At 34.2% G+C, this 72,089-nt stretch overlaps 2 protein-coding genes across 6 annotated transcripts in view; both read left to right on the top strand.

The window, feature by feature from the left end:
* The window catches only part of LOC136030070 (WAS/WASL-interacting protein family member 2-like), a 66,980-nt gene extending 65,773 nt beyond the window's left edge, over positions 1–1,207 (top strand). For all 5 annotated transcript variants that reach the window (XM_065708708.1, XM_065708705.1, XM_065708709.1 and 2 more), the window contains one exon: positions 1–1,207. This exon is cut by the window's left edge and continues 555 nt beyond it. The gene's annotated coding sequence lies outside the window, so the exon portion shown is untranslated.
* Positions 1,208–12,057: 10,850 nt separating this feature from the next.
* Positions 12,058–69,483, top strand: LOC136030073 (3-hydroxyanthranilate 3,4-dioxygenase-like). Its single transcript, XM_065708718.1, has 6 exons — positions 12,058–12,215; positions 19,804–19,966; positions 23,084–23,190; positions 44,131–44,246; positions 62,864–63,093; positions 69,204–69,483. Exons 1-6 carry the CDS (start codon positions 12,133–12,135, stop codon positions 69,348–69,350), a joined length of 846 nt encoding a protein of 281 aa, XP_065564790.1. The 5' UTR covers positions 12,058–12,132; the 3' UTR covers positions 69,351–69,483.
* Positions 69,484–72,089: the final 2,606 nt, after the last annotated feature.

The raw sequence follows: 72,089 nt of genomic DNA, 5'->3' as shown, positions 1-72,089 counted from the left end.
TATCATAAACTTCTGGTATATATATATATATTTTTTTTCTGTGTGCATCCGCTTATTTTGATGAATATTATGATGGTTGTACTACTGTTAAGCCAGGACGTCGGCTGAATCGCTAACAGTTTCTGCCTGGGGTTGATCATATAGAGGAAACCTTACGAACATCAATTTTTAGTTTTGGCTTCGTGCTTGTAAAAGATTAAGAAAGAAAAGAAGTAACAGAAAAAAAAAACAAAGATATCATAAAATGGTTCCTCGATAACTAATGTCATCTTGTGTTATTAGAACAACTCTACATTCAAGTCAACTGAAATTTTTCAGTTGGAACTAGATACAACTGCAACACTGAATTTTAATGGTTCGTAAGTTGCGTTATTGGCAACCTGTTTTCTCTTTCATTTATTAACCAAGCGATTGATTTCACTTGGGACTGTTTAAACAAGTTTTAACGGGAGGATTATAACTTAAGGAGTAAGGCCGATCTGGGAAGTCTCCTTTAGGATCGGTCCAAAGAAGTTCTACGAAAATTTAATGGTTTTGTTTATATTTTGTAGTCCATAAAATTTCCCCTCCCTCTTCAATCTAAGGATGAAGTGAGTACTCCTGTGGCAGTAAACCATTATGGCCAAACTGAGTCGCTTGGGTCGCTTAGACTTTTAAAAAAAGAGTTATATTGTACAGTAGCTATTTAGAGTACTGAGTTGCCCCCTCCCCCAGGAGCAAGAAAAAATCATCGAAAGCAAAATAAATCTTCTGAATGAAAACGAAGATTTTTGTCGTATATCAAGTACTGTCTGAATGATTTTTGAACTACTTTGTAATATTGTAATTGTGCGAAAAACATTACCAAATTCTATTATTAATCACTGATGGTGGCAACCTTGAAGAGTCTTATTTATTGAAGTCACTCTCATTTCTGGGGGGGGGGGCTAACTCTGCTTCAATATTTTTCTTAATCCCGTGAGGAATCTACTTAGCATTAATCATTTAACCCATACCCTTTAGGGTCATTCCTTTTTATATGTGTCGAGATTGTTCTTTAAAATTGTTGACTGAATTTGTGATATGAATATATATGTTGAGCTTTTGGATTCTTCGTTTTCTGTAAATATTTTATAATATTGTGTATATTATGTGACATAAAACGGTAGGGTCGGAATTCGTTGTCCTTTTGCTGATTAATTGGTATAATAAAATTAACTTCAAAGTTTTTGATGTATGCCTAAAGTAAGTTTTCACGAAGAGGCTGCATTGTGCAGAAAGTTTACTAGTCCGCTTTTTGAGTCGAATACCGACTTTGAGGAAATCGGGTTTACCGAATCGACCACAATAAGTCGGCTTATTTTAGTCATTAAAATTCTGCAACATAAGTCAACGATGTTAAATACAAAAGAAAATTTTAATGAAAATAACCGTTACAAAATCCGTTAAAAACCGTTAACTGTTAAGATCCATTAACCGTTAAAAAAACTGCTAGAAAATTCGTACAACTCTGTATCACTAAGGTGAATATACCTCACGCATCATGCGCTATTTAAACTTCTGCTTTGCGAGCCCATCAAGAAATTGCCAGGATATTACGTCATATTTTAATATCTTGGGTTTTCTGTTGTTTATAGTCTGTGTCAGCGGCGTAACCGAACCTGTTCCTTCCTCCTTCCCCCTCTATATAATTTACCCTCTTCCGCTATTGATTTTGAAAAAGTACGTTTCTTAGTGGTATTTTATTGAAGAACGTCTTGGTATTTTCATTGAAAAACTTAAATGACGAAGAATTGTCCCCTTCCTCCTAGATATAGAAAAATACATTTCGACTCCATCCCCCACCCAAAAAAAAATTATTTACTAATGCCATTGGTCTTTCTTGTCGAAAATGCGAGTGTCTGTAGATTAAACACAGAAATAATGATAAACTAATGCTCATAAATTTCATTGGAAACAGCCTCCCCTTCAAAAAGTGGAAGAAATTTGGAAATTTTTCTAGCCCCGTTTAATGTTCATTTTTCTTAGTTCCTTCAAGTGTTGTGTTCGAAGCTTTTTAAATGACAGAAATCGATCTGAAGAATTTTTCTTTCGTTGACTATTTCAGTTTGTAGATAGTCGGTAGTTTCGTGGAGTCGAATCGAGTAAGATGTGCAGTTTCGCTTAGCGCCAGCCATTGTTTTGTTGTTTTTCAAGCGTAGAGACAAAGAGAAATTATTCTCCTATAATTCTCTGGTAAAAAGTTAGCATCGGGTTAGCTTTGTCCCGTATTTTGTAAGCCAATTTCATCAGCGTAGGCCAGAAAAGACAGCCAATAACCCCTTCTTTTTAAAACCTGATTTTGTCTGTGTTAAATATTAAAGCAGCAAAAAAAAACGTGAATTACTCGCACGATTTAACGTATAAGAATGTTGCTTCTGGTTAATATGTGATTACTGCTTGCCTGAAGTCTGCAGGTGAAAATGAGATGTACTGTGAATTTTTTACTTTGGTTGAGCCGTTCAATGAGTTTGGTTGATACGCAATCATTCTGTCAAAAAAATTTCAGCCACTATTTTGAACATCTACTCGGTCCTGTTCCGTATATCTTCATTGTTTTTCCTACCGCTATAACATCTTATATTTCAAGACATCGACCTTTTCAAATATAATACAAAACTAATAACAACCGAGAGTCAACAGAGAATTAGAAACTCTGAAATCCAAAGTAGAACTGAAATCCAAAGTAGAAGAAGGTCCCCTTCTTCGGACAGTCTACAATTGGAAACCAGAAGGCAGAAAAAGACGAGTCGTCGAATGAACACCTTGCGGTGAACTGTTCACCGAGATCTGAGAACGGCTGAGATCTCATTAGTACCTGAAAGGGAAGATGTGGTCACAGCAGCACAGCTCCTGGACGATTGGGGTGACTTGGTTTTCTTTATAGTTGGACTTAGATCTTTTTAAGCTAACGACAGCCATATTTGCAAATAATCTCTTAAGCCATACAGCATTTCCGTCGTGTATAGCACAAATGAATGCGCATTGTCAGTTTACTATACTTATGCTGATATTCCTTAGATGTAGAATTATTTATTCCTTAAAATGTTAATAATATTTGGTTTATTAAAGTTATGCAAAGAAACATTTAAATTTGTTTCCGTAAATTGCAAATTATCTTCTGGGCTGGAGAAGGCATAGGAGTTTTGAGCCCTACTCATGTTAATTTCTGTTCGTTTTGAGTTTGACTCGGTTATTTATTGTGATGTCTGTTCGTTTTGGGTTTCATTTATTTGTTGCTGCTGATTTGTGGTAGTTTTATCCTTGGTAGATTATTCGATTTTATTTTTGCTCATTTTTGGTGTAATGGAGTTCTTTCCTTTTCTTCGAAAAACTTATTTTGTGGAAAAAGATTCTTAGATTAATTTCTTTTTTTTTATATTGACATAGTCTTTTCTGGGAGAAAAATAGTTTAAATCGTTTCGGTTTTTCGTTAAGAATTTATAGTTTGGCCTGCTAGTTGTATGCTGCAGAAACTTTTTTGACAATTTTCAACAACATACACTCTTTTAAAAATCTGGACACAAATAGTAGTGTTCAATATAGTTTTAATTTTAATTTATGAAAGTTCTTAAGCTGAACTGGCCAGACATGAATATAAACAACCAAGAGAGATAAAACTCTCCAAAAAGAAAACTTCAAACGAGACGACGGCCAGTAGAATTGAAAGACTAAAACAACGCGGATATTTTGCCTGTATCCAAACAAGGCGTCTTCAGCACAAGATAGAAAATTAAAAGAAAACTAATCTAAAAACAAATAAAAACCACAACCAATAATAATAAATACAATTGTCACTACTTATCCACGTAGGGAAAAGCAGCTATTTGAGTTACTTCAATGAGAATCAAAGAGCAACGGAGGAAAAATTATGAAAATTGAAACTTAGTTAATTATTCTGTTGCGAAATAATCCTCTTGTAAGCTAACATTGAAGCAACTCTTTTTGATTCCCCCATCGACTATTGGTTCATTTTTTTAAAGAATATCATAAATTGGGTCAATATTTAAATTCCTTGTGTCTCTATTTATTGAGATATTAGCAAATATATGTTTTTTAATTTCTATAGCTTCCCTCGCCCACTGAGAAAAACCTCTATCATTAGAAATAGCTGTAGCCTCATCAAATTGATGAGGCTCCCGGGAACAAATTCTGAGAGCTCTATCCACCAGTGCAATCACAACCCCTCGTTTCACTGAAATAGGGTGGCAAGAGTGAAAGTTCAAATACCTATCACTGTAAGTAGGCTTTCTATAAACTGAAAAAAGTAAATGGAACTCACTTTTAATCAATAAGATATCCAGAAAAGGTAGTTTGTCACTTTCTTCAAACTCCACTGTAAATTTTACGTTTTTGTCAAAACTATTTAAATGTTTATGGAAAAGGTCTAAAGACTCTAAACCGTGTTTCCAAATGCAAACCACATCATCCATGAATCTGCCCTAGAAACAAGGAGAGAGTCTAAAACTGTGTATGGCGGAGGTTTCAATAGAGTCCATGAAGAGATTTGCCAACAAAGGGGAGAGAGATGCCCCCATAGCCAAACCAAACACCTGTTTGTAATATTCACCTCTAAAACCAAAATAAAGAGAATGTTCATTTGCCAAAATAACCAATTTCATAATGACTTCAATCTCCAAAAAGAGTTGCTTCAATGTTAGCTTACAAGAGGATTATTTCGCAACAGAATAATTAACTAAGTTTCAATTTTCATAATTCTTCCTCCGTTGCTCTTTGATTCTCATTGAAGTAACTCAAATAGCTGCTTTTCCCTACGTGGATAAGTAGTGACAATTGTATTTATTATTATTGGTTGTGGTTTTTATTTGTTTTTAGATTAGTTTTCTTTTAATTTTCTATCTTGTGCTGAAGACGCCTTGTTTGGATACAGGCAAAATATCCGCGTTGTTTTAGTCTTTCAATTCTACTGGCCGTCGTCTCGTTTGAAGTTTTCTTTTTGGAGAGTTTTATCTCTCTTGGTTGTTTATAGTTTTAATTTAATCAACTCTAGTTCGCCTGAAAAATAAAACTTGACACCTTTCACAAAAAAAATCTATCTATGCCCTTTGACAGCTTGAATTCACTTACACTCTTTTGATTTAGTTAGAAGTAGCCCCGAAAGTTTGAATATAGTAGCATCAGTCGTTTTTGGTATACCGCTGAGACGCCTTATTGACATTCAGTAACCATTCAGTGCTTTGTGTAATTTCAGTGGCGTAATTTTGTTAAAATTCTGTGGGGGGGGGGGGCAAAGTTGAAGCCAATTTTCCCAAATCAAGTGAAAATCTCAGTAAAAACTGAAAAATGAGCCATTTAGGACCATGAAAGTACTATATATTACTATAAAACTACTATTAGATACTTCATAGCACTATAAACGTAAATATATACTAAAGAAAACTGATTTGTTTCTGTTAATGCTTAAATTATGCAGGTTTATATTAGTTTTGACAAGATTTACGAAGAAACTAAATTCCAGATAGAGGAGCAAACTCAGATCTGTGGGGTTGGGGTGGAGGAGCCGAGGCCTGGGAGGGTCATTTGCCCCCCCCCTCCTCTTGCCTCATAGATTGCCCTTTGTGGTTGACTTACATAATAGTCCTCGAAATATAGAAATATAGGCCGTTTAGCTATGCTGAACCAAATGGCTATCTCAAATTTTTATTGGAAGTGTTTGGAAAAATATGAGGTAAAGAGTAGGGATGATTGCCCTCCAATCACTTTTGACATTGAAAAGGGTACTTTACTTTGAATTTTAATTTTTTCTTGCCTGGGAGGGCCATTTGCCTCCCCCCTCTTTCCTCGTAGGTTGCCCTTTGTGGTTGACTTACACAATAGCCCTAGAGATACAGTTACAAGACCGTTTAGCTATGCTGAACCACATGGCTATCTTAAATTTTTATTGGAAGTGTTTGGAAAATTATGAGCTAAAGAGTAGGGATGATTGCCCTCAAATCACTTTTGATACTGAAAAAGGGTACTTTCCTTTACTTTGAATTTCCAATCATATTAGCTGCTTTAAAATCAATGATATTACTTGCTATGATTTAACAGCGCTGCCTATAATATTGCTTAAATGCCCTTTTGATACTTGCATGCGGATAGTTTTTTTCGTTTAATTGAAACTCTCCCTAAATATTTCAACTTAGTACCCTTCGTTACAGTAACTGTAGAAGTAGTACCAATAGTAAACCCTATTGACAATCTACATGATAATAGTTCGTTTTTATTTAGTTGGGCATTTGCCTAAGTATCCCTTGAACGTTTCACCCTATTACCCTTAGCTTATGTAGTAGCAATAGTTGTAGTAGCAATAGTAGAACTAGTGGCAGCATGCACATAACACCTTTTTTTAACATCTTCAACACACGATGAAACTTTTTAATTAGTACCATCAATCGGTCCTGAAGTATTGCTGATACGTCCTCTTGACAGCCTATTTGGGAATTGTTTGTTTCAATTTGCTCCAATACAGTTGCAATATTGCCCAAAATTTTTGCCTTAATACCTTTAGGTTTATTAGTAGTAGCAGTAAGAGTAGAGTTGATAGGAGTAGTCTCAGCTTTAGTAGCAATAGCAGTAGTTGTAGGAGCAGAAGCAGTAGTATTATGACACAAATATTGTCTTAATATTCATATATTTCTTGAAATTTTCATCTTAATGCTCTTAACCTTAGAAGTAGTTGCGATAGAAGTAGTAATTTGGAGCATTAGTAATAGTAGTAGCAAAACTAGTAATTGTTACAGTAGCAGTAGTATTAGTAGTAGTGTGTATATATTGTCATTTGGTCAATTGATCTTCCCCTTTAAATAGTCTCTGAGGGTTCCAACTTAATGCTCAAATTAATTCTTAATATACGCTGTTTTGGTAATCTAAATGCACGTAGTGTCTTTTGCTAGCGAATTTGCTATCAATATTCTCATAAATTTTACTTTCCTAGACTTAGCCTTAATATTAATGTTATCGAAATAGTTTTGGTGGTAGTACAAGTTGTTGCAGTGAAAGTGTTGTATTAGTAGTAGTAGCAGCAGTAATAATAGCGGTAGTAGCGTGTGCATATTGCCTTTTGGTCAGTGTGACGTCACTTTCAATGATGCCCCGGAAGTGTCACCTTGACATGTTAAGCCGTTTCAAAAATGTTGTTGACACCCTTGATGACACTCATGTGGTTTTGACACCCTTTTGACGTCCTTTTCACCAAGTTGAAACCAATTTTCTCAAATCAAGTGAAAATGTCAGTAAAAACTGAAAAATGAGCCGTAGTGTCTTACAAGTTGTTGCAATTGAAGTAGTAGTTAGAGTAGTTTAGTAGCAGAAGTAGCATCAAGAAAATTAGCAGTGGTATTAGGCAATTTCTACTCGTTTTTAGTTTGACTTGGCTACTTATTATACTTAGTTTTAAAAAATCTTTTCCACAAAACAAGTTTTTCAAAGAAAAGGAAAGAGCTCCGTTCAGCCAAAAATGAGCGGAAATAAAGTCAAATAATCTTCCAAGCGTAAAGCTACCACAAATAACTATCAATAAATAAATGAAACTCAAAACGAACAGAAATTACAATAATTAGCCGAGTCAAACACAAAACGAGCAAAATTAACATTAGTAGGGCTGATAACCCCCATGCCTTCTCAAGACCAGAACATAATTTATGCTTTACTGAAAGAAAAGAAAACAAATGGCCCTGGATTTTCAGTTTAATTGACATATACTGATACTGATATTTATTCCTAAAAGTTTTGATATTTTTTTATGAAAGTAAAAGAAGTGAAAAAATTTAGAACGTGTTTTTTTTCAGTAAAGCGCAAATTATGTTCTAGTCTTAAGAAGGCATGGGGGTTGTCATCCTTAAAGACACAATTTCCAGTCCTTTTAATCGCACTGAACAAAATGGCCATCTAAAATTTTTGATTGGATATGGTGGGTGTGGGAGGGGGCTTAGTTGCTCTCCAATCACTTTCATCTATCAATAGGAGCACTAGCCTTTTCAATTTCCAGTCGGATGAGCCTTTTTCGAAATTTCTACGACAACAAATAGCCATCTCAAGATTTCTATTAGTTGCATTTTGGGAGGTATGGGGAGGTATCCACCCTCCGATCATTTTGAATCTTAAAATAGGCACTAGGACCTCTGATTATGAATCCAATGAGAACCGTCTGAATTTTATACGATCGCTCGTTCAACATAAACCATGTATGCCACCTTGGCATAACTTCCAACCCTTGCCCTAAGGGCTGTTGGGGGTTGTCATCCTTAAAATGCTTTCCAATCGCTTTCCAGTATTAAAAAGAGCACTAGCCATTTCAATTTCCAATTGAATGAACCCTTTTCGAAGCTTCTACGACAAGCCTTTCGATATGACGTGCCTTGGTCTAAGAAAAAGAAAATTATACATTGTGCCCACATAGCTCATTACTTAGGCAGCGATATTGCGCTGTCTATGATTTCTGTTCGTTTTCAATTTCATTTATTTATTGATGGTGGTCTGTGGTAGTTTTACGCCTGGAAAATTATTTGAATGTACTTCTGCTCATTTTTGGCTAAACGGAGCTCTTTACTTTTCTTTTAAAAACTTGTTTTGTGGAAAAAGTTTTTTAATTAATTTAAGTTCGTTTTCTTATTGACATAGTCTTTTTCACGAAAAAAAAACATTTTATATCTTTTCAGTTTTTTTTTCTATAAGAGTTTATAGTTCGGGTTGCTATTTGTATGTTGGATAAATTTTTTCTACTTTTTTTATTCCTGACACAAACAGTATTTTTATGGCACTTGGTATTTACCAAGTGACTTATTGCGATCGCGATTTCTGTCGGTCTGTCTGTGCCGGTTTTGCTAGTTTGGGTACTTCCAGATATGCTAGGACGATAAAATTCGGCAGGCGTATCAGGAACCAGATTAGATTAAATTAGAAGTAATCGTTTTCCCGATTCGACCGTCTGGAGGGGGGAGTGGAGGACAGTTAATTCGGAAAAATTAGAAACAATGAGGTATTTTTAACTTACGAACGGGTGATCGAATCTTGCTGAAATTTGATATTTAGAAGGATATCGTGTCTCAGAGCTCTTACTTTAAATTCCGACTGGATCTGGTGACATTGGGCAGAGTTGAAGGGGGAAGCCTGAAATCTTGGAAAACGCTTAGAGTGGAGAGATCAGGATGAAACTTGGTGGGAAAAAGAAGCACAAGTCCTTGATACGTGATTGACATAGCCGGGACGGATCCGCTCTCTTTGGGAGAGTTGAGGGAGGAGCGGTTAATTCGGAAAAAAATAGAAAAAATTAGGTATTTTTAACTTACGAACGAGGGATTGGATCTTAATGAAATTTGGCATTTAGAAGGAACTCGTAACCGAGGCCTCGCGTTTTCAATCCCGGTCAGATCCAGTGTCATTGGGGGAGTTGGGGGGGGGGGGGTACCGGAAATCTTGAAAAACGCTTAAAGTGGAGAGATCGGGATGAAACTTGGTGGGAAGCATAAGCACAAGTCCTAAATACGCAATTGACATAACCGGACCGGATCTGCTCTCTTTGGGGGAGTTAGGGGGTCTATTTCGGAAAAATTAGAAAAAAGAGGTATTTTTAACTTATGAACGGGTTTTTGGATCTTAATGAAATTTGTGTCTGACTCTGAGTGTTTGTATGTGCTCTCTCTCTCTCTCTCTCTCTCTCTCTCTCTCTCTCTCTCTCTCTCTCTCTCTCTCTGTCTCTCTCTCTTTCTCTCTCTCTCTGCATGTGTGTCTGAGCGTCAGTTTGTCTGTGTCGACTTTGTGATTGTGTTCATTTTTCTCTCTCCGTGTTTTTCTCTCTCTCAGCGTGCTTGTGTGTCTGAGCGTCTGGTTGTCTGTCTCTTTTTCTGTCTCTTTCTGTTTGTGTGTCTGACCGTGTTTGTTTGAGTTTCTTCAGCATAGTTGAAAGCTCCAATAACTGTTTTCTTAGGGGTAAGATGACCCCCACAGTCCGTGGGGAGAGGCCTGTAAGTTATAAAACTTGCCCATTGTTTAAGTATAGTATTGGACAAAAAAGTGTACAGACATTTTTTGGAGGGGGAAGGGTTGTTGTTTTCGGGGTGGGTTTAAATAGGGAGAATTTTTTCGTGATGGGGGAAATTTCTGTGGTGGGGATGAGCCTTCGAGGTTAATCTTTTCTGGGATGATTTGACAGAATTCCTGTACGGCATTCTTATTATTTATCTTGCTTTCTCTTTGTCAAATTAATTTTGCATGTGAAGATATTTTGGGGGAATTATTCAGGGGCAATTTCCAGCGTCTTTGGATTTCCCAACTAAATTCCACAGAATCACGGATTTGCGGAGTGATCGAGAAGAACGGTTAGGAATTAAAGTCTTTTTCAAATCAAATCACGCTAAGGAGAATTTTTTGACTGAATCGTCGGCAAGAAATTTTACGGGAGGGGGATATTTTCAGTGAGCATGGAACTGTCAAGAGGGAATTTTACGGGGGGCGGGGTATACATTTTACTTAGGAAGAAATTTCCATGGAGGATTTTTTCGTGACGGGGGAATGGATTCTTCATGGAGGATGGGCTAGATCTACCGGTATTATTTAAAAACGATCATATATGAAATTAAAAATACAAGTTTTTTAACTGAAAGTAAGGAGTAACATTAAAACATAAAACGAACAGAAATTACTCCGCATATGAAGCAATTGCCACTCCTCAATATCTGGCTCTTTATGCTAAAATTTAATTGTTTGTCCCATTTTTTTAAGAAATACTTCTGAAACACAGGGACCGTTTAATTAGAAGCTTTTTTTAAAAGTGCCAAAAGCTCTAGCGTAAAGAGCATGATATTGAGAAGGGGGACAATCCCTTAATGTACGGAATAATTTCTGCTCAGTTTGGGTTTTAATGTTGCTCCTTAATTCCAGTTAAAAAAAAAAAAAATTGTTTTTTCTATTCAATGTTATCAAAAGCGTGACAGCGAAATTGAATGAGTGAAAACTTTAAGACCGATTTTTTTAGAGAATCATTTTGGTTATCAAGGTATGTTCTTCAGAGAATGCTGTTCAGTACCTGGCTTTAGCTATAAGGGACAGTTTTGAGTTTCATCAGTGTTACATATGCAATTAGGTTAAGTATCAAATTTAGTTCCTTTAAAATAGAAAAAAAATGGGATCCCTGGCACTCTTTTTAGCTTTTCTCATTAGGAGTCTTAGATCCTTGTAATTTTCTGCTGCATGTGCTGAAGCTTCTCACTTTGATTGTAAATATCGAGAACCGAAAGCTGGGGACGGAGAGAGCAGATTAATTGCACAAGATATTACCATCAGTTTATAAATCTCCGACGCAGAATAAGTTATTTTAAAATCTAAGAACGACACAATTAATTGAACTCCTTCAAGGGAATCATAACTAAAAACTGTGTTTCTCTGTAGTCTCTACCTACACCTCTCTCCTGAGGAATAATTTGGTATTGATTGAATTTCGAAGTCGAAGTTTTTTTCTTCTGTTTTTCCACCCGAGAGGAAAGACATTTTTCTTTTGCATCTGTCGTCTTGTCTGAAAAAAAAACTTAGATAGAAATAGGGTTAATTGGAAAAAAAAGTGCAAAATGAGCTGTTGGAACAATATTGACGGAGAAGAAAGGTGAATACAAATTGGATTGTTTTAAGTAGAAGCCATAAAAGAAAACTAAATATGGGTTGAAATAGCGAAACTATTAGATTCTTTGCTGAAAAGATTGCTATCATAATCCCACAAATTTCCATATTTTTATGCATATGTAGTTGAAATGTTGATGTTTTATTGTCGTGAATTAATATTCTCTACGGGTCAAACTTTATTGTTCAACTATTGTCAATTATTACTAGTCCAGTTTTTATTAAACAAGTTCGAAAGTTCCAGATGGAAGATGATTTATTAAAATCTATAAAGTTTCAGTAAGTTAGCAGTAGCCTTAATGTCCATCAAGTTATATGAATAAATATTCTCTACGGGTCAAACTTTATTGTTCAACTATTGTCAATTGTTACTAGTCCAGTTTTTATTAAACACAGTCGAAATTTCCAGATAGAATATGTTTTATTAAAATTTATAAATGTTCAGCAAGTTATCAGTAGCCTTTGTAATTTCCAGTCGGAAGCAACAAAATCTTCAATATGGTTGGCAGAAAAAAGAACTTGGACGAATGGATTCAAGAGAATCAAAAAATATTTTCTCCTTCTATCTGTATGAAAATGATGTGAGTAAAATTTTATATTTATTCAATCGCTTTTAGCGCTCGAAGGTCCTGTTGTAAAATTATAGTCAATATGTACTTACTAGGGGGAGAGTTGTTTAGACCGGGTCGTTGCTCCTTCCTAAATTGCTCCTTCCTAAATTTTAAGAACTAAGATGTCCAAAAAGTTAAACATTTTGTCGAAGTGTGAAAAACTAAGGCATTTTTCTGGAAAATGCTTCTAATCGAGGATTTGTATTCTAATCACGGGCTTGAGACAGATCTAAATTATCAAATTAAAATTATAAACAAAAATTAAATTAAAAATGTAATACAATTTAAATTAGTGCAAATTTGTTGTATATTTTTTAGTAAAGGTCATATTTAGCCAAGAAAGATACAACATGTGGTATGCAGGAGTAAGAAAAAAATTGGAAACGAATTAAATAGTTAATTAAAAAAACTGGTTTTATATAAGCCTAAGCGGGCACATACCCAAGGGATAGGCTTCAATTTCGCCCCCCTTTTCCCCCTCTCCATGTCTGAAATCATGGAGTTTTTACGAATTTTCTTTAATTTATCATACGTTCAATATGATTTAGCTATCAATCGAATTTTTAATTTTGTCCCCCCAGTAACTCCTCCTCCCTCTAAAAGTAGTTCCGCATACATACCTGAGCATACACGGTGGCTGGACAGTTAGCAATGACAAAGCTTTTGATAGTAAATATATGCAGGGTAACGTTATTTACTGATATGAGATAAAATACTTCTACGAAGGATTTTCCCTAGTCTTATTGTCTTTCGGTATTATAATCTTCCAGGAAAACTATTCTTCAACAGCTATTGAATGTCTATTAAATTCATTTGAATGGTTAGTTCTCGAAAAGTTGAATAATGATGCTTCGAAAAATATTCAAAACCTAGAAACGAGGTTTTATTTTAATATTCTTACCATGGTTCTATTTTTTACTTGATCTTAGAAAAATCCGAAACTGTTTGGCTTTAGAAATAGTTTATTGCGCAAAATAAGTTTTATAGGATAGAGAAAACTTGTGACGAACCGATTTGGAGTTTTCCTGAGTCATATCAATACCCTGCTGTTACAAAAGAAGTTTTTTTCCAGACAATATATGCAGAAAAATCTAAGGCTCCATCATTTCTACAAGGAAGAAAATTAAATGTATCTTATTTTGGAAAAGTAAGAAACTTCGAACTGCGAGAACCCAATAAATATATCAAATAACTCATTGAGCCAATCGATCGACCGCGCTGTTTTTTGGTGGGATTGGACTGAGCATCAAACTGACAGCGTCGTGCAACACTGTTTTACATGACTTAGCAGCATCAAAAAGGCATTAACATTTTAGGAACATTTACATAAATATTTTGACTTTAAACCAAAAGAAAGCTCTAAAGCTTTCTGTTTGTTTAATTTCTCCTTTTCTCATCTTGGCAAAGTTTTTGGAAACTTTAGTCGCAGTACTTTATTTTCTACGTCTTTGGATGACGTCAATTAATCAACGCCTAGCATTCAAGCAATTAATCAAATGTCTCTTTCCAAAGGAAAATTGCATTATTTATACAAGCGAGGGTAAGAAATGCCATTTTGAAAAGGTTCAAAAGAAGTCATGACTGCCTTTGAAGCTAAAAAGCTCATAAACCATGGGTCAATGAGCTTATATAAATACTGATAATTGTGAAAATAAAATTTATATGCAGTCTTTCCTTTCTCAACCCCCATTCCCTTTTTAAGGGACGTTCATGGGACTTGGCATTACCCCATATGTTCGCAAATGTCCTTTCTATACAAGAAAATGGATTGGAATTGCTTCCACGATGAGAAAACAAATTAGAAGAAATTAAACTTTTCCAGACAAGCAAAGAAAGGATTTACGATAATACTGGTTACAAATCTGAGGCTAATGTTGGACTTACGATGTCAAACCTAAATCAAGTAGAAATTTCTAAGAGTGAAGAAATGATACTCAAAAGGGACAATTAAAAAACAATGTTGCCAGATGTGTAGTGCACAAAAATTCCTACGAATACGGTAATTCTGATAATGATGGGCATAAAAATTAGCAATTACAAAAATATTTTATAGCCAGTAAACGCATACCAGACATCTGCATATTGCTAGAATTCATACACCATCAGTAAAGGACGTATGGAGGGATAGGTAGGCTTATTGTCTGACCTGTTCCGAAGTCGTTTGTGCCTCTGTAATTTTGTTCAAACAGTTTACCAGTTTTGTCTTTTTTAAAGCCCCCCTCCAAATGTAACCGTTGAAGAAAACAATAACAAGTAACGCTATTACATTTGCCTATGAAAATGTTGAGCTGGAAAGTTGCCAGTTGCAGTTAAGGTAGGGACTATATATATCCAAAAACAAAGCTATAGGCTATAAGGAAGTCGACATATATGGAGGGATTTTTTTTCAAGGCTTAACTAGGACGGATGCTTCGTGTTTAACTAGTTTTTCAAGCGCAAATGCCTCAAATTACTAATTTTGAATTTTAGATATACTTGAGTAATTAATTTATGACCTTTCCAACATGTAATTTGAGCTAGTAATGGCTTTTAATACTTTTACCAAAAGAGACGTTTTACATAGAAAAGTAAATTGCCATAATAAAACCTACAACGTAAAGAAGAAAAAAGTCCCATACTAATTTAAACCTTGAATGACAGGAAATTACTATCAATGAATAAAGAAAACCCAAACGAACAAACATTGAAATAGATAATGGCACCAAACAGAAATAGAACAGGGACATATATATAAATATATATATATATATATATATATATATATATATATATATATATATATATATATATATATATATATATATATATATATATATATATATATATATATATATATATATATATATATATATATTTTAAGAATAAATAAAACAAGTAGAAAACGAAATAAATCAAATTTCTTCTCATTTTAGGATTTATTTATTCATTTACGTTAGTATTTGTTATCTTTATGTTTGATGTGGCTATTAATTCTGTTGAATAACTTTATTTCATCTTGTCTTAGGTTTTAATAGAGCTCTTTACTTTCCTTTGAAAAGCTTCTCTTTGGAAATTTTTCTATAAGTTAATGTCGATTCGTTTTTGATCACCAAAGTCTTGTTATTGGTAAGTATTATGCATTTTTTTTTCTGTTTTTAAAGGTTTTGTAGCTTAAAAATCAAAATAGTAGATTGTGATTAGAATTTTTAAGCCGCATAAGGCGATCTCGGCGTTGGCTTTGACTGCATTCAACATCATTATTGCATAAACCTCGTTCAATTTGAAATCCAGATGTAGGTCAGTTCTTGAACTAAGCCTGTGATTTAACAGCAATTTTTGGACAGTATACTCGAAAGAATCCTTTGAATTTAAAGGATTGCTTATGAAAATTACCCTAGCATTCCCTAATAGCTTCAACTTAATACCCTCTGCCGTTTTCGAGACTTTACAAGTACACCCTTTTGACAACGTGGATGCACGTAGCGTCTTTGATTTAGTTCAACACCTCCCTCCTCAAGCACTCAGCCCAAAATTTTCAACTTTTTATCCCGTGATGTTTTTGAAATACTCTACAGGCCAAATTATCAGTTTGTATTATTTAAGGCCTTTGCCAAAGAGTTTTTGGGGGTCATGTCGTCACCGTAGGAATTTTTACTGGACCTTTTGAATTTTTTACTAAATGATTTACTGAAAATTATGATTGGCTATTTTATGAGGTTGCGGGGGTACCATGTAGTAAAAAGCGTCAAAGGGGGGGGTGCCCTCCAATAACTTCATTTTTTCTAATAAGGGCACTGAAAAAGCCCTCTCCTAAGATTCTCCGACCACTCCTTCCATAATAAGCGACTATGGGGAATCCGCCCGGGGAATTTCCCATATGGAAAATCTCCGTGCAAAATTTCCCCTGGAAAATTTCACCCCAACAATTCTTCACTGGAAATTCTCCTCACATGAAAAATTTAGCAGCTAATGGGAAATGAAAACAAACAAAAAGAATGAATAAAAAGAGTGAATATGGAGATTTTCTACCTATATTCCAAAATACGGTGTGCGTGTAACCGAATCCTCGTGTAACTGAACTCCAAGCAACTAAACCTTTATAACTGAACCCCCGTGCAACTGAACCCCGTGCAAATGAACCACTGTGCAACTGAACCCCTGTGCAACTGGACTATCATGTAACTGAACCCTCGTGTAACTGTTGTGCATAATTGTATCAGATGCAACGCTATAGCATTGCCTATATTAAAGAGCAATAATGCTTAAATGATTTATTAAAGGTTTTTTCCCAGACACACTTGATATGGAAGGGGTGGTCGTACAAACTTCAGAAGGGGCTCTTTCAATTGCAAATTGAAAGTTTTTAGTGTTCTTTTTAGAGTCAAAAGTGACCAGAGGGCAACCAGTCCCCCATGCTCTCTTTTCCCCAAATCCAACCAAAGGCCGAAAGACGATTCCTTCGGGATTGATACAACCCCCATATCCCCCGGACAAAGGCTGTAAGTTGTGCAAGTTTCCGAATCTTAAAATATAACATTTTTATGGAAGGGGTGGTTTATAAACTTTGGAAGAGATTCATTAAATATTCAATCAAAAATTCTAGCTCACTTTAAAAATAAAAAGTAATTGGAGGGAAACCAGACCCCCCCCCCACATGCCATTTTCCCCCCAAAAGCATCCAATCAAAATAATGAAATAACCATTTTGTTAAAAAAAAATCCAGCAGCTGTCCGTGCAAGGACGGAAAGTTATGGAAGTTGCCCATTGTTAACGCATTAAGTTTTTATGGAAACAAATTTGTATAAACTTTGTAAAGGGTTCATTTGATTGAAAAGCGCTTTTTAAGAGTAAATCGTGATCAGAAGGCAACCTCCCCCCTACGCCCTTTTTTCTCCAAATGCATCCGATCAAAACTTTGAGGTAGACATTTTATTTAAAACAATCCAAAGGTTAAATAATGTGCCTCCAGGGATCACAACCCCTCCAGCCCTAGGTGCAAGGGCTGTAAGTTATGCAAGCTGCTCATTGTTAGCATATAAGGTTATTTATTAAGAAAGGGGGCATGACCTGTTTTATCCTGGATATGCAAAAAAAAAGAGTATTAAGGTCAAACTTTAAAGAACTGTCGAGAAGGGTGTCAAACGCCAATCAAAAACACGTTTTCCTTCCTGGTTGTGGAAAGGAAATGTCAGCAACATCTAAGGAACGGCTGAAGATGTTCAGCCGTCACATCGTTTGACAAATCAAAAGACACTATGTGCATCCAGTTTCACAAGAAGACGTATCTGGAATATCTTGAGAATAGCTTATGGTATTAAGTTTAAACTTTCAGGGTATGTTGAGAGGAACATTGAAAAGTAGTCGGAAGACAATTAGTCTCCCTCTCGTGCCCTCTTAAGCCACAATATCCACAAAGACATCTGATAAAAATTTTGGTACAGGCATATTGTTTAAAATAGTCGAAAAGTTAAATAACTACTCTTCCATGGATGTCTAAAACCCCCCATAAGCCCGTGTTTTCCCCTAACAGACCAAACTCCCCTGTCTGCTTTCGTTTATTTTAATTCCTATTAGTTTTGGGTTTCACTCATTAAAACTTTTTCGAAAAAATCTATTTAGTTAATTTTAAAAAAGCGCATGTAATCTATTATCTAAAAGTTTTAAAGTAATTTTAGCTGCATCAGTTCTTGACACCCTGAAATGGACCAAAAATGATTTTCTCCTGTTGATAACTGGTTTTCAGTGTGAGTAGATTGAACGTGTGGGACTTTGACGAACACAATCAACTCAGGAAGAAAATCGATTTTGGAAATTTTTCAAAAATCGTATCGATTTTGGTACAAAAAACTCAGTTTTTTATTTCTCTGACTGAAAATTTAGGGTATGTCTGGCAACTTGTGACAGAGTAACCAGAAATCAAAACACAAGTCATAAAATCAGTCTGAAACTGTGAGCCCTTTTTGCATTCAGGAAATGTCTTATTCTTCTAAATGAATTCATACCAAAAGATTCAGATAAAACGAAAATAACACATGTCTTACTCATCCTCCAAAACAGCTAATTAACCTTTTTCAAATCAAACGCTAACGAACTTGGAATCCAGAAAATATCACAAAGTGAAAACAACAAAAAAAAGAAAATTTCAAAAAAAATCATAGTATGTAGACATGGACAGGGCCAAGGAAATCCCCACTAGCAGACATTAAAAGAAGAAATAGACCTTGCTTTCATGATTTGTGATTTTCCTTTTTTTGTGACAAAAAAAAGCTTTTTTATGAATGATCATGACAGGAATTAATGACAGGAAAACGTGTAAAATCTCCCCTGTAAATTTTACCCCCAGAAATTTCCCTCCGCACGGAAAATCTTCCCTGCGCAAAATCCCCCCTCCCAAAAAATAGCTGTATACTTCCCTATAACAAACATTATATGTAAACAAAGGGCAGATTTCATAACTTACAGTCTTTACCCTAAGGCCCGTGGGGCTCATGTCATTGCCAGAGGTATAGCTATTGGACCTTTTAACTATATTGAACAAAATTTTGATTGGATGAAGTTAAGGAAAAAGGGGGGATGGGAGGGTGGCTAGTTGCCCTCCAATTTTTTCGGTGACTCAAAAAGGGTGCTACAATTTTAACTTCCTTTCAAATGAGCCCTCTCCCAAACTTCTAGAATCATTACTTCTATGCAGGGCCATATCCAGGACTTTTTCGTGGGGTGGGGGGTTACAAAAGGATGTTATTTGGGGTGGTTACAAAAAAACTTGAACAATGCATCAAAATTTGTTTATTTTCATTTTCGTTGCGTTTTTACGAGTCGGAAAACATTGGAGGGGGGTCAAACCCCCTAACCCATCCTGGAAACGGCCTTGCTTCGATACAATCCCCCTGGCGAAAAAAAACAATAAACACGAAACTGTGATCTTTCTTCTGGCAATAAAAAATGCAAAATTCCACATTTTTTCGGATCGGAGCTTAACCTGTACAGAAGGGTTATGTGATATAGTGAATCTTATAGAGGGTTTTTTTAATATTCCTTGACTTTTTTGGATGTTTCCCCCTCCCCAATTTCCGAAATCAAGCAAATTTTCTCAGGTTCGTAGCTTTTGACAGGTGACACTAAACTTAATGAATTTTAAATATTTGGATCAACTTGAAAACCCAATTTTCTTTTATGTATCAAGTCAAACTTGTTGACAGAATCAAAATTATGCATGATTAGATCGCCAGTTATATAAGCCGTTCGTAATTCCTCAAGTATTGTTCAACTTTCAAATACAAAGTTTGCGATTGACAAATCAGAGTTTAGATTTAATAATTTTTTACCACAGTATATATGCATTATATACACCATAGTATAAGTTCATATATACGTGTACTGTGATTTTTCTTTTGAAAAGATGAATGCTTAGAACAGAAGTTTTCCCAGTACTGTTAGAAGCAAATTAGTGTCGACATAAGTTTTAAATCCATTTCTTGTCATTTTCTCAGCCTTTGCAGTACAAGCGTCCCTTAAGAAAAAAAACATGTCAGCATAAAACAGAAAATGCTGAGTTCTGCTTTAATTATTTTTTATTCAGGTACAATGGACAACTAAAAGTTTACTGTGTCGGTGGTCCAAACATTGGAAAAGACTATCGTATAACCAATTGTGATCAGTTCTTTTATATGAAGCAAGGCTACATGGATTTATACATTATGGAAAACAACTTACAGCGAAAAATTACTATCAAGCAAGGAGAAGTATGCTTATTTATCTCTGTATTTAATCAAATATTTCTATGTTTCATACTAAAAAGCTATATGTTTCAAGTTTTACTTGTACTAAATAATTATTTACGATAAATACTTACCTATATTAATATAGGGTAATCCCCTAACCCACTTTCCTTTTATTAAGCTTAATTAAGCTTTTGTATTACTCTTTTGTTCATCTCTAGTTTTAACTTAAAAATAGCTACCCGATTTTACAAGCATTGATACAAATGTATCATTTTCCTAGTTGTAGATGTTTGGATTTTTTGTTTCTCGAGCAAAATACTTTTATTTATTTATTTTTTAATATTGTTGCTGTCGATACCTTTATTCTTAGAATTTTATTTTTGAAGTAATTGCCTAAAATGGATTATGGTAAGCAAAGCCATTGCAGCACTTTTTTTTTGATTGATTGCTTAGATCCACATAGAGGTCATAGGTGCCATTTGGACCAAATCTTGGGGTGGGCATAAACTCCATCTTGCCCCCCCCCGACTCACTTTGTGTTGCGTAATCATCTAGGAAATGGGCATTTGACAGAACTCAAGAATTTTATTATGTATCTTACCTACTTTCAAAGTTTACAATAATTAATAGCAAATAGCATAATTACCCCAAGGGTCTTCAAGTAATTACGCTCTTTGGTTAATAGGCGTGCATTAATTTCAAATCAATTGGACAGAATGGATTACGTTGGACATAATGGATTATTATGGCCGGCAAATGGCCCTTTGTGGTGGAAGCTTGGGCCCCCTGGAAAATCTGGGTTGGGCATTTGCCCACCCCTGACCCCCCCCCCAATGGCGCCACTGATAGAGGTCTTTTTGAATAACAGTATTGAAAGAAATTGACTTGGAATTTAGATATTTTTCTTTTCATAGTCGTTCCTATTTGTGTTACCTTGTTTTTGCTTGGCTCGTGGAAGGTGGTGTTGTTTTTCTAAACGTGGTGGTAGCATTTGATAATAGATAGAGGAAATGGTGGAATTTTATCATCAAGAATAAAAGAACCGGAACGGATCCACTCTCTTTGGGGTAGTTAGGGGGGGGGGGTTAATTCTGAAAAATAAAAAAAAGAGGTATTTTTAACTTACGAACGGGTGATCGGATCTCAATGAAATTTGATATTTAGAAGGATATCATATCTCAGAGTTCTTATTTTAAATCTCGACTGGATCTGCTGACATTCTGGGGGGATATTGGGAGGGGGAAACCTTAAACTTGGAAAACACTTAGAGTGGAGAGATCGGGATGAAACTTGGTGGGAAAAATACGCTTAGATTGGAGGGATCGGAATGAAACTTGGTGGGAAAAATAAGCAGAAGTCTTAGATACGTGATTTACATAATTGGAACAGATCTGCTCTATTGGGGGAGGGGGAGCTAATTCTGAAAAATTAGAAAAAATGACGTATTTTTAACTTACGAAGGAGTGATCGGATCTTCATGAAACTTCATATTTAGAAGGACCTCTTGACTCAAATCTCTTATTTCAAATCTCAACCGGATTCAGCGTAATTGGGGGGGGGGCAGTTGAGGGGAACCCGAAATCTTAGAAAATACTTAAAGCGGCGAGATTAGGATGAAACTGGATGGGAAGAATAAAAACCTGTCTAAGACACGTGACTGACATAACCGGACCGGATCTGCTCTCTTTGGTGGAGTTGGGAGGGGGGTCATTTTGAAAATTGAGGTATTTGTAACTTACGAAAGGGTGACCAGATCCTAATGAAATTTGATACTTATTAGGATCTTGCGCTTTAAAGCTCTAATTTTAAATTCCGACCAGATCCTGTGACACTGGAGGGAGTTGGAGGGGGAAACCGGAATTCTTGGAAAACGTGAAAATTTGGGTATTTTTATTTTACGAATAGGTGATCGGATCTTTATGAAACTCGATATTTAGAAGAAATCCATGTCTCAGAGCTCTTATTTCAAATCCCGACCAGATCTTTTGACATTGGGGGGAGTTGGAGGGGGAAACAGTTAAACACCCAACTTACCCCAAATATAAGTAATTTTGTTTATTCCAAGGCACAATTAAGGACGAAATGACCCCAAAATGATATCGTTTGGCAAATTCCCAAGTGAGAAAGCACAGGCGTAAAATTGTTGTCAAAAATCAATCATAATATTAGAAAAGCGGTGCTAAAATAATAAATCGAAGGGCTTTCGGATCTGAAGTAAATCGTCCTTTTAACCACGTTTCTAGTAATGATGTCCTTGGTTGAATTAGATTTTTTATACTCACTGAAATACCTGAGATAGGGAAAAGGGGAAATCCTTCCTTAGGTTGCCTCAAAAGGTCCAATCCAAAGAGTGAGGGAAATTTGTAAAAGAGGAAACTAGTACTTTAATATGACTTTCATTTAAATTTGAAAACCACCTGTACCACTGATAGTAAAGTGTTAACCAGCAGTTCTAGAAACATTCAAAATTAGCTTAATTTAACTTGTTGAAATCTTGGTTTCAATTAAAGGTCTAAGATTCCTTGTATCCACCATGAAGCTTTTGGAAAATAGGAAGATCCTTTTTTTTGCTATTATTATTGACTTTACCAATCAGAATGGCTATAGGAACATGTGGCTATAAGGAACATAGGCTAGCTTAGAAAAATACGGGCACATATTATACCACTTATGCCCTTGTGGAAAGAAAAGGTTCTTTTACCTTCGGTTTACCTTAAAAGTGAACGTGGAAATGATATACAAAATTGACACAACTAAAGTTTATGTACAAGATTTTAATGATTAACTTTATTATTTCGTATGGTAACGCTAGATGGCGTCGCCTGTTAATCTTCACGTATATGCAATGGGAGTTTGAGTTTTCTCTCTTGTCATTTTCCCATACTCTTTGCATTCAAGGAAAACTGAAAAAATTGTGCCTGAAATGTAATCTCAGGGTACCACACCCATTCCTGCCACAAAAAAAATCATCGTAGCGACTCCATTCACAAGTCCATTTTGTGCATAAATATTGTTTATGCAACTCTTTTTCATCACGCGATGATTTAAGGACGAAGGAGCAGCTAAATTAGTTTTTCATGAACTACATTTGGAACAAATGGAATCATAGAACTGGTTTTGTTGTTAATTTTGTTTCAGGTGTTCCTTTTGCCAGCAAGAGTCCCCATGTCTCCAAAACGATATTCAAATTCAATCGGTCTTCGTGCTGAAAGAAGTCGAATTGGACAGGAAATGGACTGTATCAGGTAATTGTGGGATGTACCTTCATTTTTGTAGATTTAGGATAAACAGAGTGTTGCAGTCTTCGAAAGAATCCACCATTAAACCCTCCTCCACGCAACTGCTAGCCACCTAGCTTCCCGCAACATTAGCCATACCATATTATAGATCTATTAGATGCGAAGGAACATTTTAACAGCATGCGGGTGGAGAGTTGTATGGTTAGGGGGTTGTTTGGTTAGGAGTAGATTAAGAGGAAGAAACTAATACGAATACGAATCTTGAATACTGCAATATACCTGCCACCTAGCGTCTGCATTCAACTCCAAAGGCATTTATACTGCGTCAAATTGAGCAAGTAATAAGTAATAGCATCAATAGGCCTGTCCTTTCCGCCAATATTTAAAACAAAACAATAGGCTAGCAGTGCTGGTAATGTAATATATCCTTTCAAATTGAAAAACAGCCTCCTCTTGTGGCACGTACCGGGCGTGGTAGAACTATTAGAACTGGTGACGTTTTAGTGTTACTGCACGTACTTCAAGGTTCAGTGTCATTTTCAATTAGGCCTAAGGATCAGAATCTTAGGAACACTTCTGTGGAACTATCATGCATAGGAGTATCACTTGTAGCGATCCTTCTTGCATTTTAATGTGCATTCCTTAAGTAACAATATTATCATGAGGCTGAATATCGAAACCAAAAATAGAACATATAAACTATATGAACCATTTATAAAAAGTAAATAATTCCTTATGGACCTGCAAGTCCTGTGGACAAGGTCAGTCATAAATTTTTGAATCATTTTTTGGGGTCTCTAATTGCCTTCAAATGACTCACTCAACTGATAGACTAATGTCTATTAGTCAGTTAAAATCCACTTGGTGGAAGCGATGAAAAACTTGAGAGCCATAGCTATTGAAGTAGAGTCGATAAAAATAGTCTTTATGAGAGGCAAAGCTGGCATAATATTTTCAGAAATGCATAAAAATAATTCATTTCACTTGTTGATAGATGATCTATCATCAATTTTAGGGCAGAACTAGGCCCTGACTCTTTTGAGCTGAATGCCTATGCTTTCACAAGCGACCATTCGGCTGCTAGAGCCCAAGGTAGCTTTCGAATTTCACCACCGATTATCTATGAGTGGATCGGTACAATAAAGGGGATCAGTATGGTCTTTGAAGCATATTTGTCGCCCAAAATTTGGAAGCCTTCTGAAGGATGGTCCAGACGAGACTGTTGAGCCATATGAACGAGTCAACTTCCAAGAGAATTAAGATATCAAGCTGAATTTACACCCTAGCGTAGTGTCAACTGTAAGAAGACTATCAGAGCAAAACAGAAAGAACATACTGCCTTTCGTCCAAATTCGAAGACGGTTGAATGTGACAAGACTCTGACCACACTGCCTTTCCGCTTATTTTGGAAATGACATTAAAATAAATAAACAAACATAATTTTTAACCTCGGTTCAAACAATGAAATTTTCTTGTACACATACTAATAAAGGTCCAAATAGTTTGGCTTTATATCTTGAAGCCTTTATTATCGAGGAAAAAACTATAGGCCTAATGAGCACGGATATGCAGGGCTAGACAATATAGGGCTAGACAATTTTTAGACAAAGCAAACACTTGTCAAAAATTGCTGGTAAAATTACAGAAAAATGTTTATTGCAGCAAATAAAAAAATGTGAAGTTTCTGTGCAGCAAGTAAAAAAATTGTGCTTGTTGTAAAAAAAACTGTGTTGTTTGTTAAAAAAATGTGTAATAGAATTGTAAAAATGTTATTTTAACGGTAACATTTTTTCGCTGTTTTAGAATAAGCGTTAATTTCACTCCAATGTCTTATAGCACATCTTAAATACTAAGTAAGAAAATCGGAAAGTACTTTCTAAGAACAAAAGTACTTTAATAGTGACAACTACTACTTGTAATTAATTGTGGTAACACATGGTTAATACTTAATTATGGTAACTAATACTGATATTGATTGATTGTAGACATAATTATAAAAAAACGCATTAATATCCTTCTAATATGCTTTTGAATCTTTACCCTAGATTTATTTTAGAAAAATAAAGTTTTTGTGATGAAAGTAAAGGGCGGAGTTGAAACTTGAAACGAGCGAAAATTACTTCCTTGTATTTTATGCAACATTTTTTTTGAAAAATCGTTTCAAGTAAACTATGTCGTGATATTTTCCTGTATTTGCAAAATTCTGAAGAACTAGCAGCAGGCCAACGCAACAAGACAGGTTTACAACAGGGTTGCCAACAGCGGTACAATTGTACCATTTTGGTACATTTCACCTCTAAAGGTACATTCTGGTACAATCACAAATTTTCTGGTACATTTTGCAAAATGTGGTACAATATGGTACAATAAGATTTGACTGGGCGTCAGGACGCAGCGAGCGGAGGGAATGGTAGTTTTTATTTGTTTTCTCTTCTAGAGTTTTAAGTTTTCCTTTACACATTTATTTAAGTGCCTACTTTTGAACTCTTGCGGTCATAATATAGCATGAAGCAGCAAAGACATATGTCCGGTAAGTACAAAATAGGTGAGCAGCTATTTGGAGGAGTGACACCAAAATGGTCTTTGCAGGGGAAAGGAGGTTTCCCAAATATTTTTGAAAGAAGATATGTGATACTTTGTTCTCTTTATTGTAAAGTAATTTTCCGATCGTCCACGTGTTGTGCGTAGCGCAAAAAAAATTTCGTCTGGCCCATAGCATAAAACGCAAAAAAATAGATATTGTACAATTTTTATGATCAGTGGTACAATTTTAGGGCGTTTTATGGTACTTTTTCTTCCGAAGCGTTGGCAGCATTGATTTACAAGTAGAAAAATCCTTAAGCGGCCTGCGAAAATAAAAGACTAATTTATAAAGCTCTCAATAGTCTTCAACAAGCCATGAAATCAATAAATTTTAGTAGAAAATTTTAATTCTTTAAAAAAAGTCTAGCAAGCTTAGTTTTCAGTAAAGTGCTAGTTTTTCAGAATTTTACTAATATAGGGAAAAGATAAAAGACTAATTTATAAGGCTTTCAATAGTCTTCAACCAGCCAGAAATCAATGGGTTTTAGTAGACAATTTTAATTCTTAAAAAAAAAACTCTAGCAAGCTTAGTTTTCAGTAAAGTGTTAGTTTTTTAGAATCTTTCAAATATAGGAAAAAATAAAAGACTAATTGATAAAGCTTTCAATCGTCTTTAAACAGCCATGAAATCAATAAATTTTAGTAGACATTTTCAATTTAGCTTAGTTTTCAGTAAAGTGCTAGTTTTTCAGTAAAGCTTTCAATAGTCTTTAACCAGCCAGAAATCAATAAGTTTTAGTAGACAATTTTAATTCTTAAAAAAACTCTAACAAGCTTAGTTTTCAGTAAAGTGTTAGTTTTTTAGAATCTTTCAAATATAGGGAAAAAATAAAAGACTAAATGATAAAGCTTTCAATAGTCTTTAAACAGCCATGAAATCAATAAATTTTAGTAGACATTTTCAATTTTTAAAAAAGTTTTGCCAGCTTAGTTTTCAGTAAAGTACTAGTTTTTCAAAATTATACTAATATAGGGAAAAGATAAAAGACTAATTTATAAAGCTTTCAATAGTCTTCAACGAGCCAGAAATAAATAAGTTTTAGTAGACAATTTTAATTAAAAAAAAAAAAAAAACTCTTGCAAGATTAGTTTTCAGTAAAGTGCTAGTTTTTCAGAATTTTACTAACATAGGAAAAAGATAAAAGCCTAATTTATAAGGCTTTCAATAGTCTTCAACGAGCCAGAAATCAATAAGTTTTAATAGGCAATTTTGATTCTAAAATAAACTCTTGCAAGCTTAGTTTTCAGTAAAGTGCTAGTTTTTCAGAATTTTACTAATATAGGGGAAAGATTAAAGACTAATTTATAAAGCTTTCAATAGTCTTTAACCAGCCAGAAATCAATAAGTTTTAGTAGACAATTTTAATTCTTAAAAAAAAAACTCTTGCAAGCTTAGTTTACAGTAAATTGCTAGTTTTTCAGAATTTTACTAATATAGTGAAAAGATAAAAGACTAATTTATAAAGCTTTCAATGGTCTTCAACGAGCGAGAAATCAATAAGTTTTAGTAGACAATTTTAATTCTTAAAAAAAACTCTTGCAAGCTTAGTTTTCAGTAAAGTGCTAGTTTTTCAGAATTTTACTAATATAGGGAAAAGATAAAAGACTAATTTATAAAGCTTTCAATAGTCTTCAACCAGCCAAAAATCAATAAGTTTTAGTAGACAATTTTAATTCTTAAAAAAAACTCTAGCAAGCTTAGTTTTCAGTAAAGTGTTAGTTTTTTAGAATTTTTCAAATATAGGGAAAAAATAAAAGACTGTTGATAAAGCTTTCGATAGTCTTTAAACAGCCATGAAATCAATAAATTTTAGTAGACATTTTCAATTTTTAAAAAAGTCTTGCAAGCTTAGTTTTTAGTAATGTGCTAGGTTTTCAGAATTTGAATAATATAGGGGAAAGATAAAAGACCAATTTATAAAGCTTTCAATAGTCTTCAACGAGCCAGAAATCAGTAAGTTTTAGTAGACAATTCTAAATCTTAAAAAAAACTCTTGCAGTCTTAGTTTTCAGTAAAGTGCTAGTTTTTCAGAATTTTACTAATATAGGGAAAAGATAAAAGAATAATCTATAAAGCTTTCAATAGTCTTCAACGAGCCAGAAATCAATTAGTTTTAGTAGACAATTTTAATTTTTGAAAAAAAGTCTTGCAAGCTTAGTTTTCAGTAAAGTGCTAGTTTTTCAGAATTTTACTAATATGGGGAAAAGATAAAAGACTAATTTATAAAGCTTTCAATAGTTTTTAACCAGCCAGAAATCAATAAGTTTTAGTAGACATTTTTAATTCTTAAAAAAAAACTCTTGCAAGCTTAGTTTTCAGTAAAGTGCTAGTTTTTCAGAATTTTACTAATATAGGGAAAAGATAAAAGACTAATTTATAAAGCTTTCAATAGTCTTCAACCTGCCAGAAAACAATAAGTTTTAGTAGACAATTTTCATTCTTAAAAAAAAACTCTAGCGAGCTTAGTTTTCAGTAAAGTGTTAGTCTTTTAGAATCTTTCAAATATAGGGAAAAAATAAAAGACTAATTGATAAAACTTTCAATAGTCTTTAAACAGCCATGAAATCAATAAGTTTTAGTAGACATTTTCAATTTTTAAAAATGTTTTGCAAGATTAGTTTTCAGTAAAGTGCTAGTTTTTCAGAATTTTACTAATATAGGGAAAAGATAAAAGACTAATTTATAAAGCTTTCAATAGTCTTCAACGAGCCAGAAATCAATAAGTTTTAGTAGACAATTTTAATTCTTTAAAAAAAAACTCTTGCAAGCTTAGTTTTCAGTAAAGTGCAAGTTTTTCAGAATTTTACTAATATAGGGAAAAGATAAAAGACTAATTTATAAAGCTTTCAATGGTCTTCAACCAGCCAGCAATCAATAAGTTTTAGTAGACAATTTTAATTCTTTAAAACAAAATTCTAGCAAGCTTAGTTCTCAGTAAAGTGCTAGTTTTTTAGAATTTTACAAATATAGGGAAAAAATAAAAGACTAATTGATAGAGCTTTCAATGGTCTTTAAACAGCCATGAAATCAATAAATTTTAGTAGACATTTTTATTTTTAAAAAAACTCTTGCAAGCTTAGTTTTCAGTAAAGTGCTGGTTTTTTAGAATTTTACAAATATAGGAAAAAAAAATAAAAGGCTAATTCATAGAGCTCTTAGCAGTTTTCAACAAGCTAGAAATCAATAGGTTTTAGTAGACAATTTCAATTTTTTTTAAAAACTCTTGCAAGCTTTGTTTTCAGTAAAGTGCTAGTTTTTCAGAATTTTACTAATATAGGGAAAAGATAAAAGACTAATTGATAAAGCTTTCAATAGTCTTTAACCAGCCAGAAATCAATAAGTTTTAGTAGACAATTTTAATTCTTAAAAAAAAACTCTTGCAAGCTTAGTTTTCAGTAAAGTGCTAGTTTTTTAGAATTTTACAAATATAGGAAAAAAAAAAGACTAATTGATAAAGCTTTCAATAGTCTTCAAACAGCCATGAAATCACTAAATTTTAGTAGATATTTTTAATTTTTTTAAAAACTCTTGCAAGCTTAGCTTTCAGTAAAGCGCTAGTTTTTCAGAATTTTACTAATATAGGGAAAAGATAAAAGACTAATTTAGAAAGCTTTCAATAGTCTTCAACCAGCCAGAAATCAATAAGTTTTAGTAGAAAATTTTAATTCTAAAAAAAAAACTCTAGCAAGCTTAGTTTTCAGTAAAGTGTTAGTTTTTTAGAATCTTTCAAATATAGGGAAAAATAAAAGACTAATTGATAAAGCTTTAAATAGTCTTTAAATAGCCATTAAATCAATAAATTTTAGTAGACATTTTCAATTTTTAAAAAAGTCTTGCAAGCTTAGTTTTCAGTAAACTGCTAGTTTTTCAGAATTTTACTAATATAGGGAAAAGATAAAAGACTAATTGATAGAGCTTTCAATGGTATTCAACCAGCCAGAAATCAATAAGTTTTAGCAGACAATTTTAATTCTTCAAAAAAAAAATTCTAGCAAGCTTAGTTTTCAGTAAAGTGGTAGTTTTTTAGAATTTTACAAATATAGGGAAAAAATAAAAGACTAATAGATAGAGCTTTCAATGGTCTTTAAACAGCCATGAAATCAATAAATTTTAGTAGACATTTTAATTTTTTTAAAAAATTCTTGCAAGCTTAGTTTTCAGTAAAGTGCTAGTTTTTCAGAATTTTACTAATATAGGGAAAAGATAAAAGACTAATTTATAAAGCTTGCAATAATGTTCAACCAGCCAGAAATCAATAAGTTTTAGTAGACAATTTTAATTCTTAAAAAAAAACTCTAGCAAGCTTAGTTTTCAGTAAAGTGCTAGTTTTTTAGAATTTTACAAATATAGGGGAAAAATAAAAGGCTAATTCATAGAGCTCTCAGCAGTTTTCAACCAGCCAGAAATCAATAGGTTTTAGTAGACAATTTTAATTCTTAAAAAAAAAAACTAGCAAGTTTAGTTTTGAGTAAAGTGCTAGTTTTTTAGAATCTTACAAATATAGGGAAAAAATGAAAGACTAATTGATAAAGCTTTCAATAGTCTGTAAACAGCCATGAAATCAATAAATTTTAGTAGACATTTTAAATTTTTTTAAAAACTCTTGCAAGCTTAGTTTTCAGTAATGTGCTAGTTTTTAAGAATTTTACTAATATAGGGAAAAGATAAAAGACTAAATTATAAGGCTTTCAATAGTCTTTAACCAGCCAGAAACCAATAAGTTTTAGTAGACAATTTTAATTCTTAAAAAAAAAACTCTTGCAAGCTTAGTTTTCAGTAAAGTGCTAGTTTTTTAGAATCTTTAAAATATAGGGAAAAAATAAAAGACTAATTGATAAAGCTTTCAATAGTCTATAAACAGCCATGAAATCGATAAGTTTTAGTAGACAATTTTAATTCTAAAAAAAACTCTAGCAAAATTAGTTTTCAGTAAAGTGTTAGTTTTTAGAATCTTTCAAATATAGGCAAAAAATAAAAGACCAATTGATAAAGCTTTCAATAGTCTTTAAACAGCCATGAAATCAATAAATTTTAGTAGACATTTTCAATTTTTTAAAAAGTCTTGCAAGCTTAGTTTTCAGTAAAGTGCTAGTTTTTCAGAATTTTACTAATATAGGGAAAAGATAAAAGACTAATTTATAAAGCTGTCAATGGTCTTCAACCAGCCAGAAATCAATAAGTTTTAGAAGACAATTTTAATTCTTCAAAAAAATTCTAGCAAGCTTAGTTTTCAGTAAAGAGGTAGTTTTTTAGAATTTTACAAATATAGGGAAAAAATAAAAGACTAATTGATAGAGCTTTCAATGGTCTCTAAAGAGCCATGAAATCGATATATTTCAGTAGACATTTTTAATTTTTAAAAAACTCTTGCAAGCATAGTTTTCAGTAAAGTGCTGGTTTTTTAAAATTGTACAAATATAGGGAAAAAAAATAAAAGGCTAATTCATAGAGCTCTCAGCTGTTTTCAACCAGCCAGAAATAAATAGGTTTTAGTAGACAATTTTAATTCTAAAAAAAAAACCCTAGCAAGTTTAGTTTTGAATAAAGTGCTAGTTTTTTAGAATCTTACAAATATAGGGAAAAATAAAAGACTAATTGAAAAAGCTTTCAATAGTCTTCAACGAGCCAGAAATCAATAAGTTTTAGTAGATAATTTTAATTCTTAAAAAAAAACTCTTGCAAGCTTAGTTTTCAGTAAAGTGCTAGTTTTTCAGAATTTTACTAATATGGGGAAAAGATAAAAGACTAATTTATAGAACTTTCAATAGTTTTTAACCAGCCAGAAATCAATAAGTTTTAGTAGACATTTTTAATTCTTAAAAAAAAACTCTTGCAAGCTTAGTTTTCAGTAAAGTGCTAGTTTTTCAGAATTTTACTAATATAGGGAAAAGATAAAAGACTAATTTATAAAGCTTTCAATAGTCTTCAACCTGCCAGAAAACAATAAGTTTTAGTAGACAATTTTCATTCTTAAAAAAAAAAAAACTCTAGCGAGCTTAGTTTTCAGTAAAGTGTTAGGTTTTTAGAATCTTTCAAATATAGGGAAAAAATAAAAGACTAATTGATAAGGCTTTCAATAGTCTTTAAACAGCCATGAAATCAATAAGTTTTAGTAGACAATTTTAATTCTTTAAAAAAAATTCTAGCAAGCTTAGTGTTCAGTAAAGTGCTAGTTTTTTAGAATTTTACAAATATAGGGAAAAAATAAAAGACTAAGTGATAGAGCTTTCAATACTCTTTAAACAGCCATAAAATCAATAAATTTTAGTAGACATTTTCAATTTTTAAAAAAGTCTTGCAAGCTTAGTTCTTAGTAATTTGCTAGGTTTTCAGAATTTGAATAATATAGGGGAAAGATAAAAGACTAATTTATAAGGCTTTCAATAGTCTTCAACGAGCAAGAAATCAATAAGTTTTAGTAGACAATTCCAAATCTTAAAAAAAAAACTCTTGTAAGCTTAGTTTTCAGTAAAGTGCTAGTTTTTCAGAATTTTACTAATATAGGGAAAAAATAATAGACTAATTTATAAAGCTTTTAATAGTCTTTAACCAGCCAGAAATCAATAAGTTTTAGTAGACAATTTTAATTCTTAAAAAAAAACTCTTGCAAGCTTAGTTTTCAGTAAAGTGCTAGTTTTTCAGAATTTTACTAATATAGGGAAAAGATAAAAGACTAATTTATAAAGCTTTCAATAGTCTTTAACCAGCCAGAAATCAATAAGTTTTAGTATACAATTTTAATTCTTAAAAAAAACTCTTGCAAGCTTAGTTTTCCGTAAAGTGCTTGTTTTTCAGAATTTTACTAATATAGGGAAAAGATAAAAGATTAATTTATAAAGCTTTCAATAGTCTTCAACCAGCCAGAAATCAATAAGTTTTAGACGACAATTTTAATTCTTAAAAAAAACTCTAGCGAGCCTAGTTTTCAGTAAAGTGTTAGGTTTTTAGAATCTTTCAAATATAGGGAAAAAATAAAAGACTAATTGATAAAGCTTTCAATAGTCTGTAAACAGCAATGAAATCAATAAATTTTAGTAGACATTTGCAATCGTTAAAAAAGTCTTGCAAGCTTAGTTTTCAGTAAAGTGCTAGTTTTTCAGAATTTTACTAATATAGGGAAAAGATAAAAGACTAATTTATAAATCTTTCAATAGTTTTCAACGAGCCAGAAATCAATAAGTTTCAGTAGACAATTTTAATTCTTTAAAAAAACTCTTCCAAGCTTAGTTTTCAGTAAAGTGCTAGTTTTTCAGGATTTTACTAATATAGGGAAAAGATAAAAGACTAATTTATAAAGCTTTCAATGATCTTTAACCAGCCAGAAATCAATAAGTTTTAGTAGACAATTTTAATTCTTTAAAAAAAAATTCTAGCAAGCTTAGTTTTCAGTAAAGTGATAGTTTTTTAGAATTTTACAGATATAGGGTAAAAATAAGAGACTAATTTATAAAGCTTTCAATAGTCTTCAACCAGCCAGAAATCAATAAGTTTTAGTAGAAACTTTTAATTCTTAAAAAAAAACTCTAGCAAACTTAGTTTTCAGTAAAGTGTTAGTTTTTTAGAATCTTTCAAATATAGGTAAAAAATAAAAGACTAATTGATAAAGCTTTAAATAGTCTTTAAACAGCCATTAAATCAATAAATTTTAGTAGACATTTTCAATTTTTTAAAAAGTCTTGGAAGCTTAGTTTTCAGTAAAGTGCTAGTTTTTCAGAATTTCACTAATATAGGGAAAAGATAAAAGACTAATTTATAAAGCTTTCAATAGTCTTCAACCAGCCAGAAATCAATAAATTTTAGTAGACAATTTTAATTCTTAAAAAAAAACTCTAGCAAACTTAGTTTTCAGTAAAGTGTTGGTTTTTTAGAATCTTTCAAATATAGGGAAAAAATAAAAGAACTAATTGATAAAGCTTTCATTAGTCTTTAAACATCCATGAAATCAATAAATCTTAGTAGACATTTTCAATTTTTAAAAAAGTCTTGCAAACTTAGTTTTCAGTAAAGTGCTAGTTTTTCAGAATTTTACTAATATAGGGAAAAGATAAAAGACTAATTGATAGAGCTTTCAATGGTCTTCAACCAGCCAGAAATCAATAAGTTTTAGTAGACAATTTTAATTCTTCAAAAAAAAATTCTAGCAAGCTTAGTTTTCAGTAAAGTGGTAGTTTTTTAGAATTTTACGAATATAGGGAAAAAATAAAACACTAATAGATAGAGCTTTCAATGGTCTTTAAACAGCCATGAAATCAATAAATTTTAGTAGACATTTTTAATTCTTAAAAAAAAAACTCTAGCGAGCTTAGTTTTCAGTAAAGTGTTAGGTTTTTAGAATCTTTCAAATATAGGGAAAAAATAAAAGACTAATTGATAAAGATTTCAATAGTCTTTAAACAGCCATGAAATCAATAAATTTTAGTAGACATTTGCAATTTTTAAAAAAGTCTTGCAAGCTTAGTTTTCAGTAAAGTGCTAGTTTTTGTAGTAGACATATTTTAGTAGACGTTTTTAGTTTTCTACGTTAGTAGACGTCATAAGTTTTAGTAGACAATTTTAATTCTTTAAAAAAAACTCTTCCAAGCTTAGTTTTCAGTAAAGTGCTAGTTTTTCAGAATTTTACTAATATAGGGAAAAGATAAAAGACTAATTTATAAAGCTTTCAATAGTCTTCAACGAGCCAGAAATCAATAAGTTTTAGTAGACAATTTTAATTCTTAAAAAAAAACTCTTGCAAGCTTAGTTTTCAGTAAAGTGCTAGTTTTTCAGAATTTTACTAATATGGGGAAAAGATAAAAGACTAATTTATAGAACTTTCAATAGTTTTTAACCAGCCAGAAATCAATAAGTTTTAGTAGACATTTCTAATTCTTAAAAAAAAACTCTTGCAAGCTTAGTTTTCAGTAAAGTGCTAGTTTTTCAGAATTTTACTAATATAAGGAATAGATAAAAGACTAATTTATGAAGTTTTCAATAGTCTTCATCCTGCCAGAAAACAATAAGTTTTAGGAGACAATTTTCATTTAAAAAAAAAAAACTCTAGCAAGCTTAGTTTTCAGTAAAGTGTTAGTTTTTTAGAATCTTTCAAATATAGGGAAAAAATAAAAGACTAATTGATAAAGCTTTCAATAGTCTTTAAACAGGCATGAAATCAATAAATTTTAGTAGTCATTTTTAATTTTAAAAAAAACTCTTGCAAGCTTAGTTTTCAGTAAAGTGCTAGTTTTTCAGAATTTTACTAATATAGAGAAAAGATAAAAGGCTAATTTATAAAGCTTTCATTAGTCTTCAACGAGCGAGAAATCAATAAGTTTTAGTAGACAATTTTAATTCTTAAAAAAAAACTCTAGCAAGCTTAGTTTTCAGTAAAGTGCTAGTTTTTCAGAATTTTGCTAATATAGGGAAAAGATAAAAAACTAATTTATAAAGCTTTCAATAGTCTTCAACCAGCCAGAAATCAATAACTTTTAGTAGACAATTTTATTTTTTAAAAAAGTCTTGCAAGCTTAGTTTTCAGTAAAGTGCTAGTTTTTTAGAATTTTACAAATATAGGAAAAAAATAAAAGGCTAATTCATAGAGCTCTCAGCAGTTTTCAACCAGCCAGAAATCAATGGGTTTTAGTAGACAATTTTAATTCTTAAAAAAAAAACTCTAGCAAGTTTAGTTTTGAGTAAAGTGCTAGTTTTTTAGAATCTTACAAATATAGGGAAAAAATAAAAGACTAATTGATAAAGCTTTCAATAGTCTGTAAACAGCCATGAATTCAATAAATTTTAGTAGACATTTTTAATTTTTTTAAAAACTCTCGCAAGCTTAGTTTTCAGTAAAGTGCTAGTTTTTCAGAATTTTACTAATATAGGGAAAAGATAAAAGACTAATTTATATACCTTTCAATAGTCTATAACCAGCTAGAAATCAATAAGTTTTAGTAGACAATTTTAATTCTTAAAAAAAAAATCTAGCAAGCTTAGTTTTCAGTAAAGTGCTAGTTTTTCAGAATTTTGCTAATATAGGGAAAAGATAAAAAACTAATTTATAAAGCTTTCAATAGTCTTCAACCTGCCAGAAATCAATAACTTTTAGTAGACAATTTTAATTCTTAAAAAAAACTCTAGCAAGCTTAGTTTTCAGTAATGTGTTAGTTTTTTAGAATTTTTCAAATATAGGGAAAAAATAAAAGAATAATTGATAAAGCTTTCAATAGTCTTTAAACAGCCATGAAATTAATAAATTTTAGTAGACATTTTCAATTTTTAAAAAAGTCTTGCAAGCTTAGTTTTTAGTAATGTGCTAGGTTTTCAGAATTTGAATAATATAGGGGAAAGATAAAGACTAATTTATAAAGCTTTCAATAGTCTTCAACGAGCCAGAAATCAATAAGTTTTAGTAGACAATTCTAAATCTTAAAAAAAAAACTCTTGCAAGCTTAGTTTTCAGTAAAGTGCTAGTTTTTCAGAATTTTACTAATATGGGGAAAAGATAAAAGACTAATTTATAAAGCTTTCAATAGTTTTTAACCAGCCAGAAAACAATAAGTTTTAGTAGACAATTTTCATTCTTAAAAAAAAAAAAACTCTAGCAAGCTTAGTTTTCAGTAAAGTGCTAGTTTTTCAGAATTTTGCTAATATAGGGAAAAGATAAAAAACTAATTTATAAAGCTTTCAATAGTCTTCAACCTGCCAGAAATCAATAACTTTTAGTAGACAATTTTAATTCTTAAAAAAAACTCTAGCAAGCTTAGTTTTCAGTAATGTGTTAGTTTTTTAGAATTTTTCAAATATAGGGAAAAAATAAAAGACTAATTGATAAAGCTTTCAATAGTCTTTAAACAGCGATGAAATTAATAAATTTTAGTAGACATTTTCAATTTTTAAAAAAGTCTTGCAAGCTTAGTTTTTAGTAATGTGCTAGGTTTTCAGAATTTGAATAATATAGGGAAAAGATAAAAGACTAATTTATAAAGCTTTCAATAGTCTTCAACGAGCCAGAAATCAATAAGTTTTAGTAGGCAATTTTAATTCTTAAAAATAACTCTTGCTAGCTTAGTTTTCAGTAAAGTGCTAGTTTTTCAGAATTTTACTAATATGGGGAAAAGATAAAAGACTAATTTATAAAGCTTTCAATAGTTTTTAACCAGCCAGAAAACAATAAGTTTTAGTAGACAATTTTCATTCTTAAAAAAAAAAACTCTAGCAAGCTTAGTTTTCAGTAAAGTGTTAGTTTTTTAGAATCTTTCAAATATAGGGAAAAAATAAAAGACTAATTGATAAAGCTTTCAAAAGTCTTTGAACAGCCATGAAATCAATACGTTTTAGTAGACATTTTCAATTTTTAAAAATGTTTTGCAAGCTCAGTTTTCAGTTAAGTGCTAGTTTTTCAGAATTTTACTAATATAGGGAAAAGATAAAAGAATAATTTATAAAGCTGTCAATAGTCTTCAACGAGCCAGAAATCAATAAGTTTTATTAGACAATTTTAATTCTTTAAAAAAAGCTCTTGCAAGCTTAGTTTTCAGTAAAGTGCTAGTTTTTCAAAATTTTCTAATGTAGGGAAAAGATAAAAGACTAATTTAAAAAGCTTTCAATAGTCTTCAACCAGCCAAAAACCAATAAGTTTTAGTAGACAATTTTATTTCTTAAAAAAAAAAACTCTAGCGAGCTTAGTTTTCAGTAAAGTGCTAGTTTTTCAGAATTTTACTAATATAAGGAAAAGATCAAAGACTAATTTGTAAAGCTTTCAATGGTCTTCAACCAGCCAAAAATCAATAAGTTTTAGTAGACAATTTTAATTCTTTAAAAAAAAATTCTAGCAAGCTTAGTTTTCAGTAAAGTGCTAGTTTTTTAGAATTTTACAAATATAGGGAAAAAATAAAAGACTAATTGATAGAGCTTTCATCGGTCTTTAAACAGCCATGAAATCAATAAATTTTAGTAGACATTTTTAATTTTTAAAAAAACTCTTGCAAGCATAGTTTTCAGTAAAGTGCTAGTTTTTTAGAATTTTACAAATATAGGAAAAAAATAAAAGGCTAATTCATAGAGCTCTCAGCAGTTTTCAACTAGCCAGAAATCATTGGGTTTTAGTAGACAATTTTAATTCTTAAAAAAAAACTCTACCAAGTTTAGTTTTGAGTAAAGTGCTAGTTTTTTAGAATATTACAAATATAGGGAAAAAATAAAAAACTAATTGATAAAGCTTTCAATAGTCGTTAAACAGCCATGAAATCAATAAGTTTTAGTAGACAATTTTAATTCTAAAAAAAAAACTCTAGCAAGCTTAGTTTTCAGTAAAGTGTTAGTTTTTCAGAATTTTACTAATATACGGAAAAGATAAAAGACTAATTTTTAAAGCTTTCAATAGTCTTCAACCAGACAGAAATCAATAAGTTTTAGTAGAAAATTTTAATACTTAAAAAAAACTCTAGCAAGCTTAGTTTTCAGTAAAGTGTTAGTTTTTTAGAACCTTTCAAATATAGGGGAAAAAAGACTAATTGATAAAGCTTTAAATAGTCTTTAAACAGCCATTAAATCAATAAATTTTAGTAGACATTTTCAATTTTTTAAAAAGTCTTGGAAGCTTAGTTTTCAGTAAATTGCTAGTTTTTCAGAATTTTACTAATATAGGGAAAAGATAAAAGACTAATTTATAAAGCTTTCAATAGTCTTCAACCAGCCAGAAATCAATAAATTTTAGTAAACAATTTTAATTCTTAAAAAAAAAAACACTCTAGCAAGCTTAGTTTTCAGTAAAGTGTTAGTTTTTTAGAATCTTTCAAATATAGGGAAAAAATAAAAGACTAATTGATAAAGCTTTCAATAGTCTTTAAACAGCCAAGAAATCAATAAATTTTAGTAGACATTTTCAATTTTTTAAAAAGTCTTGCAAGCTTAGTTTTCAGTAAAGTGATAGTTTTCAGAATTTTGCTAATATAGGGAAAAGATAAAAGACTAATTGATAGAGCTTTCATTGGTCTTCAATCAGCCAGAAATCAATAAGTTTTAGTAGACAATTTTAATTCTTCAAAAAAAAAATTCTAGCAAGCTTAGTTTTCAGTAAAGTGGTAGTTTTTTAGAATTTTACAAATATAGGGAAAAAATAAAAGACTAATAGATAGAGCTTTCAATGGTCTTTAAACAGCCATGAAATCAATAAATTTTAGTTGACATTTTTAATTTTTAAAAAAACTCTTGCAAGCTTAGTTTTCAGTAAAGTGCTAGTTTTTCAGAATTTTACTAATATAGGGAAAAGATAAAAGACTAATTTATAAAGCTTTTAACAGTCTTTAACCAGCCAGAAATCAATAAGTTTTAGTAGACAATTTTAATTCTTAAAAAAAACTCTTGCAAGCTTAGTTTTCAGTAAAGTGCCAGTTTTTCAAAATTTTCTAATATAGGGAAAAGATAAAAGACTAAATTAAAAAGCTTTCAATAGTCTTCAACCAGCCAAAAATCAATAAGTTTTAGTAGACAATTTTATTTCTTAAAAAAAAAACTCTAGCGAGCTTAGTTTTCAGTAAAGTGTTAGGTTTTTAGAATCTTTCAAATATAGGGAAAAAATAAAAGACTAATTGATAAAGCCTTCAATAGTCTTTAAACAGCCATGAAATCAATAAATTTTAGTAGACATTTGCAATTTTTAAAAAAGTCTTGCAAGCTTAGTTTTCAGTAAAGTGCTAGTTTTTGAGAATTTTACTAATATAGGGAAAAGATAAAAGACTAATTTATAAAGCTTTCAATAGTCTTCAACGAGCCAGAAATCAATAAGTTTTAGTAGACAATTCTAATTCTTTAAAAAACTCTTCCAAGCTTAGTTTTCAGTAAAGTGCTAGTTTTTCAGAATTTTACTAATATAGGGAAAAGATAAAAGACTAATTTATAAAGAGTTCAATGATCTTCAACCAGCCAGAAATCAATAAGTTTTAGTAGACATTTTTAATTTTTTTAAAAAAACTCTTGCAAGCTTAGTTGTCAGTAAAGTGCTAGTTTTTTAGAATTTCACAAATATAGGAAAAAAGAAAAGGCTAATTCATAGAGCTCTCAGCAGTTTTCAACCAGCCAGAAATCAAAGGGTTTTAGTAGACAATTTTAATTCTTAAAAAAAAACTCTAGCAAGTTTAGTTTTGAGTAAAGTGCTAGTTTTTTAGAATCTTACAAATATAGGGAAAAAATAAAAGACTAATTGATAAAGCTTTCAATAGTCTGTAAACAGCCATGAAATCAATAAATTTTAGTAGACATTTTAAATTTTTTTAAAAACTCTTGCAAGCTTAGTTTTCAGTAATTTGCTAGTTTTTCAGAATTTTACTAATATAGGGAAAAGATAAAAGACTAATTTATAAGGCTTTCAATAGTCTTTAACCAGCCAGAAATCAATGGGTTTTAGTAGACAATTTTAATTCTTAAAAAAAAAACTCTTGCAAGCTTAGTTTTCAGTAAAGTGCTAGTTTTTTAGAATCTTTAAAATATAGGGAAAAAATAAAAGACTAATTGATAAAGCTTTCAATAGTCTTTAAACAGCCATGAAATCGATAAGTTTTAGTAGACAATTTTAATTCTAAAAAAAACTCTAGCAAGCTTAGTTTTCAGTAAAGTGTTAGTTTTTTAGAATCTTTCAAATATAGGCAAAAAATAAAAGACTAATTGATAAAGCTTTTAATAGTCTTTAAACAGCTATGAAATCAATAAATTTTAGTAGACATTTTCAATTTTTAAGAAAGTCTTGCAAGCTTAGTTTTCAGTAAAGTGCTAGTTTTTCAGAATTTTACTAATATAGGGAAAAGATTAAAGACTAATTTATAAAGCTGTCAATGGTCTTCAACCAGCCAGAAATCAATAAGTTTTAGAAGACAATTTTAATTCTTCAAAAAAAATTCTAGCAAGCTTAGTTTTCAGTAAAGTGGTAGTTTTTTAGAATTTTACAAATATAGGGAAAAAATAAAAGACTAATTGATAGAGCTTTCAATGGCCTCTAAAGAGCCATGAAATCAATATATTTTAGTAGACATTTTTAATTTTTAAAAACTCTTTTAAGCATAGTTTTCAGTAAAGTGCTGGTTTTTTAAAATTTTACAAATATAGGAAAAAAATAAAAGGCTAATTCATAGAGCTCTCAGCTGTTTTCAACCAGCCAGAAATCAATAGATTTTAGTAGACAATTTTAATTCTAAAAAAAAAAAAACCTAGCAAGTTTAGTTTTGAGTAAAGTGCTAGTTTTTTATAATCTTACAAATATAGGGAAAAATAAAAGACTAATTGAAAAAGCTTTCAATAGTCTTCAACGAGCCAGAAATCAATAAGTTTTAGTAGATAATTTTAATTCTTAAAAAAAAAAACTCTTGCAAGCTTAGTTTTTAGTAAAGTGCTAGTTTTTCAGAATTTTACTAATATGGGGAAAAGATAAAAGACTAATTTATAAAGCTTTCAATAGTCTTTAACCAGCCAGAAATCAATAAGTTTTAGTAGACAATTTTAATTCTTAAAAAAAACTCTTGCAAGCTTAGTTTTCAGTAAAGTGCTAGTTTTTCTTAATTTTACTAATATAGGGAAAAGATAAAAGACTAATTTATAAAGCTTTCAATAGTCTTCAACCTACCAGAAAACAATAAGTTTTAGTAGACAATTTTCATTCTTAAAAAAAAAACTCTAGCAAGCTTAGTTTTCAGTAAAGTGTTAGGTTTTTAGAATCTTTCAAATATAGGGAAAAAATAAAAGACTAATTAATAAGGCTTTCAATAGTCTTTAAACAGCCATGAAATCAATAAGTTTTAGTAGACAATTTTAATTCTTTAAAAAAAATTCTAGCAAGCTTAGTGTTCAGTAAAGTGCTAGTTTTTTAGAATTTTACAAATATAGGGAAAAAATAAAAGACTAAGTGATAGAGCTTTCAATGGTCTTTAAACAGCCATGAAATCAATAAATTTTAGTAGACATTTTTAATTTTTAAAAAAACTCTTGCAAGCTTAGTTTTCAGTAAAGTGCTAATTTTTTAGAATTTTACAAATATAGGAAAAAAATAAAAGGCTAATTCATAGAGCTCTCAGCAGTTTTCAACCAGCCAGAAATCAATAGGTTTTAGTAGACAATTTTAATTCTTAAAAAAAAAACTAGCAAGTTTAGTTTTGAGTAAAGTGCTAGTTTTTTAGAATCTTACAAATATAGGGAAAAAATGAAAGACTAATTGATAAAGCTTTCAATAGTCTTTAAACAGCCATGAAATCAATAAATTTTAGAAGACATTTTTAATTTAAAAAAAAAAACTCTTGCAAGCTTAGTTTTCAGTAAAGTGCTAGTTTCTCAGAATTTTACTAATATAGGAAGGAGATAAAAGACTAATTTATAAAGCTTCCAATATTCTTTAATAAGTTTTAGTAGACAATTTTAATTCTTTAAAAAAAACTCTTGCAAGCTTAGTTTTCAGTAAAGTCCTAGTTTTTTAGAATCTTACAAATATAGTGAAAAAATCAAAGACTAATTGATAGAGCTTTCAATAGTCTTTAAACAGCCATGAAATCAATAAATTTTATTAGACATTTTAATTTTTTTTAACTCTTGCTAGCTTAGTTTTCAGTAAAGTGCTAGTTTTTCAGAATTTCAAAATATAGAAAAAACTAAAAGGCTAATTCATAGAGCTCTCAGCAGTTTTCAATCAGCCAGAAATCAATAGGTTTTAGTAGACAATCTTAATTCTTTAAAAAAAACTCTAGCAAGTTCAGTTTTGAGTAAAGTGCTAGTTTTTCAGAATTTTTCAACTAAGGGGGAAAATATCTACTCAGTTTGACCATAACAACGTCACATCAATTACACCATCAGATTCTGCACATCATAGAACACTACTGAAAGTTCATCAACAGAATAGTTAACTAAGTTTCAATTTTCATAAATTTTTCTCAGTTGCTTTGATGTTCTCATTGAAGTAACTCGAATAGCTTCTTTTCCCTACGTGGATAAGTAGCGACAATTGTGTTGATTTTTAATGATGGTGGTTTTATTTGTTTTTAGTTTAGTTTTCTTTTTATCTTGTGCTGAGGACGCCTTGTTTGGATACAAGCGAAATATCCGCGTTGTTTTAGTCTTTCCTCTCTACTGGCCGTCGTCTCGTTTGAGGTTTTTTTTGTAGAATTTTATCTCTCTTTGTTGTTTATAGAACACTACTCTATAGTTTTCATGCTCCTATATACAAATTTGTGGAAATTTCCATTTTCTTGGCAGAAAAAAGATAAAGGATGTGTGTGTGATCCTAAAAGATAGGGAGTTGACTTATTTGATTTGAAATCAAAAGTCCTTGTGTCCATTTTGAGGGATTAAAAAGATTGGAGTGCAACTAGCCTTCTCCCATGCCCCTTTTTTCCTAAAAGACATTCCATCAAAATCTTGAGATAGCTATTTGATTCAGCATAGTTAAAAGGTCCAATGGCCATGCTTTTGGGGATAACACGACTCCCTATAGTTCTTGGGCAAAGGACTGCAAGCTCCGCAATTTCCCATTGTTCACACAGAGTATTTATTAATGGGAAACTCACTCTTAAAAAATTTGGCATACAACCTCAACAAAAAGGCTTTCGGCTGTTCTGTGCTTGACTAAAATTGGCATCCCCACCTCCTCTCATCACAAATAAAGAAAAATCGGTTAAAAATACGCTGGACAAGTTATTTCTACTGTTATCTCCTTGAATTTTTTTTTTCAGATTGTCCCTAAGAAAGACTGAAATTCCTCCAGTGCAACACTGTTTGGAATGTGTTAATTAACTCTCGGGCGGGTTTCTCCAACACTGTGGTAACGCCCAGGTCTGTGTTTAAAAGCCTTATATGCATTAAATGCCAATTAGCAAGACTTATAATGAGTAAAATGTCAATACTATTTTAATCAGAGTTTAGGTAGGTCAGCAGATGGTTGTGTGCTTTTGGCCTGTGTCTTCTCCCCAAATTTCTAGATGTTTCCAGTTTGACATGTATATTCCAATAAATTCGCTTAGCTTTCGAAGCTATGTTCTCCCATAAATATTCTCCTCCCCAAACAAATTCCTACATAACTGCCTATCATAGTTTTAGCTCAGTTTATCCCCCGTAACCTTCTTTCTGCAATGTAGGAAAAATGTTTTGGTTTAAAAACTTAACGCTTATTTTACGGGTTTTAGTTTCATACTCTGAAGCACACATATTTTGCAGTTTTTACTGGCTCAAAATGTGACATACCAACAACAGCTAAATCGACAAGAGAAAGGAGGGGATATTCCTTTTCTGAAATATGCTTAAGGAGTAGTGGGATTGGATTATGAAAATATGTCACAAAAATAATTCAACTGGATAAAAGCACCTTTTTTAACACGGAAAAATAGGTCAATAATCTCTGTTTTTCTCTTTGGCAGGTACTACACTAAAAATAATAGTGCTGTTTTGTATGAAAGATGGTTCAATTTCACCGACCCACAGCAGTTTAAACCAATCCAAGATGACTTCTACTCATCTGACGCATTTAAAACAGGTAAAACAACTATAAAGTCTTGGTTTCTTTGGCTTCTGTGTAAATTTTAGACCATTACTCATAATATTATCCTTAAAACGCTCAAGTACTTACAGAAATATGAAAGGGTTAGATAAATTAAATGCCTAGTTTGACCTACAGAAGAAATATCAGAGGTGTTGGGATGCAGAAAATAATACAACCGAAGTTTTTTTTGCACGGCAATTCCAACACCTGCCTAGTCAACAAATCAATCGAAAGTGAAGCCAATACACGGATCTACAAGGTATCTTCCGTCTTAGAGAGATTTAAAAGAAAGGGTGCAACCCTACTGATGTCCACCTCACAAATTTGCGCGTACTTAATGAATCTATATGTTCATTCATTTTATACGACCCAGAAAGTAGGCCAACAAAAATGCCTAGTTTGACCTACAGAAGAAATATCAGAGGTGTTGGGATGCAGAAAATAATACAACCAAAGTTTTTTTTACACGGCAATTCCAACACCTGCCCAGTCAACAAATCAATCGAAAGTGAAGCCAATATACGGATCTATAAGGTATCTTCCGTCTTAGAGAGATTTAAAAAAAAAGGGTGCAACCCTACTGATGTCCACCTCACAAATTTGCGCGTACTTAATGAATCTATACGTTCATTCATTTTATACGACCCAGAAAGTAGGCCAACAACCACCACGGTTCTGAGGAAGCTGGAGGTAACTCAATCCAATAGAATATGAAAGATAGAGGAACTCGAGTGAAAGAACTTTATAAGCAACACAATCTTCTGGCCTGTGCAATAGAGATTTAATTTTCCCTGCAAGTAGCGCTGGAAATACTGAGATGCTAAGGCCATCACCCCAAATACCAGAGAAATCCCTGTCTAGTCACCTATGATTTCAACTCTGCTGCCGACTACACGGCCGTGTAGTCGTCCGAGAATTAGATGCTTCAACACCATAAATCAGTTCCTAAGTAAGGCAGGAATAAGACCTGAAGATGCTACTGTAGCTGTTCAAGACCGAACGCCCTGGAGGAGGATAGAATCTGCTATCTCTACGCTGGTGTCAAGTTTGCATGAGAATTAACTCGATGTGATATCAATGAAGCATCGCTTGAGGTCACTTTTAGAAGATACAGAGAATTTCGTGTCGCAGCAAAGAGTGTAGTAGACCTTTCATTCAACGAGCCATCCCGGCATTGAATGATGTGTCCTACTCTACAATTAGTTTAATTTCAATTAACAGCTTCGAGAGTGGTATTTCAATTGGATCACTCTGACTAAGCGATCTAGTGAGTTATCTCCACTGAAAATTTCTACTGTATGATTTATCCATCTTCTCCTTCTGAAGAGATATTAAGGCAATGTAAATAAAGTAAACTGAAAAGAAAGGATATGCAAAACTAACGCTTTGTTTTTCACAGATGACAACAGAAAAGTAAAATCAAGACCTTGCACTGATCTAAAAACAAAAATGGTCTAATGGACATTCGTGGCTTTCCAGACAATCAAGAAAATATATAACATACCAGTTGGAACGATGGAGTTTTATATATACTTGGCAAAAATAAACATGGAAAAATTCAGATACAAACATTCATTCTGATATTTCAAGGATAAGTTCAAAGAGATACAAATGTTGACACTAAGGTCAAAATTTGCATGAAATAACCATGAAAGGTCATTTAAAAGCAAAAAGTTTCCCAGTTCAAGAAATAACAAGGTATTTAAAACAACTTCAAACAGATTGAAGTCATTTGACGACCTCAATCCTGCCACAAATTAATTAACAGAGGTGCCAGAGTTTCAGTAGGAGGAAATCAGGGAAGATTGCCTAATTTGAGTATCCTAGGCCACCCAATGAATTCCACTATTTCTTAAATTATTAATAATAGTTAAATTGTTTATTAAGCTTTCTTGAAATATTCATGATTGTTGTTGATACATCACACTTTTGATTTATTTGACGGCCATAGCCCAGCCATAAAATTAATTAACAACAGCACCAACGTTTCGACTGGTTGCCAGTTTTGACCAACAATCACTAAATCAAGGAAAATTCCCAAATGTAAGTATCGAAGTCCACCCAATGATGTTCCATTTTTTTGAATTATTAATAATAGTAGTTAAATAGTATAATTAAATTTTTTGAGGTATTCACAACAGTTGTTGATTCGTCACACTTTCGATTTATTTGGTAGTCACAACACAGTCCAAAAATTAGTTAGCAACAGCACTAAGGTTTCAACCTGTTGCCAGCTTTGATTAACAATCCCTATGTCAAGGAAAATTAACTAATTGAAGTATCCAAGTCCACCCAACAATTTTCGACTATTTTTTTAACTATTAATAATAGTTAAATTATTTATAATTAAATTTTTGAGGTATTCACAACTGTTGTTGATTCGTCATACTTCCGATTTATTTGGCAGCCACAACCCAGCCACAAAACTAATTAGCAACAGCATCAACGTTTCGACTTGTTGCCAGTTTCGATCAACAATCCCTATGTCAAGGAAAATTAACTAATTGAAGTATCCAAGTCCACCCAATGATTTTCGACTATTTTTTGAAATATTAATAATTGTTAAATCATTTATAATTAAATTTTTGAGGTATTCACAACTGTTGTTGATTCGTCATACTTCCGATTTATTTGGCAGCCACAACCCAGCCACAAAACTAATTAGCAATAGCATCAACGTTTCGACTTGTTGCCAGTTTCGATCAACAATCCCTATGTCAAGGAAAATTAACTATTTGAAGTATCCAAGTCCACCCAATGATTTTCGACTATTTTTTGAACTATTAATAATAGTTAAATTATTTATAATTAAATTTTTGAGGTATTCACAACTGTTGTTGATTCGTCATACTTCCGATTTATTTGGCAGCCACAACCCAGCCACAAAACTAATTAGCAATAGCATCAACGTTTCGACTTGTTGCCAGTTTCGATCAACAATCTCTATGTCAAGGAAAATTAACTAATTGAAGTATCCAAGTCCACCCAATGATTTTCGACTATTTTTTGAACTATTAATAATAGTTAAATTATTTATAATTAAATTTTTGAGGTATTCACAACTGTTGTTGATTCGTCATACTTCCAATTTATTTGGCAGCCACAACCCAGCCACAAAACTAATTAGCAATAGCATCAACGTTTCGACTTGTTGCCAGTTTCGATCAGCAATCCCTATGTCAAGGAAAATTAACTAATTGAAGTATCCAAGTCCACCCAATGATTTTCGACTGTTTTTTGAACTATTAATAATAGTTAAATTATTTATAATTAAATTTTTGAGGCATTCACAATTGTTGTTGATTCGTCATACTTCCGATTTATTTGGCAGCCACAACCCAGCCACAAAAATAATTAGCAATAGCATCAACGTTTCGACTTGTTGCCAGTTTTGATCAGCAATCCCTATGTTGAGGAAAATTAACTAATTGAAGTGTCCAAGTCCACCCAATGATTTTCGACTATTTTTTGAACTATTAATAATAGATAAATTATTTATAATTACATTTTTGAGGTATTCACAACTGTATCAACAATCCCTATGTTGAGGAAAATTCCCCAATTGAAGTAGCCAAGTCCAACCAATGATTTTCGACTATTTTTTGAACTATTACTAATAGTTTAATTTATTATAATGGATTCTTTTTAAGTATTTATAATAGTTGCTGATGCATCATATTTTCGATTTATTTGGCAGCCACAAAATTAATTAACAACAGCACCAACGCCCAACTTGTTGTCACTTTTGACGAACACTTACTAAACCAAGGCGAATTCCGTAATATAAGTATCCACCCAAACGTTTTTCCTACTATTTTATTTACTGAAAACACTTCAAATGATTTGCAGTTAGTGAACTATTTGATATTTTTGCCGTTAGTGATTAGTTATTAGTGTCGTTAGTCAGTTAGTGATTTTGCCGATATTCTATGTTATGCCTGGGCCACATTATAGGTAAACTTGTCGATAAAACTGAAATTACGAACGGCTATAGCGCCACTTATGTACACCCTTCATAATTTCCTGAATAGAAATTATTCAACTTTCAAACATAAAATTCTTGATTGACCAATCAGAGCATACATGTCTGATTCAACAGTCGTGTTTTTATTGCTATTAAATAAAAAAAAAACAAGTTTTTTTAACTGCAAGTAAGGAGCGACATTAAAATTTAAAACGAATAGAAATTACTCCATATATGAAAGGGGTTGTCCCCTCCACAACGCCTCGCTCTTTACGCTAAAGTTTGACTCTGTCACAACTCTACTATTTCAAATAATAAAAAAAACTTTAGCGTAAAGAGCAAGGCGTTGCGGAGGGGACAACCCCTTTTATATACGGAGTAATTTCTGTTCGTTTTAAGTTTCAACGTCGCTCCTTACTTGCAATTAAAAAAACTTGCTTTTTTTTATTTAATTTCTGAAAGTTTTTGAATTAATGCATGTTTGATTTTGCCTCATCGCACATACATAATTACAACGAAATTTGCATATTTTTTTCTAAATGGCTTTCTCATAGTTTTGATCGGATTATTTCGATAAAAAAAGGGGTGAAAGAGGAGGTCTAGTTGCCCTCCACTTTTTGGCTACTTAAAAATGCAACTAGTTTTTTATTATTTTTTGTACGAACGTTTTTCTTAGTAATAAACATACGTGCCTTACGAAGTAACTTACGTAACGAACATCTATCTATCTATCTATATATATATATAAAAACTAGCTGTTGGGGTGGCGCTTCGCGCCACCCCAACACCTAATTGGTGGGGGCGCGTCGCGCCCCCCCCCCCAAGCCCCCCCGCGCGCGTAAGTCGTTACGCGCCATATTAGTTACGCGCCATATTAGTTACGCGCCATTGTAGTTGTGTCCCTGTGTACCACCTATGAATATTAATAGATTTATATATGTGTTTTGAACTACGTAAAACTTGCGAATATACAACATTCTTGGCTTTCCCATTGTATGTGAATATACAAAGCCTTATGTACTTATAATGACGTCATATATAAACGCTCTTTTTAAAAAAAAACCAACATGCATACACACAACTCGTTTTTATATAGATAGATAGATACAATACAATTTAACTGCGTAAAACTTACGAATATACAACATTCTTCGCTGTCCAATTGTCGCTGCATATAAATAGATTGTCAGGTTTACCGACCCTCGAACATGCAACGTACAATTGTCCATGGGAAAAACAATCAGTATTAAGATCTATGCCACATTTTTCTAATGATTGACCTTGAGCTTTGTTGATGGTGATTGCAAATGCTAATCGAATTGGGAATTGCAATCTTTTAAATTGAAAAGGCAGATCCGTTGGATTCATGGGAATGCCAGGAATAAGAACAGCCTCACCCTCAAAAGGCCCTGTCAAGATTGTGGCCTCTATTACGTTTTTCATTGTTTTTTTACGGCGAGTCACGTGACATTGCAAAGCTTTGGTGGGTTGATATTTCTTAACAGTATTATTGGTACGCCTATTTTTAGTTGTAGCACGTGTGGTGGAAACCCTGAAAGATCCAAGGAATTTAAAAATTCAGATGGATAATTAACCGACTCATTTGGTTCCAAAACTGTGTCGACTGACTTGTAAAGGACTGCCTGGTCTCGAATCTTGGTTAAAACAATATTATTGATTTCGTGGACGTCTATATTTTTGGGTGCAAGAATCGCTCTTTCACTTAGCCATTTATTATTTTTATAATTGTTTAGAATATTCAGAAATACTTTTTCAATCAATTCATTTTTGGACGTCACTAAATTACAGAATTCAGCAGGTAGTTGTATACGTCCTGAAATTGAGGGAGCTTTCCGTTTCCAATTGCCAACAATTGATCTGAAAATGTTTGACCAGAGTCATCGCTTCGCAATCGGACACGCATATTTGTAGTTAATTTTAATGTTGTTACGTGTGCCCATAAATTAGAATTTTTCAGGCAAGCATTCATTTCGTCTGCAGGGGTTGATCCAGGTATTATAGGTAATGTTTGCCTGAAATCTCCCGCAGTGCCAGAATCAGTTTTATCACAAACGTTTTACCAGTACCTCCTGGCGCATCCAAAAAGAAAATTTCTCCAACGTTGTTATCGACACAATGCATTATCGTATCATAAATGTCTTTTTGTTCCGACGTTAACTTGGAAATGTTATTTTGTACATACGACAATAGATCACTCGTACTGTAACTTTGTTCACGATCCAATTCTACACATTTCGAAACAGCAGCGGTACGATTAGGTGAAGGCATTCCTATATCCTGAAGAGGTTTGTTTGCCATACATGCGCACAAATCTTCTATAATAACTAAAGTTTAGTTATAAATTTCTGATGTAAAATCAAAAGTCATATCTGACGTCTCTAACCGTTTTCGATAGAGAGTATCTTCGGACATTTTCGATTTATATTTTTCCCATAACTCTGTAGGTGATGAAGGAGAGCAATTTGTTAGTATGATTCCAACCAATGCACGAATTTGACTTGGAGTTGACGTTTCGCACGCGTCATTGATGCAGTTATCCCAGTGTCGGTGCAGTTTTCTTGCAAAAGAATCATTTTTGCATAGCGAAAAGAAAGCAGTTAACTTTGTGTCCGGTGGATTCAGGGCTCTTTGTTGCACGTTGGATTCCGAAAAATAAACACGTTGACTATTCTGTAAATGTACCGCTAAGTGAACAACAGCTGGACTACGTTCATGTATCGGAAATGAAAGAATTCGCCAAACAGCTTCATTACTGCTTATGTATCTTCCAGCCTGATATTGTACGATTTCGTCGATATCTTTGATTTCGGACTGCAAGCCAAAAACTGCCATGTCACTGCCTTTACAGTATTCAACGTTTATGTGTGCATTAAATGTTTTTGATAATAATGGGGAATATGGAACAACCCACTGGTTATCTACTTCGATGGTGGTACCGTTACGCTTCTTTATTATTGCTGTTTTACCGCCATCTTCAGTAGATCTTTTTCTATATTGTGGGTAACCATCATTGCCAGTAATTGTGTTGGGTACTAAAAGTCGAGGATATTGCTTTGTGCACCTTCCTTTGGCCATGCATGGTGAATTTTCGTTCAGTGCACCGCAAGGTCCATGTATCATATTTTTTACAACAATATCATATAACCCCTTATCGACATTTTCATCAGGTATTTCAGCGGAAATCACATCATCAATTTCGTTAGAAGTAATTTTATAATGTAGCCAGATTAGTATATGTGCGTGTGGCAATCCTCGTTTTTGCCATTCCACTGAGTACATCCAGCATCGCACTGACCCAGGTTGCTCTTGTGATTCCTCGGCACGCTTTCTTTTGGTGATTTCTCTTTGAGACGCAAGCCTAATTTCACGCTGTTTTTGTGATTCCTCGGCACGCTTTCTTTTCTTACTTTCTCTATCAGCCGCAAGCCTGTTCTCTTGCTGTTCTTGTGATTCCTCGGCAAGCCTTCTTTTTTCACTTTCTCTTTTAGCAGCAAGTCTGGTTTTGCGTTGCTCTGGTAGTTCCTCGGCACGCTTTCTGTTCTTACTTTCTCTATCAGCCGCAAGCCTGTTTTCTTGCTGTTCTTGTGATTCCTCGGCACGCTTTCTTTTCTTACTTTCTCTATCAGCAGCAAGTTTTTTGGCATAGACTCTTTGAGCAGCTTCCTCGGATGTTGCCATTGTAGGTTCTTCAGTCATTTTACAATTAAACATTCTTCCGTGAACGAATGTCTTAAATACCTTTAATGACGTCATCGTCATAACAAACATGACGACAACTAACTTCATGACGACATGACATGATGACATGACGTCACTCGACAGACACACAGACAACTTGTCGACACACAAACATGACGTCAGTAGATAGACACACAGACAAACAACTTATCTTTATATATATAGATAGATACGTCAGTTGACAAACATGACGTCAGTCGACACACAAACATGACGTCAGTAGACAGACACACAGAAAAACAACTTATTTTTATATATATAGATAAGTTGTATGTGTGTTATGTCCGTCGAGTGACGTCATGTTTGTGTGTCGACTGACGTCATGTTTGTTGACTGACGTCATTATAAGGATTGAGCCGTATGTCGTCATGAAGTTGTTTGTTGACTAACGTCATGTTTGTCAACTGATGAAATTACAGACCGGGACACAGGGAATATAAATGACGACCGGGACACTCAAAGAGAAATTACAGACTGGGACAAAAAAAAATATATCCTCTTGAGCCATTGCTGGCGCATAGGGCGTCGAGTCGACGTTTCAGTTGCTGGGTTTTTTTTACAGGGACAAGTAGCAAGCTTGTCGCCCAACCTTGCTGCAGCGTGGATCGAACCCGGGTGCTCCGTATTGCCAAGCAAAGCATCAAACAGACTGGGACACCGGGACACAAATCACGACCGGGACACAGGGAATATAAATGACGACCGGGACACAGGGACACAACTACAACGGGGACGCCGGGGGGCACAGGGGGATATATAAATGACGACGGGGACACAGGGAATGTTCGATTAGCAATCACCATCAACAAAGCTCAAGGGCAATCATTAGAATAATGAGGTATAGATCTGAATACGGATTGTTTTTCCCATGGACAATTATATGTTGCATGTTCAAGAGTCAGTAAACCTGACAATCTATTTATATGCACAGACAATGGGACAGCGAAGAATGTTGTACATTCGCAAGTTTTACGTAGTTAAAAACATATATATATATATATATATATATATATATCTATTCACAGGTGGGACATAGGGACGCAACTACGATGGCACATAACTAATATGGCGCGCAACAACTTACGCCCGGGGGGGCTTGGGGGGGGGGGCGAAGCGCCCCTCCAACTAGGTGTTGGGGTGGCGCGAAGCGCCACCCCAACAGCTAGTATTTGTATATTTTTATTACGTATATGAAGGGGTTTGCCCCCTCGTCAATACCTTGCTCTTTACTCTAAAGCTTGAATTTTATCCTGAATCTTTAAGAATGATCCCTGAATCACAAAGGCCGTAGAATAAATAGTTGAAATTACTAAAAATACTTTAGCGTAAAGAGCAAGGTATTGTGGAGGAGACGAACCCCCCTTACAAACGTAATATTATATGTTCGTTTTAAGTTATAATGCTACTCATTACTTTCAGGTGAATTTTTTTTTATTTATTTAGTTCCTCATTGTTTTTTTTTTAATAATGCTAGAAAATCCTGCATCCCTTTCATGGAAGTTCTCTTCCCTCATGATAAATTCTTCCATAAAAGATCCTCCCACGTAACTCCATCCCCCCACCCACTCCAACCCCAACGTGAAAAAGTCCCCCTGAAAACGTCTGTACACTTCATTATAACCATTACTATATGTAAACAATGCTCAAGGTTTGTAACTTGCAGTCCCTCCCCCGGGGACTCTGGGGGATTAAGTCGTCCCCAAAGACATAATTATTAGTTTTTCAACTAGGCTAACAGAATGGCTATCTCAAAATTTTGATTCGGTGACTTTAGGGAAAAAATTAAGTGTGGGAGGGGCCTAGGCGTCCTCCAATTTTTTGGCCACTTAAAGCGGGCACTAGATTTTTTAATTGTCGATAGAATGAGCCTTCTCGCAATATTCTAGAACCACTGGGTCGATGCGATCACCCCTGGGGAAAAAAACAAAAAAACAAAAACAAACAAATAAACACGCATCCATTATCTGGCTTCTGGCAAAAAATACAAAATTTCACATTTTTGGAGGTAGGAGATTGAAACTTTAACAGTAGGGCTCTCTGATGCGCTTTTATCGTTCAGATTCTATCAGTTCAGATTTCGGGGGACGTTTTCCCCTATTTCTAAAATAAGGCAAATTTTCTCAGGCTCGTAACTTTTGATGGGTAAGACTAAACTTGAAGAAACTTATATATTTAAAATCAGCATTAAAATGTGATTCTTTTGATTTAACTATTGGTATCAAAACTCCGTTTTTTAGAGTTTATTGAACCGGGTCGCTCCTTACTACAGTTCGTTACCACGAACTGTTTGAGTATTTTGTTACGTTGTCGATTTTCGTCGAGTCAAAAAGAAAAACAGAGGCCACTGTTTCAAGGCCGTATTCAGGGAAGGGGGTTACCAGGTTGAACCCCCTTCGAAATTTTTTCACAGAAAAGTATAAAAATGCATATAAGAAATTTGGGTGTATCGTAAATTTTTTTTTTGGGCATATTTTTTTAAACTAGAAGAGTTGGAAACTTACAACAGAAGTTTTTATATATGTAAGAGGAATCTGGAAAATCAGTGCTGGTACAAACTTTTTAAACCGGTTTTTTGTCACCTTAATTTTTTGCTTCTGAAATACAAGTGTCACTTTGAAATCAAGAAAAAATCCATGTCATTCATAAAAGTGGTTTTCTTAATCAACAGATGTGACCATTGTGTGGCCCAGGCATTAGAAAGATTAGGTAACAATTTTGCTGGACTGACCAAAGCGGTCTTTTTTCCGAAAAAATTGTTTAAATCTGATTTATAACATAAACTTATTGTGCTAATTTAGTTTTTTGGTATGGTAAATACTAAATTTCTAATTCAAATCAACTTTTCTACTAGACCGTGAAAAAGCACTAGGTAGGTTTTCTACTATTGTAACCAAGCCTTGTGTCTAGCCGGCGTCTATTTAAGGAGTCATTATACATGTACTTTTTACAGTTCACCTATTAACAAGTCAAATCCATTACCTCGAATTCCAAAATGTTTTAGACGTTAACGTCGGAACGCATTGGTGTTCAGCTTCGTATATTCACAGATAATTACCCTAAAATTAAGAATCAATGACCCAAAATGACAAATAATTTTTTATTAGTTTTGGTATTAGTATTTGATAACTAAGCGTCTCAACTAAAAGTTAGCATCAGTATAGGGGGGCTCCAGTTTTTATGTGGACAATAACAATGTTCATTGGTAAAAACCCAACTAAATATTTACCATACTAAAATCCACTACTGCCAAATCCGCTAGAAATCAATCCAATCTTTCATCCCATAGTTCTATGGCTATCTACCTTAGTTCTGCCCTATGAATGACGTATAGACAGATGATAGATAGACTTATCTATCTACAAATGAGTTGACACTATTTTTATACAGTCCTAAAAAGGGCTTATGCCAGGTTTACCTCTCATTCATTCGACTATCTGTCTGATTCATTCGGATTATCAACTGCTTGATTTTAATTCAACTTGATTTTTTTTTGAATTGATTTATGGCGCCAAATTTTTAAAAGCTGCGTACAACGAGTTGGACGCTGACACGGTCTTAATAAGGCTCCTTTAGTCCTTTGACAAAGTAGTAGTCCTTACAGCATTGTCAAAAAGGAATTCCCATATGTCATGGACAGGAGTAAACAATATACATTTACTATGAATGTGCTCCCGAATAAAATGAAATCAAATAGTTCGTGATAAACAACTGTGAATAGGGAGCGAGTTGGCCCAATAGTACCCGGAACTCTAAAAATGGAATTTTGATAACAGTAGATAGCCTACAACAAAAGATTTAGCTTTTTATTCTGATTCCAAGTAAACAAAATTCTTGAAGCTGCTTATCAGAAGCTAAGAGTATGATAATATTTGCCTGATTTTTGGAGATGGTGGGAAACCCTCAAAAAGTCAGACAATCTTAATGAAAATTTCGCCATCAGATTCAACATATCAGAAAATTTTACTACAGAGGTTTGAAGCTCTTATCTAAGAAAATGTGAGAAGTATCCTCTCAAAGGTTTAAGGGCATAGTACAACCTTCGAATCCCGGTCTGGACACTTATTTAATAACTTCTTCAAGTGTAAGTGCTTGTTACGTAAAAGGGCTTGTTTTCTAAAAGATGTTGGTGTATGTTACGTAATAGGGTATTTTTTACTTATGGAAATGATTTCTTTGGTTGTTACAGTTCATAAATGCAATAGGATGAGGGCACTTGTTACTTAATAGGGGGGGGGGGGGGCTGTTTACTTGTGCAAATGATTTTTCTGGATGTTGCGTAACAGGACTTATTAGAGTCCTCTAGTCAAGCGCATATTCCATCATTCTGAGAACACAGTACCCCCCTGGCCGTCTACACATACAAACACCTACCCCACCATTCGATGACATCCAGCAGGTGTAATTAATTTTCTTCAAAATGTAGGTGGTTTTTAAGTAATAGGGAATGATTACGTATGTTGAGGGTGACGCAATCTTGGTTGAAATGTTTGATTTATTGGGAATGCCGCATTCTCACATGACATGTTAGAGGTCAGAGCCCGCCGGTTAAGTGGGGAACCCCCACTTCCAACTGAGAACACATACGCTGAGTGTTACGTAATGAGGATGCAACGTGGGATGTAATATAATACTTTAAGAGATGTTTCATTTTATTCATGATTTGTCTTTCCCTTTTTTCTCGGGAAACCTATGTAATCTAAAGATTTTTGTCCACTTTAGGACTAGAAAGAGATTTCCCACCAATGCTAAAAATGCAAAAATGCTAGACAGCTGGACCGAGAAGCAACTGATGTTCAGTTGCTGAGATCCAGGGAATAACTTCTAAGAGATAACTTATTCCACGCATGAAGAATTCCCTGCCCGCTTTCTAGAACGGTTTAATGAATCGTGTGTTTCCAACCCTCTCCAAATGGAAACAAGTAAGCATCCAAAGGCTATTGATTTTTAATCTATTAAGCACACCTGTCTGTTACATTCTATTAATCTAAATCTTGGTATTAGCAAAATCAGATGTGGAATGAGATGTAAGCATTACGGATTGTACAGTTGAATCCCCATTACGTACAATAGTAATAATAAGAAAAAATATCAACTTCACAATAGATTTTCTCACGAGTAAGTGAAACACGCATACAAAGAAAAAAAGACACTTTTTTGCATTCGGTTATTCCTGATAGGTTTTAATGCAAACGGGTTTGATGAACCACGTTTATTTGAGCCACAACTATGCATATTCATGCCACGTGACATATATGGCTCTCCCACCCCCTAGCAAGTATTTCCAGTGGGAGGGCGGAGAGTTGTTATTAGAGATAAATTTAATCCACATTAAAAGACATTTCTGAGAGGCCTTAATGAAAATGCCTCGTTTCTAGACGCACTTGCTTGTTTGATTTTATTAGTTTAAATCTTGACTTTAGGATAATCATATTTTGAATGAACCATAAGTATTACGCTTTATGCGGCAGAGGTCTCATTACCTACAAAAGTAATAATAGAACAAATGTCAACTTTACAACACGTTCTATCGCTAGTAAGAGAAACAAGAAAAAGAAGAAAAAGCATTTTTCTTCTTTCTCCTTTTTGGCATTCGGTTATTTCTGAGAATTTTTACTGAAAATGCAACGTTTCTTTAAGACAAGAGTCTGTATATCCAAGCCCATGTGACAATATACGGCAGGCTAAACTTAGCAGCCAATTCTAGGGGGAAGGTGGGGGGTTGTTAATAGAGGTAAATTTAAGTCATATGAAGATATAAAGGCATAGATTCTATTGCTTTATTAGACATACCTGCCTGTTAAACTACACTAATGTAAATCTTGCTATTAGCAAAATAACATTTTGAATGAGCCGTAAGTATTTTATGAATTCATACTTCATTCATGATGAAGTATGATTGATTCAAAGCATTAATTTTTATGATGTTATTTCACGTGCCATTATCTCAATAAAAATATTTATTCCATTACTTTGTTGTGTTTCCATGAATTTTAGGGTACGCTGGTAACTTTAACGTTTAGAATGTTTTTCCAAAAGTCAGATATACAAGAAAAGGAATTTTCAGAGACAAAGATACTGCTAGCATGCTCATTGAGGAATATACTAGAGCCTGAGATAGGTTTCCTGGATTTTTCCAAAATCAACATAGATACACACACAGACAGACACACACAGACACGCACACATATATATACACATATATATACACACACACACAAACACACACACACACACACAGACACATATACAAAGACACAGACCTAGGCACACACACGCACAAACACACATACACACACACACATTCACACACACACACACAAGCACACACAGACACACTCACATACAGACACACAACACATACACCGTAAGCGTGCCCGTCCACAAGCTTACTGAACCCAAACGAACGTAGCTTAAAAACAGTTAAAGTAATGTAACTTAAGTAAAAAAATAGGTTGACTGTAGGTACCCGGGGTGCGGCAGGTTGGCTGCAGGTACTCTGGTTGTGGCAAGATGGCAGAACTTGGGGTTGTGAAAAGATTGGGAATGATTGTAAATGAAAAGAAGACAGCCGTAGAGAGTCTAACATGAGGTTGTTTGTCAGCTGAGTATTTTTTTCGATATATTTGTCATAGACTTGTTCTACCTGGCTGCATATATACCTTTCTGCTTGAAAGCATTGAATAATCTTTTGTTATATAACAAATAAAGAGAACATTTGCATAAGTAAGTAACATTTTTGTTACTTTTGTTAGTAACAAAATTAGTGTGTGTGTGTGTGTGTGTGTGTGTGTGTGTGTGTGTGTGTGTGTGTGTGTGTGTGTGTGTGTGTGTGTGTGTGTGTGTGTGTGTGTGTGTGTGTGTGTGTGTGTGTGTGTGTGTGTGTGTGTGTGTGTGTGTGTGTGTGTGTGTGTGTGTGTGTGTGTGTGTGTGTGTGTGTGTGTGTGTGTGTGTGTGTGTGTGTGTGTGTGTGTGTGTGTGTGTGTGTGTGTGTGTGTGTGTGTGTGTGTGTGTGTGTGTGTGTGTGTGTGTGTGTGTGTGTGTGTGTGTGTGTGTGTGTGTGTGTGTGTGTGTGTGTGTGTGTGTGTGTGTGTGTGTGTGTGTGTGTGTGTGTGTGTGTGTGTGTGTGTGTGTGTGTGTGTGTGTGTGTGTGTGTGTGTGTGTGTGTGTGTGTGTGTGTGTGTGTGTGTGTGTGTGTGTGTGTGTGTGTGTGTGTGTGTGTGTGTGTGTGTGTGTGTGTGTGTGTGTGTGTGTGTGTGTGTGTGTGTGTGTGTGTGTGTGTGTGTGTGTGTGTGTGTGTGTGTGTGTGTGTGTGTGTGTGTGTGTGTGTGTGTGTGTGTGTGTGTGTGTGTGTGTGTGTGTGTGTGTGTGTGTGTGTGTGTGTGTGTGTGTGTGTGTGTGTGTGTGTGTGTGTGTGTGTGTGTGTGTGTGTGTGTGTGTGTGTGTGTGTGTGTGTGTGTGTGTGTGTGTGTGTGTGTGTGTGTGTGTGTGTGTGTGTGTGTGTGTGTGTGTGTGTGTGTGTGTGTGTGTGTGTGTGTGTGTGTGTGTGTGTGTGTGTGTGTGTGTGTGTGTGTGTGTGTGTGTGTGTGTGTGTGTGTGTGTGTGTGTGTGTGTGTGTGTGTGTGTGTGTGTGTGTGTGTGTGTGTGTGTGTGTGTGTGTGTGTGTGTGTGTGTGTGTGTGTGTGTGTGTGTGTGTGTGTGTGTGTGTGTGTGTGTGTGTGTGTGTGTGTGTGTGTGTGTGTGTGTGTGTGTGTGTGTGTGTGTGTGTGTGTGTGTGTGTGTGTGTGTGTGTGTGTGTGTGTGTGTGTGTGTGTGTGTGTGTGTGTGTGTGTGTGTGTGTGTGTGTGTGTGTGTGTGTGTGTGTGTGTGTGTGTGTGTGTGTGTGTGTGTGTGTGTGTGTGTGTGTGTGTGTGTGTGTGTGTGTGTGTGTGTGTGTGTGTGTGTGTGTGTGTGTGTGTGTGTGTGTGTGTGTGTGTGTGTGTGTGTGTGTGTGTGTGTGTGTGTGTGTGTGTGTGTGTGTGTGTGTGTGTGTGTGTGTGTGTGTGTGTGTGTGTGTGTGTGTGTGTGTGTGTGTGTGTGTGTGTGTGTGTGTGTGTGTGTGTGTGTGTGTGTGTGTGTGTGTGTGTGTGTGTGTGTGTGTGTGTGTGTGTGTGTGTGTGTGTGTGTGTGTGTGTGTGTGTGTGTGTGTGTGTGTGTGTGTGTGTGTGTGTGTGTGTGTGTGTGTGTGTGTGTGTGTGTGTGTGTGTGTGTGTGTGTGTGTGTGTGTGTGTGTGTGTGTGTGTGTGTGTGTGTGTGTGTGTGTGTGTGTGTGTGTGTGTGTGTGTGTGTGTGTGTGTGTGTGTGTGTGTGTGTGTGTGTGTGTGTGTGTGTGTGTGTGTGTGTGTGTGTGTGTGTGTGTGTGTGTGTGTGTGTGTGTGTGTGTGTGTGTGTGTGTGTGTGTGTGTGTGTGTGTGTGTGTGTGTGTGTGTGTGTGTGTGTGTGTGTGTAGTGTCTTTTTTCTTCGTTTGTGTGTCTCACTTGTTAGTGAGAAAACGTATTGTAAAGTTGACAATTTTTCTTAATATAGCTATTATAAATAATGAGGCATTTGCTGAATAATGCACAACACTTATGGCTCATTCGAAATGTGATTTTGCTAATACCGAGATTTAAATTAATCCAATGTAACGGGCAGGTGTGCTTAATAGATAAAAAAAAACCATTGGGAAGCTTGCGGGCTCTCATATGAAAAGGGTTAGAAAAATGCGATCCATTAACCATTCTAGAAAGTGGACAAGGAATTCTCCGTGCGTGGAATAGAATATCACGAAGAAGTTATTCCCTGAATCAAAATAACAACAATTGCTTCTTGGTCCAGCTGTCTAGTGCATAGTTTCATTGGGCGGAAATTTCTTTCAAATCCTAAGGTGGACACAAATCTTTGAATTATAATGCTTTTCCGAGAAAAAAGGAAACAAAACCTTGAAGAAAATGAGACTTCTCTTAAAGTATCATTTAACATCCCACGTTAGCATCGTCATTGCGTAACACTCCACGTATATGTCCTTCTCTGTTACAAAAGGAGGATCCCCAATTGACCGGCGGGTCGTCAACTCTAACATATGATGTGAGAACTTGTCATTCCTAATAAATCAAACATGTCACGCAAAATTGCGTCACCCTCAGCATATTTAAATACTCCCTATTACATAGTACTCACCTACATCTTGAAGAAAACTAAATACACCAGCTGGCTGCCATGGAATGGTGGGGTATGTGTGTGCTTTTATAGATGACCAGGGGGTACTTGATGCTCAGAATGATGGGATATACACCTTTTTATCGGACTTTTACGTATTATCCAAAGAAATCATTTGCATAATTAAATAAATTCTTCTATTATGGAACAAGCTCCTGAACCATTTGCATAAGTAAGCAAACCCTAATATGTAAGAGGCATCTAAATCTTGCAGTAAACAATACCATGTTACGCAACAAACAAAGAAAGCATTTGTATAAGTAAATAACACCTTATTACGTAATACCATGTTCCGGAGCGTACACCTCTATCTCTTGAAAAACAAACCCAATTACGTAACAAGCACTGACATCTGGAAGAAGATTCTAAGAAAGTCTCCGAAACAGGGTTCAAAGGGGGCACTTTGCCCTGGAAACTATTGAGGGGATACTATTAGTGTGGAATTTTGTATATTTACCGGAAGAGAAATCACGGATCTGTGTTTATTCTTTTTTTTCTGTTTTCGTTTCCCAGGAGTGATCGTATCAAATCAATAGTCATAGAAGATCGTTAGAGGGCTCATTTAATTGTAAATCAAAAGTTTTTCTACACTTTTTAAGTGACCTAAAGGATTGACCGATCAAAATTTTGAGATCGCCATTTTATCCAGCATAGTTGAAAGGTCCAATAATTATGCCTTTGGGTGTGACAGGACCCCCCATTGTCGCTGGGGAACGGGCTGTAAGTTACGTGATTTGCCCATTATTCATATAGATATTTGTCATTGGGAAATATACAAAAAGTTTTTTGGAGATTTTTCTGCGGGGTATGTGTATGGTCCATGGGGATAGTATCCCGTGCGGGGGGAAGTTTTTGAGTGAAATTTTACGATGGAAATTTTTACTCGGGGTGGGATTCATTGGCGTAATTTAGAAAACGGTCAGAAATCACCTTAATAAAAGTTTTTTGGCTGAAATGAAGGAGCAACATTATAGCTTAAAATGAACAGAAATGATTTCGTATATGAGAGAGGCTTCCCCTTCCTCAGCCTTCGCTCTTTACACTAAATATTGCCCTTTTATAAGGATTTTTTAAGAAAGACTGCTGAAACACCAGTGGCTGAATTTGAAGGGGAAGTATTCTTAAAGAACTTTAAGAATTTAGCGTAAAGAGCACGGGTTGAGGAAGTGGCAGTGTCCTTATATATGAAATAGTTTCCGGTTGTTTTAAGTTTTAATATTACCCCCACTTTCAGCTGATTTTTTTTATTAGATTGCCAAAGTTTAGGTGCAACCAGCACGTAATAGGGGCCATTCCCCCTCCCTTTCTAAACTTTCCGATGAATTTTAGATTTTTCAATATTATTTTATGTTTCAAATTTAGATTTTGTTGACTTAAAAAATCCCCTCCCCTAAAAAAGAAATTTCAGTGTACCTACCTGTTGAAATAGAAGTCACTAAACCGATACAATTCTTATAAAATGATATTAGACCAGAAAAGGAATGTGGGTTTCAAGTATTTATGTATCTCTTTTTGCCCCTCCCCACCCAATACCTCAGTCTACCTTTCACTTTCTTTTTTATTTTCTCTGTGTAACTATCTCTTCTCCTCTTTGTCCTTCTGTCTCTCGCTCGCTCTTCTAAGAAGAAATTTAGATACAGAGATTCTTTTTAGGCACCCCGTCAAAAGACTCCAAATTAATTGTAGCCCCATATGAGGCAGAAGCGAAGGCAATTGTTGAAGAGCCCTTTTCTCTAGATCAGTGGCTGGAGCGTAACAATCAAGGCCTTACCAGCGGAAAACTTAATTTATTTGAAGGTGACTACAAAGCTCACATTATTGTCTATGGACCTGGTGAAGATGAGGTTGTTAACGAAGATGCAGATACATTCGTTTGGGCCCTTGTAAGTATTCCCATGAACAATCCCTCGAAAATGTAATAACTGACATATCGTTCGGTATTTAATATCAAAATAATACTGGGAAGGAAAGGGGTAAGGCTCTAGCTTATACCCTCTTCTGTAGCACGCATTATAATAACACAGTTTTTACGCCATTTGTTTCAGAAAATTACTATTTATTGGGTTTTCTGAGGCACTTTCAGTTTAACTGAGTCACAGCCCTACCTCCCTCATGCCAGAATACAGCACTAAGCCAAACACTAATTTTGCTGTTTTCTTTTTAATATTTTACTAGATAAAGCTTTAAGCCCAAAAGAATTCTTTTGAATTTAAACATTTAGTTTCGTGTTCATCAACAAAAAAGAGCGTAGAAATGACACATCTAGTCACATTTGTTGGCATTTACTCAATTAACCTTTTTTTGCCTCACCCTCAAGCTCAACCTCAAAAACTTCAAATTTGTAAAAGAGCTAGAGCGGTAAACTTTTCGGATTCGGAATCAGCACATATTTTTTAGTCGGATAGTGAATAAATCATTTTTATAGCAATTTGTTTGAGGTCTGACCACACTTTTACTAAACTACTATGAATCTAGTGTTGATGAGGAAAAGTACAAAAACAAGAGCTAAGAGCTCATATGGCACTTGTGACGAGGCAAGAAGAGCTAAGAGCCAAGAGATCATACGGTATGAGCTCTAGCAAAATTCCATGAATCAATAGATTGATTTAAAAGGAAAATAAGAGGTTCGATGCCGGTCAGGATTTAAAATAAGAGCTCTGAGTCACGATATCCTTCTAAATATCAAAATTCATTAAGATCCGATCACCCACTCGTATGTTAAAAATACCTAATTTTTTCTAATTTTTCCTCTCCCTTTAACCTCCCAGATGGTCGAATCTGGGAAAACGACTTTATCAAGTCAATTTGTGCAGCTCCCTGACACGCCTACCAATTTCCATCGTCCTAGCACGTCCAGAAGCTCCAAACTCGCCAAATCACTGAACCCCTCCCTTCAACTCCCCCAAAGAAAACGAATCTAGTACGGCTCCGTTAATCAAGTATCCAGGACATTTGCTTATTCCATCCACCAAGCTTCATCCCGATTCCTCGAATCCAAGTGTTTTCCAAGATTTCCCCCTCCAACTCCCCCCAATGTCAAAAGATCTGGTCGGGATTTGAAATTAGAGCTCTGAGACATGAATTCCTTTTAAATATCAAATTTCATTAAGATCTGATTACCTATTCGTAAAATAAAAATACCCTAATTTTCACGTTTTCCAAGAATTCCGGATTCCCCGTCCAACTTCCCCGAATGTCACAGGATCTGGTCGGAATTTAAAATTAGAGCTTTAAAGCGCAAGACTCATCTAAATATCAGATTTCATTAAGATCTGGTCGCCCTTTCGTAAGTTACAAATACCTCAATTTTTAAAATCCCCCCCAACTCCACCAAAAAGAGCAGATCCGGTCCGATTATGTCAGTCACGTGTCTTAGACAGGTTTTTATTCTTTCCATCCAGTTTCATCCTGATCTCACCGCTTTAAGTATTTTCTAAGATTTCCGGTTCCCCTCAACTGCCCCCCCCCCCCCACCAATTACGCTGGATCCGGTTGAGATTTAAAATAAAAGATCTGAGTCACAAGGTCCTTCTAAATATGAAGTTTCATGAAGATCCGATCACTCCTTCGTAAGTTAGAAATACGTCATTTTTTCTAAATTTTCAGAATTAACCCCCCCCCCCCCAGCAATAGAGCGGATCCGTTCCAATTATGTCAATCACGTATCTAAGACTTCTGCTTATTTTTCCCACCATGTTTTATACCGATCCCTCCAATCTAAGCGTTTTCCACGATTTTAGGTTCCTCCACCCCGAACTTCCCCCAAAGTCACCAGATCCGGTCGGGACATAAGATAAGAGCTTTGAGGCACGATATCCTTCTAAAGATCAAATTTCATTGAGATCCGATCACCCGTTCGTAAGTTAAAACTACCTCATTTTTCTAATTTTTCAGAATTAACCCCCCCCCCCCAGCTACCCAAAGGAGAGCGGATCCGTTCCTGTTATGTCAATCATGTATCTAGGACTTATGCTTATTTTTCCCACCAAGTTTCATCCTGATCCCTCCACTCTAAGTCTTTTCCAAGTTTTAGGTTTCGCCCTCCCAACTCCTCACCCCCCCCCCATGTCACCAGATCCGGTCGGAATTTAAAATAACAGCTCTGAGACACGATATCCTTCTAAATATCAAATTTTATTGAAATCCGATAACCCGTTCGTAAGTTAAAAATACCTCATTTATTCTAGTTTTTCAGAATTAACCCCCCTCCCCCAACTACCCCAAAGAGAGTGGATCCGTTTCGGTTATGTTAATCGTGTATCTAGGGCATGTGCTTATTTTTCCCACCAAGTTTCATCCCGATCACTCCACTCTAAGTATTTTCCAAGTTTTAGGTTTCTCCCTCCCAACTCTCCCCCCCCCCCAATGTCACCAGATCTGGTCGGAATTTAAAATAAGAGCTCTGAGACACAATATACTTCTAAATATCAAATTTCTTTGAGATCCGGTCACCCCTTCGTAAGTTAAAAATATCTCATTTTTTCTAATTTTTAAGAATCAACCCCCCCCCAGCTACCCCAAAGAGAGCAGATCCGTTCCGGTTATGTCAATCATGTATCTAGGACTTGTGCTTACTTTTCCCACCAAGTTTCATCCCCATCCCTCCACTCTAAGTGTTTTCCAAGTCTTAGGTTTCACCCTCCCAACTCCCCCCCCCCAATGTCACCAGATCTGGTCGGAATTTAAAATAAGAGCTCTGAGATACGATATCCATCTAAATATCAAATTTCATTGAGATCCGATCACCCATTCGTAAGTTAAAAATACCTCATTTTTTAATTTTTCAGAATTAACCCCCCCCCCCCCCTCAACTACCCCAAAAAGATCGGATCTGTTCCGGTTATGTCAATCATGTATCTAGGACTTGTGCTTATTTTTCCCACCAAGTTTCATCCCGATCCCTCCACTCTAAGTGTTTTCCAAGATTTTAAGTTTCCCCCTCCCAACTCCCCCCAATGTCACCAGATCCGGTCGGAATTTAAAACAACAGCTCTGAGACACGAATCCTTCCAAACATCAAATTTCATTAAGATCTGATCAACGGTTCGTAAGTTAAAAATACTTCAATTTTCTATTTTTTCCGAATTAACGGGTCCCCCCCTCCCCCCTCCAGATGGTCAAATTGGGAAAACGACTATTTCTAATTTAATCTGGTCCTGTCCCTGATACGCCTGCAAAATTTCATCGTCCTAGCATACCTGGAAGTGCCTAAAGTAGCAAAACCGGGACCGACAGACCGACAGAATTTGCGATTGCTATATGTCACTTGGTTAATACCAAGTGCCATAAAAAGTACCGAATGTAGATTTTTATGACTAAAATGTGTGCCCTATACCTCTTTGGACCCCAAAGCTCTTGTGACAGGGCACGTGATTATTAGGAAAATGTATCTTTTATTTATTTGAAACATGCCATTTTTGTGTTTTAAGAGGTAAAAGAGAGAAAAATTTTTCACAAGAAATGGCTAAGTAATCTTTCCTCAAGAAAATTTATTCCATGTCTCGAAAGATGATGAAAAGTCCAGACGCTGGGTTAAAGACTAAAGTTATGAAGATTTGTCTTCCCACCAAGTTTCATCCCGATCACTCCACTCTAAGTATTTTCCAAGTTTTAGGTTTCTCCCTCCCAACTCTCCCCCCCCCCAATGTCACCAGATCTGGTCGGAATTTAAAATAAGAGCTCTGAGACACAATATACTTCTAAATATCAAATTTCTTTGAGATCCGGTCACCCCTTCGTAAGTTAAAAATATCTCATTTTTTCTAATTTTTAAGAATCAACCCCCCCCCAGCTACCCCAAAGAGAGCAGATCCGTTCCGGTTATGTCAATCATGTATCTAGGACTTGTGCTTACTTTTCCCACCAAGTTTCATCCCCATCCCTCCACTCTAAGTGTTTTCCAAGTCTTAGGTTTCGCCCTCCCAACTCCCCCCCCCCCCAATGTCACCAGATCTGGTCGGAATTTAAAATAAGAGCTCTGAGATACGATATCCATCTAAATATCAAATTTCATTGAGATCCGATCACCCATTCGTAAGTTAAAAATACCTCATTTTTTAATTTTTCAGAATTAACCCCCCCCCCCTCAACTACCCCAAAAAGATCGGATCTGTTCCGGTTATGTCAATCATGTATCTAGGACTTGTGCTTATTTTTCCCACCAAGTTTCATCCCGATCCCTCCACTCTAAGTGTTTTCCGAGATTTTAAGTTTCCCCCTCCCAACTCCCCCCAATGTCACCAGATCCGGTCGGAATTTAAAACAACAGCTCTGAGACACGAATCCTTCCAAACATCAAATTTCATTAAGATCTGATCAACGGTTCGTAAGTTAAAAATACTTCAATTTTCTATTTTTTCCGAATTAACGGGTCCCCCCCTCCCCCCTCCAGATGGTCAAATTGGGAAAACGACTATTTCGAATTTAATCTGGTCCTGTCCCTGATACGCCTGCAAAATTTCATCGTCCTAGCATACCTGGAAGTGCCTAAAGTAGCAAAACCGGGACCGACAGACCGACAGAATTTGCGATTGCTATATGTCACTTGGTTAATACCAAGTGGCCATAAAAAGTACCGAATGTAGATTGTTATGACTAAAATGTGTGCCCTATACCTCTTTGGACCCCAAAGCTCTTGCGACAGGGCACGTGATTATTAGGAAAATGTATCTTTTATTTATTTGAAACATGCAATTTTTGTTTTTTAAGAGGTAAAAGAGAGGGAAAGTATTCACAAGAAATGGCTAAGTAATCTTCCCTCAAGAAAATTTATTCTATATCTCGAAAGATGAGAAAAAGTCCAGACGCTGGGTTAAAGACTAAAGTTATGAAGATTTGTCTTTTCTTATTGAAGCCACAAATATCAAATCTGTAATAAAGCATAAAACATATAGCGCTAGGGAAAGGAAGTCGAACCGACGGTAGATAAACCTGCATTTTTTCCTCCAACAGTCCGGGAAAACTGAACTCCTTTGAAGCCCAATGTAGATGCTTTGTCTTAGGGAGCGGTGATTTTAAAATTATGGGAGTCTCGATGATTGCTTGACCAATACACGTCTATCGAAGCCGGGTATACAGGAAAGCAAAAAGACATTTAACCTAAATTATAATTAAAATTCGTTAAATTTTTCTTTGTAATAACTATTAAGAGAAGAAAAAGAAAATAATGATGATTTTCTTCGTTCTGGTGTATTAAGCAACATTTTGAATAGTATGCATTGGCTAATACATAATTCGACACAGTATTATCAGTAATTGTAGAAGTGGTTACATGAAAAAAAAAACAATAAAATGTAAATATGAAAATATAAAATTATAATAGACAGTTTAGCATAATGGACTTAATAGCTATCAACTTTCGATCATTTCATTGTTATTGCACCCTCCGACCTCCACAAGCTTATGGGACTGCAAGTGCGTACCTCTTCCCTGCGGACAGGGTAAATTTATTTTAGCAATAAATACCTTCTCCACAACATGGAAAAATATGGAGATTCAGTTTCAAAATTATTCAAAAGAGCTACACATGGGAGACACGTTGGCTTAGAGTTTCCTGATATTTTTGTTTCATTTTAATGTGAAAGGGACTTTAAAAATGTGCAATTCTTCAGAAGTTTTATAACTTTTGTATGGTGTGAGTTGCAAATAAACTACTGTTCTCATTATTAATACTAATATATATTTCTTGAAAATTCAGAATATCAATCTTTAAAACTTCTATTTAACTTTTAAACTTCTATTTAATATTAGAAGCTCCTTGCTCCCTTCCCTCAAAAAAGGGTTGTAGAAAAAAGTACATTCATATCAGCACTATGTAAGAAAAATTTATGAAATACTATTAGGTGCTGCAGATACACCATATTTGGGTTGTTCTTATAATCATTAAATAAGCCAAACAACAGTGCCGCAAATAATAAACCAAACCATGCAGAAACAGTTTGCTTTTGATTATTATGCTCTGCTGACTCTACTGTCCAACTGATTTTCTTTTTAGCGTGGAACAACGATCTTGGACGTTGCAGGAGAAGCGACGCGCACTCTTGGGATCAACGATACTGATTATATTCGTAAAGGCCGACGATATAAGATCACAAGAGGAGATGGCGCTAGGGTGATACAAGTAGTCATGGCCCATTACTGAGGCAGAACTTGAAAGAATATATAGCTATTTGCGTCCATTCGATTTTGTTATATTATTTTTCAAAATTTTGGTGTAGGGTTTTGTAGCTCAAGTTTATTTTTATCCAGTAATACAAAGGTACATTTAGCCGGTAGCATACGTCAATATGCCTAGACATATATACACAGTTTTTTGCTCTTCCAACTCGTTTGCAACCACACTCACAGGAAGGGGCAATAAGACCTGGGTTCCTGTGTTGGGTGAGACTGTCCAAAGCACGCCAGCTCTAAGCAACTTCCAGAAAAAAGTAAAGGCTGATAGACGATGCGTCAAACTTCTCCCTAATGGAGGGTTTTAACTTTGAAAGTGGATGTATCTGCTATTAATTAACAACAGATGCTCTCTAGGAATCTTCGGGTAAAAGATCCACATATAACTATAAAAAAAAACTCACATGTCTATTCACCAAACGTTTACGGGAGAAATAAAAATATACTTCACAGAAAAGATAGATCACGCTACCTTATAGGGAGCTGACATACCTAACAGAGTTGCCAATCCTTCGCACTTGGCTTCTGACCTCAGTCAAAACAGGCCTGTAAACTAAATACGCAAGCAACCTGTTAGGTGTGGACAATTAGACCAAGAAGGTTGACATCCTCCAGCAGGGAAAGGTTTGAGTATTTGCTCATCTTAGAGAACTAGAGGGATATTTCCCCTAAAATACAATTTCTGCTTTTTTTTTTACCTATCTGAGCCTTCCCTCTCTCGGACTGGGTGCCAAATGGAATTCCTATGCCATAACACACTCTCTCGTAGAATTAGAAGATTTTTTTCGGTTTCTCTCAATGCCGCCAGTTTTATACATCACTCCTTCATGACGCTTCAAATGACGGTTAAATCTTTTTTTGAAAGAGTCAATAGGACAACTTTTAGGGAAAACGTTTATTCTTCAAGTGCTCTGTTCTTAAATACTTCGTAATAATGTTTATTTAGGTTCCACCAAAATGAATTCTCATGTACGTGCCTGGAAGAGACAACAGTCAGAGTAGTAACAGAGGTATTGCTATGTCACAAGAAAGTTCTTCTAGATAGGGCTTTTGCATCTACTGTTTTCTTGGTATCCAGTCACTTAGCCGATTTAAGGAAACTTCATGAGAAATAATTGGTTTTGTCAAGCTTAGGCTAGTCATAGCTAAGTAATAAGGGGAACTAAAAGAAATAATTTAACTTTAAAGTTTAGATAGCGTATAATAGCATGAAATGCGAAAATTTTAAAATCAAATAAAAATTAATAAAAAACGATCATAATTAAGATACAAATTTTCAGGACAATGGAAATACAGGGAAATCATGGACTTGTAATTTAGTTTCTTAGCATTTTTTTAATGGTAAAGCGACTAATATTAGGGGAAAAGTAAGTGTCCAAAATAAAACAGTATTTCCTGCGAAAACTGATAAAATTACCACATGGCTCTCATCTAGTTTATGCTTATTTGGCATTCAAAACTTTTTATCAGTTTCCTTGCAACCTAATACGAGCGTGCTACCTTCCTCCCCTTGACACCCTCGTAACCGCAAGCTAATTTTCTAGGAAACTCGTTTCTAAAAAGAAGGGATTTGCTGCACTACCTAGAGAGCCTGCAACATTTTTGTCAACTTAAAAATAAACTATAAATTTTTAGGTATACTCCTAGACTTTATTTTCTTTTAAAAAAGTTTTGAAAACAAGAAAAATTAAGCTCTTTATTCTAAATCTTTATATTAGATCTAAATGCGGCAATTTTAAAAGGGTTCTTGTAGTGTGGTTTAAAAGCGAACATTACAAAATAATACCAAAAGAAGTTGTTTTTCCACATTTGAACCGTTGGGCAAAGCTAGCCCCCATTCCTCAGTGACATAGCTAGGAGGTGGCCTTTCCGCGGTGTTAGACCCTTTATACGTTAGACCCTCCCCAGAAATGGTTTTGAATCGTTCTTGAAATAAATTCAACAAAAAAACAAATTTTTTTAAATGAAAGTAAGGAGCGAGATTAAAACTTAAAACGAACAGAAATTACTCCGTATATGAAGGGGGCTTTTCCTCCTCAACGCCCCGCTCTTTACGCTAAAGTCTCTCTTAACTCTTTCTCTCAACTCTACATTTTAAAACAGTAAAAAACTTTAGCGTAAAGAGCGCGGCGTTGATGACGAAAAGCCCCTTTAATATACGGAGTAAGTTCCTGTTCGTTTTAAGTTTTAATCTCGCTCCTTACTTTCATTTAAAAAAACTTTTTTTTTTTTGTTTAATTTCTGGACGTTTTTGAATTAATGCATGTTTTGATCTTGGCTCGCCGCACATGAATAATTAAAACGAAATTTGCACATTAATTTTTTAGGGCTAAATGGTTTTTTCATAGTTTTAATCGGAAGATTTTGAGAAAAAAGGAGCGAGGGAGGAGGCCTAGTTGCCCTCCAATTTTTGATTACTTAAAAAGGCAACTATAACTTTTAATTTTTTACGAACGTTTTTCATAGGTAAAAAATATACGTAACTTACGAATTAACTTACGTAGCGAACTTCTCTGTTCGTATGTTTTTATTGCGTATATGAGGGGGCTCACCCCTCTTCGATACCTCACACTCTACACTAAAGCTTAAATTTTGTCCCAATTCCTTAAGAATGACCCCTGAATCACAAAGGCCGTAGAATAAATAGTTGAAATTACTAAAAATATTTTAGCGTAAAGAGCGAGGTATTACGAGGAAGTAAACCCCTCAT

This window comes from Artemia franciscana, chromosome 8 (assembly GCF_032884065.1).
Source record: "Artemia franciscana chromosome 8, ASM3288406v1, whole genome shotgun sequence".
NCBI classification, from domain to species: Eukaryota; Metazoa; Arthropoda; class Branchiopoda; order Anostraca; family Artemiidae; genus Artemia; species Artemia franciscana.
Note: the sequence above shows the minus strand (reverse complement) of the source record. Positions and strands in the feature narration are given on the sequence as shown.

Coding starts and splice junctions, on each gene's coding strand:
- LOC136030073 (XM_065708718.1), top strand. CDS start 12,133: ATGGTTGGCAGAAAAAAGAACTTGGACGAATGGATTCAAGAGAATCAA. Junction 44,247..62,863: donor ATCTGACGCATTTAAAACAG/GTAAAACAACTA, acceptor GATTCTTTTTAG/GCACCCCGTCAAAAGACTCC. Junction 63,094..69,203: donor ATACATTCGTTTGGGCCCTT/GTAAGTATTCCC, acceptor TTTTCTTTTTAG/CGTGGAACAACGATCTTGGA.